This window comes from Benincasa hispida, chromosome 11, assembly GCF_027475165.1.
Source record: "Benincasa hispida cultivar pf3 chromosome 11, pf3_genome.v1.1, whole genome shotgun sequence".
NCBI lineage: Eukaryota > Viridiplantae > Streptophyta > Magnoliopsida > Cucurbitales > Cucurbitaceae > Benincasa > Benincasa hispida.
In genome coordinates this window covers 1084671-1156759 of record NC_143488.1, presented here as the reverse complement: position 1 = coordinate 1156759, position 72089 = coordinate 1084671, and the positions used below count along the sequence as shown (strand labels likewise).

Below are 72089 nucleotides of genomic sequence, written 5' to 3'. Positions count from 1 at the left end.
TACTATCGATAAAAAATTTCCTTGTAGTTTCTCATATGGCATTTAAACTAATACTAATTTAAATGTGATTTTAATTATCTATTGAAAAAAATATATCATTTGTTTTCAAGATTAGTACCCTATTATTTTATATGTGCATTTCACCACATACATTTTTTTGCATCAAATAAAATCATCATATGACAAATTGCAAATCTTATCTTATTACACAATAATTTTTCTAGATTTAATAAAATAACCTACACTGTTTTTCAACACAATCATCTCCAAAATAAAGTTTTGTTTTCATACATTGTTGCTTGTTGTAAAATAACTCTCAAAAGTAACATCTTACTAATAGTTATCTTCCATTCTTCAAATCAAATCTACCCTATGAAATTTTTTACAAATAGTGTTAAAAATTCAACTTTATAAAGGATACCTTTTCACCAACCAGTTGAAGTACATATTATTTTATATATTATAAAAGTCATACCCAGTCTATCATTATCGTTGTCCATCACATATGACCTCTAACTCACTCAATGGTTACATTTTGACAAATATTACATTGCATTGGTTTTTAATTTGATTCTAAAATGACAGTTGTATCTATCTTGTATCTCATTAAATCTTCAACTTTGTGCTTCATAACGATGACTCAACTCGTCCTATCCATTTATGGAAAAATTTCAAGTGTTATCGAGTATGAATACACTCCTTCTATCCATTGATTCATCCACTGTCATTATTTTTTTTATAAAAACAAAAAAGGAATATAATAAATTAAATTACAAGTTCTTAGTCATAAAACTTTCATATTGTGCATAAATGGTCCTTAAATTTTTAAAGGTGTCTTAGTTAATAAATAGTTGAACTATCAATTATGTGTCTAGTAGGTATTCCTGAACTTTTAAAAACTGTAATAGATTTTTAAACTTGTAATTTTATGTCAATTAAGATTATGGAGTTTAAAAAGTGGTAATTTTTAATTTTGTGCCTAATAAGTTTCCAATTTTTCCAATTTCATAAGTAACAGATCATTATCTTTATTTAACATTTTTTCGAAATTATATGTATCTATTGCCCAAGTTGAAAATTTAAGATTATATTAGACATAAAATTTTATTTTATTTTTTTAAGTTTAAATGTGTCAAAATTTATTATCTTAGAAATCAAAAGTATAAGAATTTATTAACACGTGATTGAAATATGAGAGTTCTATTTGAAAATTTAAAAAACGTAGAGATTAAATAGACATAAACCTAGAAATTTAAAAATTATATTTGTAGTATAACCAATATAATACAGTATAGTAGTATAAATTTTGCAATTCATTTGTAAATATAACTAATCCCATTTATCCAAGGTGTACTTGACATGTTGTTGGTCTAATAAAAAAACTAATTTAAATGTAACTAATTTCCATTCAAGCATTAATGGTGACAACAACAACAATAAAAATAATAATAAAACCCATAAATATTCCATGTGTTGACCATTCTCTCTTAAAAGGAGAGTGGTTAATGTGATTTGACTTTATTTTTAAGATAATAATTAATTTGATTTGTTAAATTTAAAAAGAGAAATTTGTTTATTCATCTAATTGGGATGATGAACACACTCTATATGGTGGCGTGAGATCAGGAATCGTGAATTGTTTCATCATTGAGTTTCGTACATGATTAAATAGTGCTATGTTCAGTTGTTCATTACTTATTGATGTGAGAGCCACGTGGCTAATGATAAGGAAGTAATCTGGTAATCTCGGGTCCACTCAATCCAACGATCAACATACATTTTAGAAATGCCACGTTTCACCACCACAATGCCATCTATCCTCAAAATCATGCAATTTGTTTGTTTCCCTTCCATTTTGAAAAAATAGCATTTTCATCCCAGATTAAATTGCAAAATTAATTCCAATAATTTAGACAACATTACAATTTAGACTTCATGATCTATAATTAGAATTTAGTTTTTATAAGTAAGAATATTTATGAGAATTTTACGAAAGTATACAAAATTATTTGTGAGATTTTATTAAATTATAATAACTAATTTCTAATTGGCAAAACGGTATAGACTAAATTCTTAGTTTGTTTCAACCATATAGGCATACATTTTTAGTTTAATTTTTATTCCATCAATCTTCTAAATATTGCATTTTTTAGTTAAGCTTTGAGTTTAGCATTAATTTGGCATCTTAATCACATGTTTTCATTTAGGTTACATTTATAATATATTCAAATTTATGGATAAATAGAAACTAAACATTTTTTTAGTTCATTTGCCTTTTCAATAAAATTTCCAATTAAATTATGTAGAATTAAAATAAGAGATTGAGTGGGGCTCGAGAAAATAGTTATATTTTCATTGTTTTTTTTCTTTATTTAGATGAATAGTGGTAAGAAAGAGTTAAACAAAATACAATACGAGAAGGAGATCAAACTCTTACATTCAAAATGATAGTTGATTTTATATATCAATTAAACTATGCTAATTTTGATAATACGTAATAATATATTTGAACGTATCAAATTATATAAATGATGAAAGGACAAATTACTTTTTTAGTCTCGAGTTTTGAAAATTATGTGTATTTGGTTCTTGATTTTTCAAATCATACTTTTTTTATCACTGACTTTTTAGAATATGTGCATGTAGTCTTTGAATTTTAAAAAATGTATCTTTTTAGTCCCCAAATTTTTAAGAATATGTTTAAAGGTTCCTTGACTATTTTTTATTTTCACTTTATATAATTATATGAAATTTTGAATCACAAAAATATGTTTAAAAGATAATTTTAGAGAGAAGAAGTAATCTTAAAAAAAATGATTTTTAATTTAAAATAATAAAAAAAAATTAATGTAGACTTTTAAAATCTATTTTTAAAAACTGAGTGACTAGAAATGTATATTTTGAAAACTCGAGACCAAATGTCTATTTTAAAAAATTCGATGACTAAAGAGGTATGTTTTAAAATTCAGGGACCGAACACATATATTCTTCAAAAATTCGAGGACTAAAGAGGTAATTTTCTCATTATTAAGCACATATTTTATGAATGGATTTTTGAAGTTAAACATTTATGTTCTTGGGTTAGCTCTCCTCCTTCATTGGGATGGAGCTCCATTATTCAAGACCACCTGCTTCGTTGGGATGGACCTATAAATCCTATAAAATTTGTTCTTTTGAAGAAAATTTGTTCTCCTATTATCTTGAAGGAAAAAAAAAATGATAAATGAGGAAATAAACAAAAATAGAGATACTTGTTTGGTTCATAGGGATTTTCTATAGACTAAATGGAAATTCAGAAAATAAACATCCCCATATTTAAGTTTTGAAAACTTACATTTGTTATTTATTGAAATCTGGATTTTATTTCTATTGAGTATGAGATTTTAGAAATTAAATCCATCTTTCCATTGAAAATTGAAATTTTGATTTTTAATTGATGTCCAAACCTAGAAATAAACCGTTTATCAATAATAATAATCGTGAATGTTTGAAAATGATTTCGATATGGTTAAAATCACTCTTTTCGTGTTTAAAATCATTTGAATCGTATATTTAATCGCAAAAATACAATCTAATGTTTACTTTTAGACTTTTAAATACAATTTTCATGTCAACATAATTGGGTTTTAATTACTAAAATGAAACACGATTCAAGATATTTTTTAAAATAACAAAACTGATTTTAACTATTTTAGAATCATTCCAAACACGTCATTTAATATATATTGTCGGAATTGATTTTGAAATAGTTAAAATCACTTTTGTCATTTCTAAATTACACTAAAAGAGCAAAAACGCTTTAGAAAACACTACTCAAAACCATATACATTAACACTCATTTTTTCTTTATACATTGGAAATAAAAATTAAGTATGTAAGTTGAAATAAAAGTCTTATTCTTAATCCTCGTTTTTTCTTTATATATATATATTTTAAAAAACATCATATTACTCCAAACAAATTTGAATTAACATATATTTTTAAATTGTTATTCTTAGTTTTCGAATTGATTTTTTAATCTCATAATTCAAAAACAAACAAACAAATAATATTTGTATTTATAATAAGAAAACTTTAGAATAAAAGCCATCACTTTTATTAGAAAAAAAAACAAACATGTTTCTATTACAATTGTTTCAAAATTGTACCTAGATGAATTGTTGCATATTTACAACAAATTTGAAAAGAGAAAAAAAATACAAAAGCATGTAAAAATAATAAATTATTATAAACCGACTCATTGGTGTGCATTTACAAAAATTAAAAAACGAAAGAAAACTACATCAACATAAAATAACCAAATCACTCTCATCTCTATCACTTTACCTATCTCTAAATTGCTCGAATCTTTAATAAATTGATTGAACTTCAAAAGCAAGGTCTTCATCCGCTTCCTCAATACATGGGAAAGAATGGGTGAATGTGTGTGTATAGAATAGAAAAATAGCTAAAAAACCACTTGCTTCTGACTCCCTATGAGCCGTTTGACGACCTGACTTTTTCGAAGGGTCGTTTTGTTCATATTCAATATCCTGGTTATCTTTTTAGCGAATATCCAAAAATTGAGAAAGAAGAAGAGATCCATTAAGAGAAAGATTTATCCGGTGCCCTTTGTCAAACTCAAACTATTAGGATTCCATTTAAGATCAAATTCTTTGGTGGGCTGGCTTAAAAGAAGCCCCCAATTGCAATTGCTCGCTTGAAGAAAACTCTTGTAGAGCCCAGTATAAGCCAAGCCCCTTCGATTCGGTAAAATTATAGTAATTAAATCATCATTGAAGATGAAAGCATATAATAAACAAAAAAAAGAGACAAATGTGGTATCTCCTTTTAGACTGAGAAGAGAAAAGAGAAATATAAAAAGAAAAAGAAAAAAAAATCCTGAGATGATGCCTATTAAAAAAGAAAAAGAAAAAGAAAAATAATGTTGGGACGCTAGTGCTATTAAGGAAATTTAAGAAAAAACTATCATAATGCTACAAAAGAAAATTTTCTACAAAAATGAAAGAAACGAGTTGAAAAAATTAAATTAAAAAATAAAGGAAAATAAGAAGAAAATTGAAAGGACTTATTTGATAAAAAATGTTTGATTTAGCTAAAAAATTTAGATATTAAATCATGATTATATTTTATTTTCATTCAAAACAAATATTTTTGCAACTTATAGAACTATTGAAAATGTTTTTTAGATAAGATGATATCAACATTTTTTTTTTAATATTTTTAACGTTTTTAAGATAAAATGAGATTTTCATACATGATTTTTTAAATAACATAAGATTACATATAAAATCTAAATCTAGTTTTTAAATAAAAAATTATTTCTTGAACCGTGAATTATTCTTAGATAAAATCAATTTTAAAAAAAATCTATTATCAGTGCAATTTTCTCACTTTAGAGGGAGAAAGTTTTTATGATAATGTGATTTGGAATTTTATTGTATTTTCTATTTTTTTTTATATCCCTTTTAGATTTTGATAGCATATAGATTTTCTTTTGAAAATTTGTAGACAACAGATAAAATCTAAATCTAGATATTTATTAAAAATATATATATATATACACACATTTTTTTAACATGATTTTGTTATAATATATAGATAGATTTTTAGATTTTACAAGATTAGATTTAGATAGTAAACATATTTTTTATTTTTTATTTTTATTCTTTTAACGTGATTTATGTGATTTTTTTTTCTTTTTAACGAGTTTTATTGTGTTTTTTTAATTTTGTTTTGTGATTTATTTGATTTTCCCCTCTAAACGTGATCAAGAGTTTTATTGTACTTATTTTTTCATATCCCTTTTAGATTTTAGATTTTGATAGTATATAGATTTTTTTATATATTTATTTTCTTAATATGATTTTTATGATGTTTTTATTTTATTTCTTTTAACCTGATTTAAAGTTTTAAATTTTATTTTTTTTTCCTTTTAACATGATTTATAGTTTTATTGTACTTCTTTAATTTTATTTCATACCCTCTTTTAGATTTTAGGTTTAGATTGAATTTTTATTTATATTTATATTTTCTAGACCTAGAAGATATACTTAAAACATAACCATTAAAATTTTCTTAAACAAGAAGAAAAGAAAAGAGAATATGGTATTATTAACAAATTTTAAAATGAAAATAAATATATTTGAATGCCACAACAGAATTTGTACAATCTCTACACAAGAAAGGAAGCAAAAATGTTGGGGAGAGAGAATTACAAAATTCTAAAAAAACAAAAGAAAAGGGAGTGGAGATACCTCACGGATATGAGACTTTAAATCTAGCTAGTTATAGATAAAATTTTTGAATTTATTTTAAATCAAATTGTATTAATGTGATATAACATGAGATATAAAAAGATAAAATGTGATTTAAAGAAAATATTATTATTTAACACATAAAATAGGGAATAAGATATATTTTTTAATTACCAATAATTGCCAAAAAAAAAGGGGAATTTTAAAAAATCGAACAAAAAGATAGGGACTGAATTTAAGTGTAATGGACCATGGTTAAAAAAAATAGAGAGTTTGTTTTTTTATTTCAACGTAGGAGTGAAAAAAAATCAAACAATTTTATTTGATAATTTAAATGTAAAATTACGTAAGATATCATAAAAATTAGGATATGTTAGGATATGAATGTATATATGTTTTTGCAGGTCTATGAGATTTGAACTTTTTTCCAATCTTTTTTTTTAAGCAATTGTCGTCCATGAGGTTATGTGTGCATATATTTTCCAAAATAGAGCTAAGATAGATAGATGCACTTGTCAATTATTGTTTCTAATAATTAAAAGAAAATATTTAAATACTGATTTTATTCCCACTTTTAAAGTTTATTCTAGTCTTTATATATATATATTTTTTTAACTTCAATTCATTTTAATATTGTCAAAATATATATATTTTTCATATACTTTTAAAAAATGACTATTTTATTTCATTTTAAAGAATTGAACGACCGCGTTTAAAAAAATACAATCAAAATTGACATTTTAAAAGTACAATTTACAAATAGATTAAAACGAACTAAGCCCACATCTACCCCTCTCCAAAAGAAACAAATCAATGTTCATTTGAAAAAGTGAGTCTCATTTAATTACATTGGTGTTGCTTACTTGTGTTCGGCATCTGTACACATATGAGACCTACTTCCAAATCCATAATGAAAAAAATGCAAATTGATTGATAAGTGGAATGTGTTCAATCCGAATACGTCTGGAAATTACGTCGTATCGTTACGATTATCATTATGGTTACAATTATTGTTACTATTCAACAGGAAAATATTTGTGAATTTTAACACATTTACCGTTACTATTACCTCACAGTTTGACCCTCAAAGATAAAGGTAAAGATAACAATAACAATAATAATAACAATAAATCTGATAAAATTCATAATTTTAAATAAACGCAATCAAAAGCAATCTAATTACATTTGGTAGCTCATTACAATTAATCCCACTATAATTATTACATTAATTTTTATTATAAATTGGTAAACGTGACCCAAAATTAACATTAGAAGTATCACAAAACAGACATTTTAAAAATATACGTTAAAAATGAACCCCGAAAAAAAAAAGTCAAAATATTGTTTAAACCAAAAAAATATATCATCAAGCAAGATCATGTGGTTCATTACTTTTTTTCATAAATTCAAAAAGTATGAATCAAATACTTCCAATAAATTGTTAACTCGAACTTCAATGCTGAAGGGCACGTGGGAGACCACTTTTAAGGTAGTATATTTTTTATTTGTTGAAAGCCTATCAACATTATAGAAATGTGTGTTAACCAATAATGTTGCTTCAAATTTGTGCATCCGAACCATTGCCCCCAAAACCACAAGCATATATTTTTCAACCTTAAATTTCAATTTTACAAAAATCTTAAATTTAATTATTTTAAATTATTTTTTATGGAAATTAATTAAATAATAATCAAATAGTGTCAATATAAATTTTAAATTTTACATGTTTGTATATTATTTTGGTCCTTATACTTTTAGTTTTAGTTCATTTTAGTTTCTATATTTTTAAATTTGGTTTATTTTGATATCTGTATTTTCAAAATATTTATTTTGGTCATTATACTTTTAAAAAGTGACCATTTTAGTCAATTCATTTTGATTTTTACTTCAATTGTAATTGATAAAAATAGTTATTTTATTAAAGTGCATAAACCAAAATGAATCAAAGTTGAGAGTACAAATGACTAAAATTAACATTTTGAAAGTATATGGATCAAAATAAACAAAGCTAAAAGTACGAGGATCAAAATGATCAGGTTAAAAGTACATGACCAAAATAGTATTTAAACTACAAATTTTAAAAAAAAAACATGAAATAATAGGAATTAAACCTAAGATTTATTAAAAATATAAATTACTAAAATCCAACATTTAAACGTACATCGACTAAAATTGAATAAACTTGAAAATATAGAAACTAAAATAATATTTTAAATAATTTTTTAATACAATATAAATAGAAAATTTGAATCACATGCCAGTTATTGCTAACATATATTATAATCCATGCTAGGATTTCAACAATCCCCTACGAGCCATACTATGAGAAACCATATTTTATACTCATGAGGGATATGTTGAAAATATGTCCTATGAAAATTTTGCATAATCTCTGAGTTACAAAACTAGTCGCGTCACTATGAATGTTAATTCCACTTAAACTAATCTAAATGACCGATCAAGAGTCTGATAGCACTAACACATGGGATTCGTCCTAAAATTTGACCATACAAATATATAGCGTCAAAGTTTTACTAGTTGTGTTTTTTTTTTTATAGAATACACTTTTCTACAAATGGTAAAACATGTTGTCACTGAATTATGACATTTGTGGCATTTCATTAATATCGAGTCGATTAAGTTATAAATTTAGAGCCCGTTTGGATTGACTTGAGAAAAAAAATATTTTTCAAAAAATTCATTTTTATTTAAACACTTTCAACAAAATTTATCGAAAATACTTTTCAAAAGCTATATTAAGTGGTTGTCAAATACTTCAGGTTTTTTAAAATGATTTATTTTTTAAAATTAAATACTTGAAAATCCATTCCAAATATATTCTTAATTATAAAACTTTCGAATCATCTTTCAAATGACTATTATTTTTTTTTCTAGACCATCGCATGACAAATTATTGAACTTAGTTTTTTCCCCAAGTCCATAAAATTTCAATGTTGTATTTTACAAATGATTGATTTATGACTTTTTTTTTTTTAAAAAAAAAAAGAAATAATGAAAAATAATGAATCTTTATGAACGTATGGTTTTATTTAGGCACACAATAAAAATTTAAAAACTTATTATACATATTTAAAATTGAGTTCAATAAAAATTTAAAAATTTATTATACATATTTAAAATTGAGTTATGTACTTAAAACTGAAAGACTTCTAAATTTTATAGACATATTAACACGATTAAATTTATGATTGAATCTATTAAATTTTGTATACAAAGATATTGGGTTGCCAGTTTAATTTTATTTAATTTTTTTTTTTTTTTGAAAAATAATATTTCATTAAACTCATGGGATCGTTTGGCCCACAAATTTGAAATCTTAAAGCCTGAAAATGTTAAAACATAGGGGATTAGACTGGAAGATTTAGGTAGCTTTGACTAAAGAAAACTGTGTTTAAAGGGCAGTTTTTGAAAGTATGGGTTTAAGAAAGCTATGTTTATAGGACAATTTTTGAAAGTATGGATTTAAGCAGCCTGTGTTTGGGGTACATGTTTAAGGAGTCTGTGAATGAAATGCAGATTTATAAATCTTTAATTTGTGAAATAATTTCTTGTATTTAATCATTAGTTAGATTTTAGATTAGTTTAAATTTGTCATCTTAATTATTTAATATAGCTAAGTTTAAAATAAACAAAAAATTTAGAATAATATTTTTTTAAAAAAAAAATTGAAATAGAGATTTTGACTAAAATCATAATTTTATTTAACCTGTTGCTTTAATAATTTGATATTTTAATTTTACTAGATTTTGAAATAAAATTTCATAGTTTTTTGTCACTTTAACTAATTTTAAAATGATCAATTTTTTTCTTTTACCATCATACGTTAACTTAAAATTGAAATAAGTTAGTATTTTAATATTATATTCATTTATTGAAAAACTATATATATATATATATATATATATATCAAATTACATTTGAGGAATAAAAAATCATAAATTTTAAGTTTTAGTTTTTATTTGGTCGTTAGGTTGTTTTAAACATTTTAAACCTTAACGTTTAGAAAATGATTCTAAGTTGACCAACGAAAAAAATGAAAATGTTATTAAATTAAGTTAAGATTTTCTACCCATATAGCCTACATAAATATACCTATACCATTGCAGTCTAATAACGTGTTTGGAATGACCTAGAAAAAAAAATATCTTTCAAAAATTCATTTTTATTTAAACACGTTTGATAAAAACTCATTCAAATTAAAAAAAAACACACACACATGTATTGTAATTCTTTCTTAAAAGTGTTTTTGTATACAAATTTGTCTAGTTTGTTATATACTAAAAGTGTTTTTATTAATGTTTTTCAAGGTTAGCTAGTGGCAGTCGCCAGAGGTGGCAGTCAAAGGTTGGCCAACGAAGTTGGTGGCAGGAATTTCACTAGTGTGGGGGTAGTGGGGTTGCCAGAGGGTGGTCAGAGTTGGCTAGTGACAACCAGACATCGGCGATCGCCGGAGGGTGGCAATCGGAGTTGGGTTTAGGATGTAGGAAGCCAAGGCTATTAATAAATTTTTATTATAAAAATAAGTTAAATAAATATTTTAATATATCATTATTGATTTATTAAAATAAATATTTATATTATTTCTATTAAATAAATATTAACCAATTAATTAATTACTATATTCAAAGTGAAATTATATGTAAAATGAAAAACAGATAGAGAAGGGAAAAGAGAAAACCCACAATTTTGGAAGGGAATAGAAAACCCTATGGTAAATGAGAATGCCTAGAAATAGCTTATTCTCAAACGTTGAAAACTGTGAAACAAACATGGGAATCGAATACCTATGCCATTTCCGAAAACCTTCCAACCAAATGACCCAACCCTAAAGGTAAACGAAAATATTTACATCGTTCTTAACGAGCCAGGTCAACTAATTTGGGAAATTATTATACCAAACACCTGAGAGCTTATAACATCTAGCTCTCTTTGCAACTTCATGAGCTATTAAATTTAAATCTCCCCTAACATATACAAAAGAAATAGAATTAAACTTAGTTGCACTCCTTAAAATCTCCTCAGTCAAACATTCATCTTCACAATGAGATACTGCATTCTCTGTAAGTAGATTAATAGTAACTAAACTGTCAGATTCTACTATTATATTACAAAAGCCCATCAATTCTGCAAGTCAAACACTTGCAAGTATTGCAATTAATTCTGAAGGAGGACTATGAATGAAACTGAAACAATCCATAGCCAGATCTCCAAGTGAATCCTACAAACAATTCCTATTCCAAAGGATGATGAATTTAGTTTCTAAGCAACATCTACATTAACTTTAACAACATTTTCAAGAGGCCAAATCTAAGATGAAGAACATAAATTGGATAAGGAGTCGATTCTAGTGCAATTCTGAGGCTTATTACTAGCAGAAATTTCCTCTAAATATTTTTTTAATCCAAGTTGTCCAAACAAGAATATTAGGAATAGGGGCACCATTTATCAATTTATTTTGATCATTCCATATACTCCAACATGTTACTGCAATTGAATCAAGCTCTCTAATAGAACATATTGCATTTAGATGGAATCATGTATCTATGAAATATAAATTGAAATCTTCAGAAGTCTGATGGCAACAAGAAATATGACTCCAAATCTCAAAAGCACAAGGGCAACAAAATAACACATGATCAATAGTTTCTGGTTCGTCACAGCAAAAAGGACACTAAGTATACCTCTCGTAGGAAAAATATTATGAAAAGATTTACAAATAAAATGAAGAATTTTGGTAGGGTTCTTCAATTTCCATACTCTTTCCCAAATGCCAACCATGATGTTAGTACTTGATCCTTCTTTTGCAGTCAAATATCTCATAAATAGTTGATATCCACTTCTAACTGAGTAAGAACCAGATTTATCATAGTGACATATTGATCTATCATGAATATGTCTATTAACAGGAATAGGCAAATTACACTGAACATCATCCTCAACTAATAAGTCATTCAATAGATCACCATTCTAAGCACCAAATGGGAGGAGAAAGTAAAAAGAACATACATATTTACAGTTAAAGGATTAAAGCAAATAGGTTTGAAGCTTAGAGGTTTAGGCATCCATGGATCTAAAAACATGTGAATAGAATATCCATCTCTCACTATATATCTTAAACCTTGTGATTAGAGATCTCTCCCCCACATGAGACTATTCCAAATAAAAGAAGAATTATGCTCAATCACAACATCAAGAAGAGAACAATCTTTGAAATATAGGTCTTTTGATAATTAAAGAAACAAAAGAAATTGGATTTTTCAGAAATCTCCAAACCTGTTTGGCAATCAATGCTTCATTAAAACCTTGTAGATCACAGAAATTGAGACCTCCCATAGATTTAGGTAAGCACATTCTTTCCAGCTCAACCAATGGATCTTTTTTTTCTTGACTTTCGAGCCCCACCAAAATCTTGGGAATGATCTAGTAATCTCCTTACAAAATTGTTTAAAGAGTCGAAATTAAATAAACTCATAGCATAAGACGGTGAAGACTGACCAACACTCTTGATCAGGATCTCTTTTCCGACTTTGGAGAAAAGATCTTTTCCATCATTGCACAACTTTCCAAATGCATTCCTGAATGAATTTGGCATCCAAGGATTCTTTTGCGAATAAATCAAAGAACATAATGGACCAAACTTAACAATCTTTTATACCCGACCATACCAATATGGAAAACCTAGCTTCCCTCCCTTTGAATTGCATTTATCAGATCAGTTTACTCCTTGAAAAAGATGAAGGAAGCCCAAGATAAAGATCCAAATCTTTTACTATTTTAATCTGCACTGAACCACTCAAAAAATCAGCGTGATCTTGGTTAACATTTGAAGAGAAAATTATAGAGGATTTTATCAAAATTAATGCTCTCCCCAAAGGCTCTTCCATAGAGTAATAAAATATTATTGAGGTGAAACATTTCTTTTTCATGCTTTATAGAAAACAAGACTATCATCAACATAAAGTAATTGTGAAATTGGAGGATAGGAGTTAGAAAGCCGTAAACTTTATAAAGATCCATGATTGACTGCATTTTGCAACAAAGAAGATAAACTATCAGCAATAAAAAGAAAGAGATGCGAAAGGGAATCATTTTGCCGAAGCCCCCTATAGGAGAAATGTGACCTTAAGTTCTCCATTAATGATAACTAAAAATATAACAAGAGATACAATTATAATTCAAAGGCACCCAAGAAGGATCAAATTCTTAAGAAAATTTCATTTAACCCGGTCATAAACTTTGCTTCTATCTAATTTAATTGTAACTACTCCTTCCTTGTCCCTTTTCCTACCTTTAAGAACATGTAAACACTCATGACCAATTATAATATTATTATGAATAGATTAACCTGGAATAAACGCAACTTGAGACAATAAATAAATAAATGATTAAGAAGAGGTTTCAATCTATTTGCAGTAGCTTTAGTTATTATCTTATAAGAAACATTGCATAAGTTAATTGGCCTGTAATCACCAAAAGGAGATGGGTTAGAATTTTAGGAACAAGTACAATATCAGTAGAATGAATAGAATGAATACCTTTTTTTTGGTTATTCAAGATATCAAGACACATTTTAATTGTACTTTTACCTACAATACTCCAGTATTTTTCAAAGAGGATTGCAGGAAATGCCTTGGAGCTTTCATTGGGTACATTTGTTGTACAACATACTCTACTTCTTTTATAGAAAATGGCTTCAATAGAGGATCATTCATCTCCTTGGAAACATTGGAAGAAACAAAACATAGAACCTCTTATATGTTAGTTTTCTGAAGGATTAGTTGAAATGAAAATGTTCTCAAAGTATGATAGAAAAGTTTCTTCAATAACTTTAGGGTCTTCACTCTAAACTTTATTACCATCATTAATTCCAAAAAATTCATTTTTTCTTCCCCGTAAGGAAGCTTTTTTATGGAACCATTTGGAACTTTGATCTCCCTAGTAAAGCCAATCCTCCCTAGATCTTTGCTTCTCATATATTTCCTCTTTTTCAAGTAGAGGATCAAGTTCAAATTCTAAACAATGAACTTTATCAAAATTGATCATGAGACCCTTGTCATATTCTTCCTTCAACTATTTTTTACAAATTGAGATTCTGTTTCTTCTTTGGTGTAGCTTATTTCTTCCCAAAATGTATAATTTCTTTGAACACTTGGAAAGGTTATCTTCTAGTGTATTATGGGGACTCGAGGAAACCATTTACAAGAAGAAGTAATTATCTCATTGCATTTCCATGTGAGGTAAAAAATTCCTCAAACTTAAAAGACTTATTATAACCTTTGATTGTTTGATAATAAACACATAATCGGGCGATGGTCAGAACCAGTCCAATCTAGGTGATTTACTTGAAAGTTAGGAAAAATATCATTAAACACATTATTATAAAGATACCTATCAAGCCTTTCATATATTCTGTTTCCATGCCTTGTGCCAAACCATGAATATATCCCCATTAAAAGAAGTGTTCTTTAAGTTGTAGTCATCAATGACATTTCTAAATTTTTCCATGGAGGAATATGATCTATTAAGACCTTTTTTTTTTCTCTCTTTTTTCCCATAATTCCAAAGGATTTCATTTAAGACACCTCTGACTAGCCAATGAGAGATTATGAAGCCTACTCAAAAGTTCCCAAGTAAGATTTTTCTTATTTGACTCTGAGAAGCCATAAAGACCATTCAACCTCCAGAGTTTCTTGTTCCAACAAATACTAGCATCTATATGATGTGAAGAATATGAGTAAATAGTGACCTTTATTTCCTTTTTCCATAATAGGCATAGGCCCCCTTTAGCATCATTGTTTACTGTTAAGCAACCATCGAATTCATTAACAATTATGATATAATTCGTAATATCATTATCTCTAGTTTCAGATAAAAAAAAAAGAAAGTATATGAGGTTTGTGAAAACGAGTGAGCTCTCTTAACCTTCGGAATGCTCTCAGGTTGTCCAACCCTTGAGCATTCCAACAACTGATTCTCATGGTTCTGGGTAGGGTTGTCCAACAGCATCTGCTGAAGAAATATAGACCACTTATGAATCCATGTTTCCATCCATTAACTTCATTTTTTCCCCGTCTCTGGTACCAATTTTGATTTCTTCCTTCCTTTTAGATATAGCACTTGGAGTTTTTAAACGAAGATTTAAAGAATCCATTTTTGTTATCATCTTTCAACTCTTTGACCATCTTGCTGAGAACTCCATATTTTCATTCTTACTTATGAAGAATTCAAAGAATTATCTTCATCAAGTGTCAGGAAAGAAGTATTTAAATCCAGGGGTGTTCAATAACTGTTTTAGATGTTGTTAGACCTGCCATATTCTTGAGAAGGTCGTCAGCTGGGGATAGTAAAATTTCCTTTCCATAGTTGGACTTCGAAGATTGAATAGATGAACTGGAGATATCATATGGAAATATTTTTTTCGAATTGATGAGTCAGTGGCATTATTTCCTTCGACTTCATGAGTTGAATTAAGTTTTTCTTCTTTCTCTTGATAATATTTTGAAATAGGTGTAGAAGTTGGAATGTCAAAATGAGTTCATGAGGCAGAAGAAGTCTTTCTCGAAACCCCGGTTACTGATTGAAACCTTAACTAGTGACCATACTGGAAAGTAGGTTCACCGACATGGCCTTTAGAACCTTTTGTAATCTGGCATTCGTTCAGTGTGTGCCCAATGCAATCACATTGAAAACAAAAATCAAGGAGTCGTTCATATCGGATATCAAACCATTACTTTCTGGATGACTCTCTATCTCTATTTTGATACCACGGCGAAGAGGCTTGAAGATATTGATTAAGACTCGAACTCTCATATTTTCTCCCTAGTAGAAATTTTCTTGAACAGATTCTACATCTATGAAATTTTGGATCTAATTGCCAAGTTTTCTACCATGTACACATTTTGAAAACCTAAAGGAATCTCCATAAATCGCACCCAAAAGGTCACAAATCGAAACTCATAATCAGTAATACTAAAATAAACTTTAGGTGATTCAAGGATTAGAAGATGCTCATCGAAAACCTATGGACCAGAGTTAAATTCCCAATCCCTATCTTTTGTAGAGTGAAATCAGAAAAGGAAGTGGTTCTTGCCTAGGGCTTCGACGGAGAAGCCTAATTTCACACACCAAGCGTTTTTCATTGTGTTCTTGATCATGTTCGCATTTATCATCCTTTCTACTAGAATCTTACCAATGAGACAAAAATCCAAGCGGCCACTAATCTTTTGATAGATTTTTTCGTTGTAGTTTTCCTTTAGGGCATTTTCCTCTTTTGTTAATCATAATTTCCTCCAATTGTTCAACAACGCTTCTGAATCCATAGTATTTCTAATTTGAAAAAAAAAACCCAAACTGGGACAGCCTTCGGCTCTTCGGTCTTGAAGGATCTCATATCTAAGAGTTCCATAAGCGTGTTCGGATCGCTCCAATCTCACCGTGACCGAAATACAACATTATACATTCAACACATACAGTTATGCAAACAAAAACTAATTAATGACATGCTAAGAACAAGATAAATAACAAGGGAGGGAGTTTCATAGCAGTTGAAGACAGTCTTCACACTTCGAAACTTCAACGCAGCGGAAAACCTCATCGCGATCTACCAACGACCAGCGGAAGCGTCGACTACAGTAGCACGAACAACCGCGAACACGAACACCGCGGGGACGACACCACCACTAAAGAGCCCTAGGTATTCTCGGAGTGAAAACCTGAAGGTTGGGTTTGGTGAATTTGGTAGAGGAAGGAGGAAACACGAATTGTATAGGCGATAAGCAAGTGGGAGGGAAAACGACGCTATCGCATAACAGAAGTGCCTATCGTTTAGGAGGAGTTACACAATCGTGTAGGATTTACTGAACAATCGTTTAGAAAAAGGTACACGATCGTTTAGTAAAATCGGCATACTATACGATCGTTTAGAGAAGCTTTCCGATCGTGTAGGCGACAGTGTGCGATCGTTTAGTGCGAGGAAGACGATCGTTTAGGCGGAAAAGAGCTATCGTATAGTCTCTCGAAATGCTTAAGCTATCGTTTTGATCAACACTAGCGCACTCTCACTTTTCTCTTCGAGCGATTGAACGACGGGCTTCAAAATGAAAACCATTTTCATTTTAACTCATCAGATACAATAACCTACGTTGCCTCACTAACCCACGTCCAGACGTGATTTTTGGCAGAATTATCTTATAATTAACCAATTAATTAATTAATTAGTTAATTAATAAATATAATCATATTATATTTTTATCCTATAGTTTGATATCACATATCTACTATAGTATTTTCTCCTCTACTTGATATAAATCATATTTATATCTAATTTCCTCCAAAATAATGTAACTCATACATTTGCCAATTATATCATATATAATTAACCAGTCTAATTATATCATATATAATCGAACTTCCTCTTATCAATTTGAACATTTCAAATTAACCTAAATACTAGTTCTCGACTTTATCCAAGCTACCCAGGGGACCTAATGGACCTATGGCTCGAAGCTCCAACGGTCTGTGATTAGCTGACTAAACTCTTTAGCCACGAGATCCACCTTCCGTTAACTATCAGGCATTCCACTAAAGATCAACAGCTGAACTCTTCTTACCATATATATATTTCTGTGTCCATCAGATATAACCAATTATGAGTACGATGACCCTTCACAGATGCTCGTAAGTATAGCTGGGCCAAATTACCGTTATGCCCATGTAGTTATATCTCACTCCTTAAGTACCACTGTTTCCTCTAATGAACAATACAACATAGTCCAACTATGTATGAACACCTCTCGGGCCAAGAGAAGGTGTGTGGTGCCACATCGTTCAAGCCCCAGAATCAGCACTTACGATAGCTATTTATCTACTTACTTTTGCCTTGAGGAAGAAGTGAATTCCATCTTGTGTAGCTGGGTTCCCAGCTCTCAAATCAGATGAATGCCCAAAATGGTAGGTTTGAATCGGCGACCTAGCCACTCGCACCCATACAAATCAAAGGACCGTCCTCAATGGCAGGAGTTCCCAACTCACTCAGGATTGAGGTCATGTTACCTATGGTTATCCTAGTGAAGTGAAGTCTCTGCCATGAACGATGTTATATAACGAGACATTAACACTTTGTGGTCAAGTCTTATACGAACTCTTTGTATAGGACGCCCCTGCTCGCATGTCCTCAACACGAATGATCAGAATCAAACCCTCTATGGCAAGTCATAACACTTGTGACCATTCCATAAACCGGGCTGTGTCCGTAGCATTACTAGGATAAGGTTTCCTTCTTATATCCATATACTACAGACCATTTTGGTTATCACTCAAGACATGATCCACTTGTATGTCACCACATACATGCTTGAGTCACATACAGATAACCAAGGATTTTATGTTTATTGGTTTGTGGTAAAGTAAATAAAACAAATAACCAAGCAAAACAACAAGATGTGAAGTAAATATCATATATTAACAATCACAGATGTTCGTATATACTGTTTACAAACTACAAGACACGAGACTTTAGGGCATCAATCCTAACAAGAGGTAGACAGAAGTTGAGCCTAGACGGATTCTAGGATGTGACGATGTTTCTGTTAGGGTTGATGCCCTCAAGTCTCGTATCCTATAGTTTATAAACAGTTTGTACGAACACTTGTGTTGTTTAATATATGATATTTACTTCACATCTTATATAAATGGCCTTGACCCATTCATCCTGGTCAACATCCTCCATTGCCTTCTTATAAGACAACGGATCCTCAACGTCGCCATTTTCTACCATAGCAAGGATTTCCGTGAAACCCAGATAGCGAATGGGTGGGTTCGCAACCCTCCCACTACGTCGAGGTTCCCTCAACTCTTGAGGTGGAACCGACCTACTGGATGAACTCCCATCAACAACTCTTGTTGATGTAGCAGGCTCTTCAACAACTCTTGTTGAAGTTTCAGTAGTTTCATTGGAAAGCTCACGCAACACAACTTTGCTTCGTGGACAATGCTCCCTTATATGATCCTCCTCCAGAAAAGTAGCGTTTGTTGAAACAAACACCCTATTTTCTGTTGGATCATAAACATAACCCCCTCGTATACCTTTGGGGTAGCCTACAGAGAGGCATAACCTCGACTGTGGTTCCAACTTCTTGGGATTAGCCTCAAGCACATGTGCAGGGCAACCCCAAATGCGGAAATGATATAAACTAGCTTTACGCCCATTCCATAACTCCATAGGTGTTCTTGCAACACTCTTGGAGGGAACACAGTTAAGTATGTACACCGTAGTCTGCACTGCGAAATCCCAAAACGAGTCCGGTAAGAAAGCGTAACTCATCATCGAACGAACCATGTCTAACAAGGTCCTATTTTTCCTCTATGCTACACCATTCTGCTGAGGTGTACCCGGAGCTGAGAGTTGGGAAACGATTCCACGTTCTATCAAATAGTCCTGGAATGCGGAGTCCAAAAACTCTCCACCTCGATCTGATCGAAGTGTTTTAATCCTTCTATCCAATGCGTTGTCAACTTCAGCCTTGAACTCTTTGAACTTTTCAAAGGATTCAGACTTCCGTTGCAAAAGATAAACATACCCGTACCTGGAGTAATCATCAGTAAAATTGATAAAATACTCATAACCACCTCGAGCTTGCATATTCATAGGACCACAAAGGTCAGAATGTACTAACTCGAGAGGCTTCTTAGCTCTAAAACCTTTTCCAGTAAAAGGTCGTTTAGTCATTTTACTTTTAAGGCAAGATTCGCAAACAGGTAAAGAATTTTCTTCTACCTCACTTAGAAGTCCATTCTTTACCAATCTCTCAATCCTATTTTCTTCTAACTCACTTGATGTGCCCTAAATGTAGATGCCAAAGTTAAGCATTGTCTTTTGGAGAAATTTGTTGACGTTTTGATTGAGTTACGACAGTTTTGAACATTTCAGTATTATGGAGGGAATGAATGGTTAACGGCCTTAGCACATATAAATTCGATTCTAGATTTGCTGTGCAAATAAAAACACCATCTTTGTGAATAAACACTTTACTCAAATTAAAAGAAACAGTGTATTTACATTGCAATAATCACTTTACAAAAATAAGGTTCCTTTTTAGTTCAGGAATAATATATACATAATTTAAAATTAGAAACCTATTCTGTAAAATTAACTGGAGTCCTTCCATTGCCACAACTGAGATGACGTGTCCGATGCCTACTCGCATCGTCATCTCACCAGCCTCCAGCTGTCACCAATATCTAATCCCCTAAATAGAAGAACAAACATGGTTAGTGGCACCTGAATCAAGTATTCAGGGTGAATCATCATTCTCCATTAAACAAGTTTCGAGCACAAGTAAATCACATTTACCTTTATCCGCCTTGGCTGCTTTCTCTTCCTTCAGATACCAAGGACAGTTCCTCTTCCAATGTCCATCTTGGTTGCAATGGAAACATTTTTCCTTACCAACTGGTGGACGCCTCCTCGGGGCATCAGACGGTGGGTTAGCAGGTGCCTTCCCTTTTCCCTTACCACCATTCTTCTTCTTTCCCTTTGCAGAGTTAGAAGTAGAAGGTGCAGATTTCGTTCCTGAGGTCGAACCTCTATGGAACGTCCTTGAGGATGAAGCAATATTTGTCTCACCCTTCTGCCTCTCCTTAATTTCGAGTAAAGATTGGTATGTCTGCAAATTGTTGAGGAGAGTTGTAAGGTTATATTTCACTTTGTTAAGAATCACATTGCTAACAAAGTGCAGGAAGCTCTCCGACAAAGAATGCAGGATTATGCTAACTTGGCTGCCCTCATTGATGGTAGACCCATTCAACTCCGCCACATTGAAGTGGACCATCATATTTAGCACATATTCACGAACAGAGGTGCCTTCTTGCATTTTGGAATTGAATATGTATTTAAGAGCCTTATGCATAAGCTGTTTAGACAGTTGTCCAAACATCCCCTGCAGGGACTCCATGATCTCATGGGTTGAGACCATAGGCTTTCTTGGCCAAGGAGTCAGAAATACTTGCCAAGATATAGGCTCGAGCCTTCTAATTGCCCTTGTCCATCACTCGTATGCCTCCCGAACATTTCGAGCGACATTTGAAGTTGGAATAGAAGGACAAGTCTCCGTGAGAGCGAACATGAGATCCTCGATGATTAGAATCGTCATGATCATATGTTTCCATGTTGAAAAATTGTCGCTAGTTAATTTTTCGGCGCTTAACAATGATAAGGTCGCTGTAGCCATTTGAAAAAGTTGTTGAAAATACGAACAAATCTTGATTAGATTTTGCTAAACCACTTTTAAACCAATTAGTTTTGCAAAACAGTTTCAAGTACCCTAAATTATAGACTTCTATTTTGCAATGATGCCTCAGTGGGTCAGGAGAAACGCCACCGGTGGGGTGATCAGTTACCCCTTCACTGGGATGAGACATTCTCAACTATTAGGCAGAACCAACTCTTGGAACTAAACCTAACAGCCACCATTTTTCGGTCCAGAATTGTTAACCTTTAACTATTCTGTGTAAGTGTAACCCCTCGTTTTCGATTCCAGAGTCCCACTCTAATGCGCTTACCGTAGGAAAAAGACATATTAGAACAAGTGACTAAGTTACCTTATCTTCTTATAGAAGATCAAATAAAGAAACGCGCAAAACTGCCATCCTTTAGGGGGACATTCCCAAGGTGCCTCGAGGCGATGTGCAATAACTTTATTCAACCTAACAAGGGAGACCGAGGGATATGCTGTCGTACTTCCCGCTCCCACTTACTATGAACATTCTCTCCATCACCCTTGATATTTACCTAACCAAACACCATCCGTTGAGGGGGACACGCCAAAGGTGCCGCGAGGCCGAGGATAGATCTCACGGTGTAGACTTTAGGAGAAAAGTGAAAGGTTTAAGTGAAGCATCTTATGCCTCAAGTACCTCCCACTGAATGTTCTACCTAGGGATTCATTAACCTAGACAATCTGGCTACTGATTTTAGTCTAAGTGGTCTTTTTAAAGCCTGCTCATAAACAACGTTTGTTTATGAAATATAAACAAGTTCACATTTAAACACTTTAATGGACTGTCCTTAACTTGCATGCATGCATCAAATCTATCTAATTCACCTTTCTAGGTAAGTTCCTAGGTAGGGGTGTTACGTTTCTGTCAACTTAAATACCCCAGCCTAGACAGAACCCGCCTTAGACAAAAGGTTCCTTATAGATAGATTTGCTACACTTTAACCTTTTATTAGCCAATTTAATCCTATTAAACTGATTAAAAGATTAAAGCCTTAGGGTTGCTAATCATATTAGAACCGTGATCTTAGGTCTATGTGAACATAGTTTTAAACATTTTAAAACATGAATTAAATCTAAGTTAGCATGCATGTCTTTCTTATTTCATTTAATTTTAATTTCTCTTTAACTCTTGAAAAGAAACAACTAAAAAATATTGCACATAACGAGGTGCTTATAATAATTATAAAGTAACCTATGTGTCATGCTTCATGCAATGTCCAATCATTACTATATAACTTTTATATAACGCATAATAACCAAGCAAACATGCTATCATTCACCCTTATACTATAAAAATTATAATATAAAGATGATGCATGTCAATGCTTTTTATATATGCATAAATATAACTCTTATATTATATGATGCACGAGCATGCTCTTACATAATTAAAATCATGCTTTTTTAAATTATAACAATTACAATAAAGAGATGATGCATGATCAATGCACAACCTAAGGTGGGATTTACTATATGTGCATACCATATGACATATAAAACATACATCGCATGTATTAAACAAATAGATTAATAGACCGGGATGAGCCTTTAAACCAAAAAAAAAAAGGGAATGAAAAACCCTATCTATTACATTTTTCATCGAGCAAACCGGTTCATAGGCGAACTGGATCTTGAACCGCCATGAGGTCTTCATCGTGTAGTAAAATTCAGCAGGTAGACGATCGTTCAACGCGCACTAGACAATAGGAACTTTAGCAAACGATCGCGTAGATGATGACAGGGTTGCGAAGCCTGATCGTCCAAACGAACGTGTAGCGCGACGACAGGTAAGCGATTTACCTTTAGTTACTAAGCGATCGTTTAGTTAGTTATTAAACGATGAAGCTTGCTGACCTAAACGATCGTCTTGTGTACTTTAAACGATACGTGAGCGACTGATCGTCTAACCGATGCGTGCAACTTGGTAAATGATTTACCTTGTGATGCTAAGCGATCGTTTAGTCAGTTGCTAAGCGATTAAGCTTGCTGACCTAAACGATCGTCTAGCTCGCGCGCGCATTAAACGATACTCAGCGATCACGTGCTCGATCGTCAACTCGATACAACCAACTCTTGATCGCATACCCCATCGTTCAACCGATGCATTCAGACACGATCACATAGTCCTTCATCTTCACGATGCGATGGACAGTGATCACATAGAACGTCTTCTGCACGATGTGATCAACCCTAGATCATCTCTTTCCTAGAAGAGCCGCAACCTTTGTCTAGAACTTCGACGAACGACTCAATACTCCAAATACTTTGACTACAGACTCGATTACGATTATTTATGCCAAAAAACGAAGAGGCCTTTACAAACAACCTCAAATGTAAAAGGAATTAAACAAACCGAGGCATCTCATCCCGAAAACATCCATTAATCCAGCACATCCACAACTGTATTAACACTTAAAACAACGTAGAAATGCACCCACCATGAATGTATATGTTATTTCGTTGCAATAAATGAAATCGGAGTATAAGTTACCTGGCTCTGATACCAATTGAAGGATCTCATACCGAGAGTTCCATGAGTGGGTTTAGATCGCTCCGATTTGACAGTGACCGAAACACAAATGACCTACATTCTATACATACAATTATGCATATAAAACTCATTATCGGCATGCTTTGAATACAATAGAACACAGGGAAATGGTTCATACCAGATGAAAGACTGTCTTCATATGTCTGAACCCTCAGCAGCGAAAAACCTCCCACCGATCTACCAGCACCCGGCGAGTTTGTCGACTGCAACAACACGATCCAAACGTACAAGAATAATGTCGCGGGGACGACACCACCACAAGAGAAATCTGGGTATCCTCGACGTAAAAAACTCAAAGAGTGGGCTCTGGTAAGTTTGGTAGATGACGGAGGAGAAGACGTCGTGTAAACGATAAGCAAGTGGGAGATGAACTCTGCTATAGCGGAAATGCTTATCGTATAGTAGAGCTACATGATCGTTTAGAAAAAAACTGAACGATCGTTTAGGAAAGATGTATACGATCGTTTAAAGAACGCGTGAACTAGACGATCGTTTAGACGAACGAGCTTCTATCGTATAGGCTCTCGCGATCGCTCTTTCACGAATTCTTTTGGGCGCAGGCGATACGAATGCTTTATTGAATAATAATATGAAAACGATTTTCATAACTTTAACCCGCCGGTTAGCATAACCTTCGTAGCCCCACTTCCCACATCCGAACGTGGATTAATCGGTTAATTATCAAATAATTAATCAATTAATTTAATTAATAAATATAATCATATTATATTTATATCCTATAGTTTGAAATCATATATCTATTATAGTATTTTCTCCTGTACTTGATATAAATCATATTTATATCTAATCTTCTTCAAAATAATGTATCTCATACATTTAGCCAATTATATCATATATAATTAACCAGTCCAATTATATCATATATAATTGAACTTCCTCTTGTCAATTTGAACATTTCAAATTAACACAAACATTGGTTATTGACTTTATCCAAGCTACCCATGTGACCTAATGGACTTGTGGCTCGAAGCTCCAACGGTACGTGAATGGCTGACTAAACTCTTTAGCCACGAGATTCACCATCCGTTAACTGTCAGTGATTCCACTAAAGACCAACAGCTAAACTCTTCTTACCACAGATATATTTCTGTGTCCATTGGATATAACGAATCATGAGTACGATGACCCTTCACAGATGCTTGTAAGTACAACTGGGCCAATTTACCGTTTTGCTCGTGTAGTTACATCTCACTCCTTAAGTACCACTGATTCCTCTAATGAACAATACAACATAGTCCAACTATATGTGAACACCTCTCGGGCCAAGAGAAGGTGTGTGTGCCACATCGTTCAAGCCTCGAAATCAGCCCTTAAGGGAGCCATCTATCTATTTACCCCTGCCTCGGGGAAGGAGTGAATTCCATCTTGTATAGCTGAGTTCCCAGCTCATAAATCAGATGAATCCTCAAAATGGTAGGTTTGAATCGGCGACTTGGCCATTCGCACCCATACAAATCAAAGGACCGCACTCAATGGCAAGAGTTCCCAACTCACTCAGGATTGAGGTCATGTTATCTATGGTCATTCTAGTGAAGTGAAGTCTCTGTCATGGACGGTGTTATATAATGAGACATTAACACTTCGTGGTCAGGTCTTATACAAACTCTTTGTATAGGACGCCCCCGCTCACATGTCCTCAACACGAATGATCAGGATTAGACCATCTGTGGTAAATCACAACACTTGTGTACATTCCACAAAGCAGGCTGCATCTGTAGCTTTACCAGGTTAAGGTTTCCTTCTTATATCCATATACTACAGACCATTTTAGTTATCACTCGAGACATAATCCACTTGTATGTCACCACATACATGCTTGAGTCACATACAGATAACCAGGGATTTTATGTTTATTGGTTTGTGGTAAAGCAAATAAAACAAATAACCGAGCAAAATAACAAGATGTGAAGTAAATATCATATATTAACAATCACAGGTGTTCGTATATACTGTTTACAAACTACAGGACACGAGACTTTAGGGCATCAACCCCAACAAGAGGCAGATAGAAGTTGAGCCCAGACGGAGTCTAGGATGTGACGATGTTTCTGTTACGGTTGATGCCCTCAAGTATCGTGTCCTTTAGTTTATAAACAGTTTGTACGAATGCTTGTGTTGTATAATATATGATATTTACTTCACATCTTGTATTTCGTTCAGTTGCTTGTTTTATTTACTTTACCATAAACCAATAAATATAAAATCTCTTGTTATCTGTATGTGACTCAAGCATGCATGTGGTGACATACAAGTGGATCATGTCTCGAGTGATAACCAAAATGGTCTATAGTATATGGATATAGGAGGGAAACCTTATCCTGGTAACGCTACGGATGCGGCCCTCTTTATGGAATGGTCACAAGTGTTGTGACTTGTCACAGATGGTCTGATCCTGATCATTCGTATTGGGGACATGTGAGCGGTGGCGTCGTACACAAAGAGTTTGTATAAGACCTGACCACGAAGTGTTAACGTCTCATTATATAACACCATTCATGACAGAGATTTCACTTCATTAGAATGACCATAGGTAACATGATTCAATCCTGAGTGAGTTGAGAACTCATACCATTGAGGGCGGTCTTTTGATTTGTATAGGTGCGAGTGGCCAGATCGCCGATTCAAACCTACCATTTTGGGGATTCGTCTGATTTGGGAGCTGAAAACTCAGCTACACAAGATGGAATTCACTTCTTTCCCGAGGCAGAGGTAAGTAGATAGATAGCTCCCTTAAGGGCTGATTCCGGAGCTTGAACGATGTGGCGCCACACATCTTCTCTTGGTCTGAGAGGTGTTCACACATAGTTGGACTATGTTGTATTGTTCATTAGAGGAATTAGTGGTACTTAAGGAGTGAGATGTAACTACAAGGCAAAACGATAATTTGGCCCAGCTGTACTTACGAGCATCTGTGAAGGATAATCGTACTCATGATTGGTTATATCCGATGGACACAGAAATAGATCTTTGGTAAGAAGCATTCAACTGTTGCTCTTTAGTGGAATGCCTGACAGTTAACGGATGGTGGATCTCATGGCTAAAGAGTTTAGTCAGCTATTCACGAATTGTTGGAGCTTCGAGCCACAGGTCCACTAGGTCCCCTGGGTAGCTTGGATAAAGTCAAGAACCAATGTTTGGGTTAATTTGAAATATTCAAATTGACAAGAGGAAGTTCAATTACATATGATATAATTGGACTGGTTAATTATATATGATATAATTGGCTAAATGCATGAGATATATTATTTTGGAGGAAATAAGATATAAATATAATTTATATTAAGTAGAGGAGAAAATATTATAGTAGATATGTGATATCAAACTATAGGTTAAAAATATAATATGATTATTTTATTAATATTTTAGTTGGTTAATTATATGATAATTAACCCAAAAATAACGTTTGGACGTGGGTTAGTGGGGCAACATCGATTATTGTAACCGATGAATTAAAATGAAAATGGTTTTCATTTTGAATCGTAGTCCAAAAAGAAAGAGTGAGTGCGTGTTGGTAGAATCCTAAGAGATCGCTTAAGCATTTCGAGAGCCTATACGATAGCTCATTTCCACCTAAACAATCGTCCACCTCGCACCTAAACGATCGCACACTATTTCCTACACGTTCGCATAGCTTCTCTAAACGACCATATAATGTTCCTATTTTGTTAAACCATCGTATACCATTTCCTAAATGATCGTTCAGTAAAACCTACACGATTGTGTAGCTTCTCTTAAACGATAAGCATTTTGCTATGCGATAGCATCTTTTTCCCTCCCACTTGCTTATCGCCTACATGATTCGTGTTTCCTCCTTCCTCTACCAAATTCACCAAAGACCACGCTTTGGGTTCTCACTCCGAGAATACCTGGGGCTCTTTTCTGGTGGTGTCATCCCTGCGACGTTCGTGTTCGTGCGGTTGTTCGTGCTTCTATAGTCAACGCTATTGTTGGGTGTTGGTTGATCGCGTGGAGGGTTCTGCTGCGTTGAGTTCCGAAGTTTGAAGATTGTTTTCAACTGGTATGACACTCTCTTCTTTGGTATATCTTGTTTATAGCATGCCGTTAATTAAGATTTGTTTGCATAACTGTGCGTTGAATGTATATTGTTGTTTTTCGGTCACTGTGAGATCGAAGCGATCCGAACGTGCTCATGGAACTCTTCGGTAAGAGATCCTTCAGTTTCCGCTCCGTTCGCCCATTCTGTTGAGAGGTATGAGGACAAGAGCGCTAAACAAGAGTGCTTTGCTGGGTAAGAAAGGAAATGAGCCTGGAGTCCTTATGTTCCAAGGAATTATTTGTATGCAGAACCTTAATTGGGCGAGAAAACTTAAAATCAATATATATTTGAGACGAGGAAGAACGGTCTTTAAAGAAATATATCCAGGTACACCAAGAGTAATCATCAATGAATAAAATAAAGTAGCGATAATCATTAACAGTGGAAATAGGAGCGAGTCCCGAAATATTAGAGTGAATTAAGTCAAAAGGACTATCGCTTATAGAACTAGACTGAGAAAAAGACAATGCGGGTTGTTTTGCAAGTTTGTAATTCAAACAGTCAAAAGATACAAATTTGGAGACATTATTCAAATTATGACTAGATATTAAATGACAGAGTTTTTCTGAAGAAGCATGACCAAGATGAAGGTTCCACTAATAGATAGTAGAGTCAGTGACAGGGGCAAAAGGAGAACAAACAGAAAGTCAAAGAGATTTGAGCTCGAACAATCTTACCACTTTGTGGCCCGAACCAATCGTCTGTCCCGACCGCGGATCTTGAACCAGACACCCAGTAGAAGAAAAGGACACAGTTAAACCAAGGTCACACAACTTTCCGACGGAGACAAGATTAAAGAACAGATTTGGAACACAATAAGTATTGAAAAGTTGTAACAGGGAAGTGTTAACAGAGCCAACATGGGATATGGTCATGCAATTACCATCAGCAACATAAATGGGAGGAAGAGATTTGGTAGGGGTAGGTGCAGACAAGAGAAAAATCAGACGCCATATGGTTGCAACCAGTGGAATCAAGAAGTCATCTATTACCTAGGGAGACCGCAAGCGCGGAAGAATTAGATGAATTCACCTATTTAAGCAAGTCTTGCAAGTCACTCATTTGAAAAGTAGACGGGGAGGGTTCAGAGGCAGCAACAACAACAGAGGCAGAGTCAGGATTAGGTGTAAAAGATCGAGACTTGGAGGTATGCCCTGGTGGTCACAGTGGTCTTGTAGGATATTTGTCCAAAATATGACCTCTTTTGTGACAATATCTGCACTCGACTTTTAGACAGTCAGCAAATTTATGCCCAGTGAGCTTACAATTTTTACAAAAGGAAGCTCCAGAAGTACCAGGCATATGAATGCTGGTGAGTACAACCTCCGATTGCCGTGAAGAAATGATGAGACGTTTTTCTTCAAACAGAATTTCTTGAATTTTTGCATCTAGAGACGGAAGCGGACTACGGTGGAGTAAAGCAACATGGATGGACTCATATTTTGGATGAATTTCCATAAGAACCTTAATAAAGCGAAGGTGATCGGTTCTAATTTTTGCTTGATCCAATTGTGTCTAGATTGGCTGAAGTGTAGCCAAGTAATCATTAATAGATTGCCTAATTTCCTGAGTAAGATTAATCAAAGTGTTGTACAGTTGATAGTAGTGAGCTAAGCCAACAGACTGAAACCGGATAGACAGGAAACCACAAACTCTCGGCATCATCAAACACATCAAACTGAACGTGAATGGCCGGTATAGATGTATTTTCGATCCAAGTGATGATTTGATGGTTTTTGTTGTCCAAAGCCTCTAACCGTTCAACAAATTTAGTATCGTCCTCAGTGGATATCCTGCCTGCCTGGGGAATATCACCAGTGAAAATTTGCCATAATTTACATCCAATTAGGAAACTTTTCATTTGATAGGCCCAAGTAATGTAATTTGTCCCATCAAGAATAGTACTAATGGGACGAAATACATGATCTTTTTCCTTGTGGCTTAGTGGCTTAGAAGGAGAAGAAAACCAGGGACAATGAGGGAGGCTTGGCGGTTTGGCTGAAGGGATCAAGGGTTGAATTCTTGATTGGGAATTAGGGATCGAGTTCTAGACTGGGGATTAGGGGTCGAGTTCTGGATCAGGGATTAGGGATCGAGTTTGATCGAGTTTGGACCGCGGATCAGGGGGTCGAGTTCTGCACAGTGAGGATCGAGGATCGAATTTTTCACAGTGGCTTCGAACAGGGGATCTGGGTGGTTATTCTTCACGCCGGACAAGGGTTCTGGGTAGTCGGCCGATGACCGGACGACAACGATAACAAAGAACAAGAGGAAGAAGAAACCAGCTAGTAAGACTCTGATACCATGTGGAAGATGTATTTATCAAGTATATCTTTACAAGGAACTGTGCAGGGGTATAGATACTGTATTAACACCCTAAAAATAGAGTCTAACCAAATTCACCAAATCCTAAAGACTCTCCAAAGAGACCTAGTATACATTCACATTAAGATCATGATATTTTTTGTTATCGTATTTGAACTTTAATTGTTTTTTTTTTCTTTTATCGTGATAATTGTATTTTTTTTAAAGAGGATAAAATTTTTCATTTTTTCCAAAAATGTCAAACCAACATTTTAACTCCCTGAATATGATTTGAATAATAAAAAAAAAATAGTATAATAGAAGTTGGGTTTATGGTGTTCGACCAAATATTTCACATCATTTTGTTTTAGGTTTAAATGGTATGTTGATAACTTTGATTATTTTTTTTTAATAACGACATGTGAGGTAGGAAAATTCAAACTTATGAATTTAGTCAAAGTTGGTTCTTGAGATGATTCGCACTCTTTTTTTATATATAAATATAAACGAATTGTTGTATTCTTTTTTCTAATTAATACAAAAAATTAATTATTTGAGTTGTTATTTAAATTAAAAAAAAAGTTATCAAATTATTTTATTAATTTTATTTTGTATACATTGAATTTGATTATCTATGGTCAAATGCCAAAACTTCTTTTGATTTCTAGTTAATAACATTAAGAATAAAGCCCATAGCTTATTGGAGAAAGTATAAGGTTGAAAAATGAAGATTCATGAAACCATAAACCTACCATACCCACAAATTTTGTGACATTAGGTCAATCAATTTTATCAAGCATATGCTTGATTGAGTGACATCAAAATGAGAATCTCTTTTTACACAATTTTCATATATATAATCACAAATTTATTTTATGTTTACCTCGATCAATTTTATGGAAACACAATTTGATAATACAACATTTATTATCATCACGAGTACACACATTTTTCTAATAGGCTATAAGAGATCAAAATAAAAAATTAAAATTAAAAAAAACCAAGACCCAAGGTGAGTTTGGCTTAATAGTATTTGTATGTATTCCGTCCTTAGAGATCAGAGGTTCAATCTCACAACCTGAAATTATTAAACGAAAAAAAAGGCTACGCTTTTATATTCGTGTAAATGAACTACACAAAAACTCATTAGATTGTCCTAAACAAGTACGGTAACGTAAGTGGAAAATAACTATTGCGAGAAAAACTATGGGGATGTTTTGCTCACCAATATGAGTTGAGTTGAGTTGGTATAATGTACCAACTCAATGTTTGGCCCATTAACTTAAAATGTTGGTAGAGTTGAGTTGGTATATTTTACAACTCACCTCAACTCACCCCAACTCTCCCTTCTTCCAATGTTTTCAATGGCTTCACCCATCTATCACTGTCGACGACTATCGCTATCACGCTCCGAGCTCCAACAACCACCTCTGATGATAATTCTAATGACCAAGTCCGGGTTCCGATAACCACCTTTGAAAACAACTCTGGCGACCAATCTTAGGCTTCGATAACCACCTTCAATGACAATTCCGGTGACCTAACTCCAACGACCACCTTCACGCGACCAACACGATGACCAATTTTAGGCTTCATCAATCACCTCCAACAACAAACTCCGTCAACCACCTTCGTAGGCTCCAAAAACCACATCCGACTACAAACTTCGACAAAAATCACCTTCGATGATCAACTTCAATGACCACCTTAGAGCGAGCAACCCCGACGACCAACTCCGGGCTTTGACAACCACCAACTCCAATAACCAACACTAATACCTCCTTCAAGCGACCAACTTCAAGCTTTGACTACAAATTCTAACTAAAATTATCTTCGATAATTAACTTCGACAACTACTTCCGACTATTAGAAGAATGATGATTATTAAAGTATGTTGTGGGGTCGTTGATTATATAAATAATAGTATTCGCTCTACAATAAGTGTAATATTTATACGTAGAAATTTATAAAATATATTCTTATTTAATTGAATTCACATATCAAATGAGTGTTAAGAATATTTGGAAAAGTATGTATGTAGTTGAAAAATGTGTAACATAAAACAAAAAAGAAAACCCCTATAAAATGGAGATTTTTTCCTATAACATTTTCTAACGAGAATTAGTGAAAAATGAAGATTTTGTTCTCTAATGATCCTCTCAATTGGAGGAATTGAAAGTAAAATTGTTAAAAAAAAATGTGATGATATTCCATTGGATGCTAAAATGATGGGAGAGATTCAATTAAAAATTTCAAGACAGAGTAAAAATACACATCAACAACAGAAAGAAAAAGAAAAAGAAGATGATGATGATGAAATTCATAGAAAAAAATAACAACGAAAGGTTTTGTTTTCTCTTTGGTTTCTCATTTTATATAATCATATTTCTGCAAGAAATATAGTGGGTTAATTGTTGTTCATTACCAAAAAAAGAAAGAAAGAAAGACAAGTTTTAAAAATTAAAAGAAGAAAATTGCAATCCATATTTTATTAAAACAGAGATTGATAGAATTATTGAATAAAAAAAAATTGAAAACAAAAATGGTAACCATAAAAACAGATTATTTAGAGTTCACAAAACTACGGCAGATATCCCAAACACTCAGACATATGAACTCAACTCTACACCCCAAACACAGACTATGAATTCAGACCAAATAACTTTGCATTCCACAAACATATGAACTCCATACATCTTATTTCAACTCAAACCCTACATAATTTTACACAGTATTAACATAACACAATTGATTAGGATAATATATCATCAACTAAGATTGAGAGATTAGGATAATATATCATCAACTAAGATTGAGAGATTAGAAATGTGAATATCCTCATTCTACGTGTTGTTGAATGACTCAAAGAGAAGAATACCTAATTTTTAAAAAAATAAAAAAATAAAAATTCACCTACTATATGTTCACATAATTAAAAAGCCCTTTTTTGAGGTGACATTGTTTCTTTTTGCCACTTCACTTTGTGCTAAGCGTGTGATTTATTAATTGTGGTGTTCCCACTAAATTATTGAAGTGAAAAACCATAATACAAGTGATGGAAACATCATATCAACATTCAAATTAGAGAAAATAAAAACTTTATATGGCGTGCTTTATGATATCCCAGTCACAAGTATTTATGTGTTTCTTTTTTTTTTTAGTAGGGTCTATAGTTTAACATAATTTGAATTTAGTTATATATATATATATATTCCTAAATTCAATACGTAGCAAATTCAAACTTCAAACTTTTTCAATATATTTTATGCATGTTGAGTTTTTTTTTTTTTTTTCCCTTTAAATAATATATAGATTGGAGGATCAAATTTCTGACCTCGAAGTTGATATTATAAATTAAACCAATTCAAATTTGCTCATTTTGGTAGTTATGCGCATCTTTTAGTTCCAATTATAGGTTTCGTATTTTTACCATTGTAAATTAAATTTAGGTGTTATTATCATCATTAAAAAGTATAAGAAATCTAATGTTACAAGTTATACGTGGATAGTCAAAATGAGAGTAAAGAGCTTAACTATCATAAAATATATATCTGCGACCAATAAATCATAGATTTGAGCTTAAATATTGTTAAGCAAAAATAAAAAATAAAAAATTGTCTGGATATAACTAATAAACTTCTTATTTTTGTTTGAACTTCAAACCTTCCCCTGCTTGCATCTCCAAATTTGAAAAATGTCTCAATTTCAGGCAGAGGAAACTAAGAAAGATGTAATCGTGTCTTAAGACAACTACTGAATTTTAAGTTGAATCATAGTCAAGTGTCTCAATTTCGAATCTGATCGAGCTTGGTTACACGATGTGGATTTAGAGTATACAGTTTAAAGATGAGAACTTTTTGCAGAGAAGCCATGAAAGATAAAGAATAAGATGAGGAATGGATACGTCACTTTTCCGCTAGTCAACTAACGGTCAAATTAACTTAAAGATCATTTAGAAGTATTTTTTAAACATTGGGGACCAAATAGACATCAATCTCAAATCTCATGACCAAAGATGTATTTTGTCTTTATATAAATTATCAATTTCTTCATATCCAAAAGTTCACAAATCCTTAGATTTCATAATTCTTTACTCTCATTATTTCATTTGGGCATTTTTAAATATAAAAAATATTTAAAAATATTTACACTTTATAACAGAAGTATAAATTTTGAAACTTTATAAATATTTTTTAGATTTTTCTATTTATAAGATTTTTTTTAATTTTTTTTACTTTCCACCTCAAATACCATCTGAAACATTATTATTAATGAAAATATCGTATGAGAATTACTCATATTATGGAATACAACGAACAATAATGCTCACGAGAATTTCATAACTCGATTAATAATTCAATCAATAGATAGTTTGTTTGGTTTGATTTAATTTTGCTTTTCAATTCTCACTAATCAAAGAAAAACACTCAATAATAATTGTCTAGTAAAATTGATGTAATCAAAGTTTGAAATCTTCAAGGGCAAGTAAAAAATTAAGAAAAATTGGTGGACCCATGAATAATGAGGGATTTAAATTGACACCACATTAAAATTACAACCTAAACCCTAATAAAGACAAAAGTGGTAACATCTTAAGCTCTAGTATCAAATTGCAAGTTTCTATTAATGATGTAGGAATCTTGCTCCAACTTATCTATCAAATAAAAAATACCCAACTACCAAAGCATTTGAATAATAAGAGTATGTTACAATTTTAATTTTTCTAAATCATTATTTATGTAATTTATTCTCCTCGTTTATATATTTTTTTTTTAAAAGCACATTTTAGGATTATAATTTTAAAAAAAAAATCAATAATATGTAGAAAGAGATGATTCGAACCTCCAACTTTTTAGTCTAAAATACATATTTTATATTAACTGAATCATATTTGATTCGATAATTTATAACGAAACTTTAAAATCTAAACAACAAAATAACTTTTGGAAAAGTTAGACTATAAAATTAAAAGTGTTTTTTTTTTTTTTTTAATTTGGGATAGCGAAGCAACAAAATTTGTTTAATCATAAAGTAACTCAATTGAAGACAAATATAGTTTTTTTTAATATGGTGTTAAAAATGTGAAATTTCAACCTGACTATTAAAAAGGTTACTAATGTAAATAGCTTATACATGTTGTCAAATTAGAAATAAAAATTGATTATTTGGAGAGAAAAAAAAAATTGAAGTTGGTCATTCGCGATGGATATATTTATGTAAATATTTTAGTCTGGCCGTTGTTTAGGGAAAAAAATATATTTATATATACATTAAAGCAATTATGAATATTTGTCATATTCAAATATATATGAATATTTGTCAAAAGTCCAAAATAAGTACCCAATCACGAATGGGCCCAGATTAACAACAATTGATTCGTGGTCGGCCCAATTTTTAGTGACGTCATTCGGTCTTAACCTCAAAATTTAGGCTCATACCGAACGTGGGTCGCAGGCCCAATACTGGGGTTGTGGGCTTTAGGCACACCGCATACCCCTTCCAAATAACACTCTCAAATACTCAATTATTTTGGTATTACGTAATATATATAATTACATAAAAGGATGATAATGATACAAACCAATTCAGATAATGAGAACGAAGAAAAGAGGAAGTGTGCTGATCCGGTGTCCTTCACATAAGAGAATGTGCCATGAAGTTGTGCTCGCACTTCACATGGGACTAGGAAATCGTCCCAAATCAAGCACTAGGAATTTAATCTCCTCAATGAAAACTTCAAATATGTCCCTAGACTCGTAATTGAAGAGGAGACAATCCATCTCGATCGTTATATTTATAGTATTAGTTTAAAGAATGCTATCCGCGGCGTCACGGATGATCGTCACTTCAAGAACCTTGATCTTGTAACATTTATGAATAAATTTTGAAGCCAGTTAGTCAAATACAACCCATATAATCTCAAAACTATTGGGGTCGATGTCCGAAATCTCATGAGTTTCGTACTTTGTAAATGATTTATTGAATAAAATAAAGTGCTATTTTGTTTGGCATTTAGTTTGCAGTAACCCGGATCCAATAAACTAAAATCCTAGGTTATTTAGCTTAAACATGTATGTGGTGACAACGAGTTGATCGTATTTAATAACGAGTTAATCGTATTTAATAATAACATGAATGGTCAGTAGTATATGGATAAGGTTGGGTACTTTGTCCTAGAGATACTATGGATACGACCCACTTTGTAATTGTTACAATCGTTGTAAAGTACTATAAATGATCTTATCCTAATCATTCATGTGGAGACATGTGAGTGGAGGTATCATATACAAAGAGTTTGTATAACACCGTTACTTAAAGATCGGATCACGAAATGATTAGTTTCTCTTTATAACATCGTTACTTGAAGAGATTTACATTTCACTAAGATGATCATAGGTAACTTGACCTCAATCCTTAGTGAGTTGTGGACTCCTACCTATAAAAGCAGCTCTTTGATTTGTATGGGTGAGAGTGGTCAAATTCGTCGGTTCAATATGCCTACCATTTTGAGGATTCGTCCGAGTAAGTAATTGGGAATGCAGCTACACAAGATGGAATTAACTCTTTTCCGGTCATAGGATAAGTAGGTGAATTGTTCCTTTAAGGGCTGATTTCGGTTCTTGAACAATGAAGCGTATCACCCTCTCACTGGCCATAGAAGCGTCTAGTTTATAGTCGGACTATAACTAATTGCTCATTGGAGAGATCAGTGGTACTTAAGGAGTTAGATGTAACTACATGGGTAAAACGATAATTTTGACCTAGTTATAGTTATGATCAATTTGTAAATGGTCAACTTGCTGTTGATTGGTTATATCCATGGATACAAAAATATATCTATGGCGCGAATAGCGCAACTGTCGGTCTTAATGGAGTGACTGACAGTTAATTAATGTTGATTAATTTAATTAAATAGTTTAATTAATTAATATCGTATCATTAGAGTTTCTAATCTGTAGGCCCGTAAAGTCTCCTTGTTAGTTTAATAAGGGTTAAACGAGAATTGATTAGTTTTGGGTTAAATTTGAATTTTCTTAAAGGAAATTAATTGTATGAAATGCAATTAATATAATGTTATGGATACATTATCATATAAAGTGTGATGAGAGAGGTAAATATATGAATATGATTCAAATATTAACTATATGAATGAGATGTATATAAAACTTTAAGATAAAGTTTAATATGAATATAATTCATATTAAAACTTTAGGTTATGTGAGAGATTATTATTTGAATATAATTCAAATATATGACATTTATATTAAATATGATTAAATATAAAGTCTTTAATTTAGTTATATTAAAATCTATTTTAATTTACTTAAATTAAGAAATAACTCCCTATTTCATCGTGCAAATGGAGGAGTTGTTTTGATAACTCCTCCCTTCTCTCTATAACATAACTTGATAGATGCATTTTTTTACAGAAGAGAAGTACATTATTTTTGCTCTTGCCTTTTGATACTTTCCTTGTAACTCTCTCAAGAAAACATCCTTCTCCCTCACAAAAATTAACAAAAAAAGCCAACAACTCATTGATTTCTATTATTGAGAATAGTCGAGGAAGGCTTTGGTGGTGGTGTTTAAGAGAAATTTTGTACGTTGCTGTGTTCGTGAGGAGGAGAAGAGTTCGTGATCTTCGGGAGAAGAAAACGTGAAGAAGTGTTTTTCATGAAGGGTAAGTTTCTCATATTCCCTTTCCTCTCTGTACATTTTAGACGGCACACTTAGAATTATGTTTATGCATGTTTTGTATTAATTTCTCTGTTTTAAGTTGTTTTGGAAAAAGAATTCACTGACACAAAAGCGATCATTCACTTCAGCACTGGGATTTCATCCCTACAAAAGCACCCAACCCAATCCTCAAACTTTACTTGAAGGGATCCATATAGTATCAATGTTAAGTTTCCATTGGTTGCTCGGAGAAGGGAACCAACCAATAATGTCCTACCTCTAAGTGTCATAATGCTTCGTCAAAACCACTTTCCCACCAGTCTTCATGCTAGCAAACATCTCCTTAAAAAGTTACTTTTTCAATTGACACACATATGGTGTTCACGTTAGTCAGAATTCATTTACACTATCTTATTTCTTGCCTCCCAAATCTGCCACACAATAATCATGGTCTTAGCCGACTCCTAAAAAGAACCCTAATCATTGATACAAAATCATTGATCCATATTGCTCCATTGAGTCCTATCATCATAAAGAATATGCACATTAGTAATGTATTATTGAGGAACTGAGGATAGATGCCTTTCGTGACATGACATTTCCATAAGATGAGATGATGTTTCAAAATTCGACATGCACAAACCATGCAAGAGATGGTAATAGACACCTTTCTTAGACAAATTACACATAGAAGGGATAAGGTCGTGGATAATCTTCCAACAACAAAGTTTAGTGTTATGAGGGGCCTTAGTCTTTCAAAAGGCATTCCAAAGCTGTTTAAAATAACTTCCATTAGAAGATCTAGCATCAAGTAAACTAACCTTTTCAATACCAAAATTAGGGATGTTCAAATAATCCGACAACCCGAACAACCCGGACTATCCAATCCAAAATGTAAGGGTTGGGTTGGGTTGAATTTTTCTATTTTTATTGGGTTGGGTTGGGTTGTGGGTTGGCTAAAAAAAATATGGGTTGACCCAACCCAACCCGAATTTATATATATATATATATATATATATATATATATATATATATATATATATTTCTATTTGTTTAAAGTTTGATTTCTCTGTATTGATTAATTTTTGAATTTTTAATATTTTTCTTTAAAATGGTTATGATATTTGTCTTTGTTTAAAGTTTATAATAAATATATTTGATATTTAACACCTTAATTTTATGAGATTTTAGTTATTAGTCATGTGTTGTATATAAATTTACATATTTTTCATTAAAAATAAAAATAATAAGTTATAACCTGACAACTCAACCCAACCCAACCCGAATTTTAAGGGTTGGGTTGGGTTAGGTTGGAAACTTTATTTGGATCATTTGGGTTGCCAATAAAACCAACTCGAATTTTCGGGTTGGTCCAAAAAATACCCTCAACCCAACCCAACCTATGTACACCCCTAACCAAAATAATAAATAGATTTAATAAAAAAGGAAGTCTAAGTCTAACTTATATTAGGGATAATTTACAAATTAGATATACATATATGGTACCCTCCCTCAAATTCAAGGTGGTAGAGTAGAGACCAACTTGAGTTTGTGAAGCAATTGAGTAAAACGACTAGGTGACAATGCCTTTGTGAAGATATCAACAGGTTGTTCAGTAGTAGTGATGGATCGTGATATGAGAGTGTTGCTCTGGAGATGATGATGAACGAAGTGTCAATCATTTTCAATATGTTTCGTATGTCCATGATGTAGGTGTTAACATTTGACATGTAGAAACAATTTGGATCTTAAGCACTCTAATTTCATTAATTTTAGAATTCAAGCATACATGTTCAAAACAATAGAATTAGGGTTTAGAGCACAACCTTTGTAGAACTCTAAAAAACTTCAATTCCTTGACGATTTTTTATCACGAACTATTCGTGGACCACCGCTAGAGCTTTCCCTACTATTCTCCAACCTTAGAACGGTTTATGGGATTCCAATTGAGATGACATTTGAGGGAAATTTGAGGATTGGATAGTTTTTGAATGAAAAACGAAAGAACAATTTTTTCTCAAAAAATCAATTTTGCATGAAGTTTTAATCAAATTAAAAACATCTATTTATAAATGAATTACATGCAAATGAATTTAATCACAAAATGACATAAACTACATTTGGTTAATTGGGGATTGAAGTGTGCAAATTTGTGGAAAAATCCAATTTTTCCTTCTAATCCAATTTATTCCATTTAAATTTTGAAATTTCTCAAATTTCAAAATCAAAATGAAAATGTAATTTTAATTTTGAATTTCATAAGTTGAAATTTGGATTTTTAAAAAAGATTAATTCAAATAATCATTTCTAAACCATTAATTAAGCAATTTAATTAATTTAAATTAATTTAATATCAAATATTAAATTAATAAAAGTCTTATCCCGAACATAAATCCCTATTCATGTATGTAATATTTAATCATATTTAAATATCTTCCAACTGTCCAATTTGTTTAATTCATAATTAGACGTTAATTATATTAATCATAATTAATGAAAATTTCCTAAATGGAATTTGAACATTTCAAATTGTCTCATCACACTATCCTAAGATTTTAGTCTGAATGAGCTAGTAGGGGGATCTAATGGACCTATAGATCTCTAACGATCCGAGATTAACCGGCTAATATCGTTAACCCAATTAACCAATATTCGTTAACTACCGAAACACTTCACTGAAGCTCGATAACTACACTATCTTCACTGTAGATATATTTCTGTCCACTTGATTTAACCATGATTAGTAAATCAATCCTTCACAGATTGTTCGTAATTACAGTTTGATCAAAATTACTATTTTACCCTTGTAACTATGTCTTGCTCCTTAAATCCTATTGGTTCTCTAATGAACAATTGGTTTGTGGTTCAACCAATGAATCGAGTCCTTCTCCAGTCACTGAGAGAGTGGGTCCCCTTCTTCAAGATCCAGAGTCAGCATTTAAGAGAACAACCTATCTACTATCTTTAGAATCGGGTAGGAGCAAATTACATCTTGCAAGACTATGTCCCCAACTATCTATCTGATCTTTCCCCTAAAATGGAAGGCTTATTGAGTCAGCAATGTTAAACCACTCTCACTCATGCAGATTAAAGGATAATTCTGAATAAACTGAAGTTCATAGTTAGTTTAGGATTAAGACCAAGTTACCTAAGTCATCGAATTGAAATAGTCGGTCTCATCAATAGACGACGTTATAAAGTAAAAGTGACTATTTCATGGTTTGATCTTATGCAAACTCATTACATGGGATGCTCTCACTCGCATGTCTCCTCATGAATGATTTAGAATCACATTGTTTGTAACACTTTACAACTATTGTAAAAATTACAAAATGAGCCACATCCATAATGTCCCCAAGATAAGGTACCCAACTTTATCCCTATATTATAGACTGTTTTGGCTACTACTTGAACTTGATCCACTTTTATGTCTCCACATAAAGTCCAAGTATTCATTATATAGCCAAGGGGTTTTTAGTTTATTGGATTTAGTTTAATAAGTGCAATTCACATATTCAATAGTAATTTTATTGAATAAATAACATCTTTATTGCAAATAGAATATGTTTAATGTTTACAAACCATGAGTTTTAGAACATACAACCCAACACACGAAATACATCACTATGAGCAATTTGGATAGCACTACGATTTTCATAATGAAGTATAATAGTTAACTGTTGAGGAACACCCATATCTGCAATAAGCCAACGAAGCTATAGTATCTCAGATGTAGCATCAAGAAGAGCACGATATTTAGATTTAATACTAGAACGTGAAACAATAGTTTGCTTCTTATTTCGCCAAGAAATAAGAAATCCCCCAAGTAGAAGCAATAACCTGTGGTAGAACGTCAATCAGTGGAATCGCCAGCCCAATCAGCATCTAAGTAACTAGGTAACACTAAGGATGACTGAGAATAATACTGAAGTTCATGACCAAGAGTGCCATTTACATATCATAAAATGTAAAGAATAGTTGTAAAATATATAGACCGGAGAGCAATTATGAATTGACTAACAATATGTATGACATAAGCAATATTTGAATGGGTCACGGTGAAGTAAATGAAACTGTCAACCAGTTACTGATATAGATTGGCATCTTCAAGAGGAACACTATTGAACAGAGTTAAGCGAACATTGGAATCCAGTGGTATTGAAGACGTAACGACATCAGTAATCCCAGATCGAACCAAAAGATTAGAAACATATTTTGCTTGAGATAAGTAGTATCTATTATAGTAGGATGATAAGGCTAAAGAAGTAGTTGTTGTTGGGATTGGTGTCCTAAATCTCTCTTTATTCTCGTAGTTTGTAAATCTTTGTAAACAACATGTTATTAATAAAATAATTGTTATTTTATGTGCATATACTCAATCCAATAAACTAAGATTATAGGTTGTTTTATGTAACTTAAGCATGTGTAGAGACATATAGGTGGATCATGTTTAAGTAATAACCTAAACAGTTTGTAGTAGATGAATAAGGTTGGGTACCTTATCCTAGTGACACTACAGATACAATCCACTTTGTAATTGTTACAAGTATTGTAAAGTGCTACAAATAATAATATAATATGTTCCTGATCATTCATGTGAAGACATGTGAGCGGAGATATCCTATATAAAGAGTTTTTGTAACATCATATTATGAAATGAATAGTCTCTCCTTATAACACCATTGCTAAAAGAGACTTACATTTCACCAAGATGTTTATAGATGACTTAGCCTAAATCCTAAGTGAGTTATGAACTTCTGCCTATGAGGGGTTGTCCTTTGATTTGCATGGATGAGAGTGGTCATATTCGTCCTCTCAATATACGTACCATTTTGGGGATTCGTATGATTTGGGAGCTGGGAACGCAGCTACACAAGAAGGAATTCGTTAATTCCCTATTGATAGGTAGAGAAATTGCTTCCTTAAGGGTTGATTTCAGGGCTTAAACAATGTAGCACCACACCCTCTCCTGATCAGATAGGGGTTAAGTTATAATTGGACTATAACAAATTGTTCATTAGATGGATCGATGGTACTTAAAGAGTTAGAGGTAATTATAGGGGCAAAATGGTAATTATGGTCCAACTGTACATACGAGCAATTTATGAAGGGTCAATGCCCTGTTGATTGGTTATATCCAAAGGACACATAAATATATATTTAGTACGAAGAGTGCAGCTGATGGTTTTTAGTGGAGTGACCGACAGATAATGAAAGTTAATTAATTTGATTACAAAGTTTAATTAATTAATCAAGTAGAGCTTCAATCTAATAGGTTCACAAGGTCCCTTCGTTAGCGCAATTAGGATTAATGAGAATCGAATTAATTTAGATTAATTTGAATTGTTCAAATTAATTGAAGGAAATTAATTATAAAGTTTTAATGAGAGAAGTAAATATTTAAATATGATTTAAATATTAGTTATATAATATGATTCATATAAGATATAATTAATATAATGTTTACAATATGTTATAATATAAAATTTTGATGGGAGAAAGAAATATTTAAATATGATTCATATAAAAACTATAGGTTAAAATTAATATGAATATGACTCATATCAATTCTATAGGTTATATAAGAGATTAATAAACTATAGGTTATATTATATGTTATATAATATAAACTATAGGTCATATCTAATATGTGATATAACATATAGTTTTATTAATATATAATAATGTTAGTTATTATATATTTTATTTAAATTCAAAATATTATTTACTTAATATTTATTTTTTTAAATAAGTAGGGGGAACTTATTTTTATAACTTCCCCCATTAATCTCTCAAGTCCAACACGTGAAAACTATTCCACGTCTTTGATAGAGAGTGAGATCTCCTTCTTCCTTCTACGTCTCCATTTACAAAAGTGGTACGTGAATTTCTCTGGTGAATGCCTCTCACAAATATCTTATTCTCTTTTATCCCAAAATTGATCCAAGAGCGAGCCCACAACTTCGCTATGGTTCTCAAGCTAGAGAATAACGAGGAAGGCCTCGTGGTGGTACCCATCTCCGTTGCTGCATTTTCTTGGAGATACCGGGGAGGGATCATTACTATTCGTGAGATCGGGAGAGGATTTATGAAGATTGTGTATACTACAAGGGTAAGTATAATCTCTTCATTTTTCTTCTCTTTAGCATGTTTTAAATAATTTAGAATGTTTATCCTGTGAAATTTGTTTCATATCTTCTCTACATTTTTTGTTTTAATTCAAATCGGAATTGAATCGTATGGCGCTCACGTACTTCCACTTGGGATTCAATCCCTTCACCCGAGTTGTCCTAAATCTTTAATCTCAAAGTGTTATCCCAGGTAGATTGTCACCTGTAATTATCATATCATCAACATAAAGGAGTAGAAGAACAATGCCTGAGGGGTCTGATGTCGGAAAAGAGTTGTATCATGGGAACTAGAGATAAACCCAAGTTGAATGATAGTTGAACTGAATATGGTGAACCAGGCACGTGGAACTCGCTTCAGACTATATAAGGCTCGACGAAGAAGGCAGACTTTCCAGGGTGGAGACGAGGTGCCAAGGAGAGGTTTCATATGCACCTCCTAACATCCATCTGCATAACAGGCTATCGTTTAGCAGCTGCAACAACTAAAAGACTACAAATGAATGTCATTCGAGCCACATGAGCAAATGTCTCTTCATATGTCATATTCCTGAGAATAACCTTATGCAACAAGTGAGCTTTATACTGTTCAAGAAACCCATTAGAGTGAGTTTTAATTTTATAAATGCAGTTACAACCAATGGTTCTTTTTCCATGAGGCAAATCCACATAGTCTCAAGTATGAGTCTTTTCCAAAGCCTGAAGTTATTCATTCATTGCTTGCTGCCAAAAAAGGTTAGTACTGGCTCTATGATAAGATGTAGGTTAAACTAGAGATATAAACATCGGTAATCTTGGAGATAATGGGGAGGTTCTCTTACTTGAGTGGAACAACGAACAATTTGGAGACAGATGTCGAGTCTGAGAGAGTAGAGACAAAGGCTGATTGATCAAGCTCAGGGATTTGTAAAGGTTCAAAAGATAAAGGTTGACTATCGAGGACCGATATTGAGTCTTGAAGAACAAATTCAATGTTTGGATGATCAGACTCATAGACTGATGGGGGAACAGACATAGGGAATAAAACACTAGAAGGATAAATAGAAAATGGTTGGGAACTAATGAGAGAAGCGTTAAAAGGTAACATGACGAGAGATGCGTAATCTTTTGGAGATAGGATCCAAACAATGATAACATTTATCCTTGGTTCACCGAGAAAGCAGCAGAGGCAAGCCTACAATTCAAGTTTGGTGTGTTCATGAGGCTGGAGTAAGACAAAATAAGCACAACCAAAGACTTTCAGATGAGAGTAAAAAGGAGAAATGCCATATAGGTGTTCGAATGGAGAAATATTCTGAAGAACAAAAGATGTGAGATAGTTGATGACATAGACATATGTGTGAGCAACCTCTCCTCAAAACTTCTCTGGACAGAATGTAGAAAGAAGTTGGGCATGAATAAAATCTAAGATATGACGATGTTTGCATTCTGCTCAATCATTTTTGTTGGGATGTGTGAAGGCAGAAATATTGAATAAGAGTGCCCTGCTGGGTGAGAAAAGAGATAAGATTCGAATGTTTATACTCCATAGCATTATCTGTGTGAAGAATTTTAATGATATGAAAAGATTGTGTTTGAACCATATTGGCAAAGGCAATGTAGACTTGAGATAAGGTAGAATGATTTTTAAGAAAATATATCCAAATAAAGTGAGAATAGTCATCAATAAATAAGATAAAATAATAATAACCATTGACGGTTGAGATAGAAGCAGGACCTCAAATATCAAAATAAATCAAGCCAAAAGGTGTATCACAAGAAGATGATGAATTAGGGAAAGACAATGCAAGTTGTTTGGCAAGTTTACAATTTAGACAGTCAGACGAATCAAAATTTGAAATATTATTTAAATTTCAAAAGATACTAACTTGTCAAGTTTGTCAGAAGAAGCATGACCAAGATGATGATGCCATTGATATATAACATAGTCAGTGATAGATGCAGAGATAGATGGGGAATCAGGAAATCGAATAGACGTGACTTGCACAATCGTCCCACCTTGCGACCTGTACCGACTATCTTTCCCGTGTGCGGATCCTAAACCTGAAGACCATTAGAGGAAAAGGTAACGATTAAACCAAGGTCACAGAGTGGCTAACAAAGGCAAGATTAAAGTTAAGATTATGGACATGATAAGTATTTGAAAGAGTTACGGCGGGAGTGGCTATAGTACCAATATGAAAAATAGACATGCAATTTCCATTAGTGACCTAAATGGGGGTAAGTGATGAAGTAGGAGGTAAGAAAGATAAAAGTGAAATATTAGAGGTCGTGTGATTGCAACGAGCAAAATCAAGAAGGCAAGAATTACCTGATGTAATTGCAAGAGTAGTAAAATTGGAGGAGATTACCTGTTTAAGTAACTCCCGAAAGGTAGTAAGGGAAAATTTGGTAGGAGAAGGATCATCCGAGGAGGTGGTAGCAGAAACATAAATTAGCTTTAGAAAAGCTCCTTGATTTCATGGATCTACCTAAATAGCGAAGTGGTCGAGTAAGACAATTTTCCAAAATATAACCACGTTTTTAATACTTGCATACAATTGTAGGACAATCAAAAAATTTATGACCATGTAATTTACAATTTGTGTAGATAAGAAACTCAGTATTTGGCCATTATAAATGGGTGAACCAAATCAATCAAACCAACCATACCAAATTAACCAAGTTGGGCCAAGGAACTAAAACTGAACCGAACCAAAACCAATTGAACTAAACTAATTAAATTGAACTGAATTTGAGTTAAAACAATGAACCGAATCGAGGCTTAAATGGACCGGTCTTGAAACTGAAACCAATGATTTGTGAAATAGAGTGTTGTTGGGATTGGTGTTCTAATTCTCCCAAAGTCTCGTAGTTTGTAAGCTGTACACATTGTTATGAATAAAATAAAAATTTTATTTGGCATTTACTCGTATCCAGTAAACAAAGCTCCATGGTTATTGTATGTAAACTTAAACATGTATATGAGATATACAAGTGGATCATGCCTTAAGTGATAACCTAAAAAGGTCTGTAGTATAAGGATTAAGGATGGATACCTGATCCTTGTGACACTACGAGTACGGCTTGCTTTGTAGAGATTTGCAAGTGTTATGAACTACTACAAATGGTAGATCCTGACCATTCGTGTGGAGACATGCAAGTGGGGGTTTTCTATACAAAGAGTTTGTATAAGACCAAACCACAAGATGACTAGTCTCTTTATATAACGCCGTTGATACTTGAGACTTACATCTCACCTAAACAACCATAGGTGACATGACTTCAATCCTGAGTGTTTTGTGAACTCCTGCCTTTGAGGGCGGTTCTTTAATTAGTATAGGTGAGAGTGGCCAAATTGCCAACTTAACATGCCTACCTTTTGGGGGATTTGCCTGTTTTAGGAGCTGGGAACTCAGTTACATAAGAAGGACTTCACTCCTTCCCCGAAGCAGGGGTAAGTAGATAGATTGCTCCCTTAAAGGCTGATTCCGGGTCTTGAACATAGTGACCACAACTTCTCTTTGGAAGAGAGGACTCAGTCATAGTAGGACTATGACTTATGTTCATTAGAGAGATCAGTGGTACTTAAGGAATTATATGTAACTACATAGGCATAACGATTATTGGCCCAGTTGTACTTACAGCGATCTGTGAAGAGTTATCGCACTATTGATTGTTGATATGGACACAAAATATATATAGTAAGGAGAGCGAAACTGTTGGTCTTTAGTGAAGTGTCTGGAAGTTAACAGATGGTGGATCCCATGATTAAAGAGTTCAGTCAGTTATTCACGTACCATTGGAGCTTCAAGCTACAGGTCCATAAGGTCCCCTTGGTAGCTCAATGGATTCAAGTTGAGAATCAGTTATTGGGGTTCATTTGAAATGTTCAAATTGACAAGAGGAAATTCAATTATATATTATATGATTGGTGTGATGTATGAGATACAACAAGTGGAGAATTAATGTAAATGAGATTTACATTAGGTACCATAAAATAGAAAAAGAACTATGGTTTATATGTTTCATGAGATGAAATATTAAAATTATAGATTATAAATATAGTATGGTAAGTTGCTTATCATATATATTTATAATAATATTAATTATGGATAATTATCTTTTTTTCTCTAATAACTAATTGAGAGGTTATTGGTGGTTTTCATGGTAACCGTGAGATAAAAGGAAAAATGTTTTCCTAATTTTAGAAAAGTTACTTGATTCGGAAAAAGTACTCACAGTTTGCTATCAAGTGAATTGAATTCACTAAACGATAGCTGAAAGAGAGACCGAACGATCGTGGAGTGACACTATACGATAGTTCACTCAACTGATCATAGCTAAACGATTGCAAGGCATTTGTTATATGATAACTTACCTTCTTCTACCAGATTGAGCATTCGTCTATACGATAGACTCTTGTCATCTCCCACTTTCTCAATCATCTACACGATTGTTATTCCTCCGGTCTCTTCCTCTAACCAAGTCCACACAGAGCCCACACTTATGGATTCTCACACCAAGAATACCAAGGTAGCCATTGTGGTGGTGTCTTCACTCAACTCGACTGCGTTCGAGGTTTTAGAGGCCGTTCGTTGGGTTCGTGATCTTGGAGATCGTTGAGTTTGTGGTTGTTGTTGATCATGTTGTGTTGCGGTCGTTGTGTTCGAGCGTTCGTGTGTTGCTGTCTTGGAGACTAAATGTGCGTTCGTGATCGAGGGAGTTTGAAGCATGAGTCTTCAAAGGTATGTATTCGTTTTCCTTTGATTTTATAAAGCATGTTGTAATTTCGATTGTGCATGACCTGTAAGTTTCCATTTCTTGACTGTAATTGTTTGTGTTCAATTTCAAATGGGATTTGGCTAAACGATAATTCCGTTGCTCATGGAAATCCTCACGTCTGATTTCTTTCAAGTGTCACAAACAGCAATGGCATGGCGTGAGCAAGGAGCCTCACAGATCTGTTTACCTTGGGCAAATGACGGTGGATGGGCAGAACGAAAGAACTTAACAGAGTTAAATTGGAAGGGAACAAACGAATGGAATCAACACGAAACTGATTATAGGTTTTATGCTCTAAAACTCGTAAATAGTAAATGTAATTAATTGACTGTCATTAATAAAGATTTATCGATGTTATTTCATCAATAGAGAGTTATCAATGTTATTGCAATAAATGCTATTGATATCGTTGTATTCTATTTTGTCTTAATAACTCTAAATCCTATAAACTAACATCTTAGTTTGTCTTATGAGTATTGAACAGTATGTGGAGACATACAAGGATCAATATTCAAGATATAGCCTAAAGGGTCTATAATATAGGGATTGAAGGACTGTGAGATCTGATGCGGAAGCGTGGATCGTGTCCTAATTTTAAATTTTTACAGTGAATTAGAACCCAGAAGAATGTTAGGCATAGTCACAGATTTTACAACATGCATCTAACAAGAAGAATAAGGGTTAGATCAACACTTACCCTTGAAAAACCGAATCCTCACGATCCTCTTCCTTCCGATCACGAACAAATCTCATAATGCAAACACCCAAAAGACCCATAAAAATCACCAAATCACTATTTGGTTGGACACCACCATAAGAAAGTCTTATGTATTCTCCTTAGGGGTTGAGAATTACAGAAGGTGTGAGCTCTATTGATCTTGGGAGAGGGAGAGGATTTGAGACGAGAGGAATTTTTCTGTGTTTGTGGGAGAGATTACTGAGAGATTAAGACCAGAGAGTAACCAACAACCTTTCTCTGCGTGAGAAGCAAGAGGAAGGAGAAAATCTTATGTAACCTCTCATTCCTACATACATGATTAGAGAGAAACTAGGGGAAGGAGTTATAACTCACTCTTTTTATTAAATTCAAATTAAATTAAAACTATTTTAATTTGATTAAAAGTATATAATTATATAATAAATATTTTATTATATATATATATATACACACACACACACTATATGTTATATCTAATATAACATATAACTTATAGTTTTTATATTGTATCAAATACAATATAACCTATAGTTTGAATTCTCTCAATCATTTATGACATTTAATATAAATCAAATTCATATTAAAATTAATTACATGAATCTCATCCATATGATTAGTATTTGAATCATATTCAAATATTTAAATCCTCACAAAATAAACTTTATATTATAGTGTATCAAATACATTATGTTAATTGTATCACATTCAATTAATTTAAATTAATTATATCACATACAATTAATTTAAATTAATTATATCATATATAATCAATTCCCTCAATTAATTTGAACAATTCAAATTAATCCAAAATTAATTCTCAGTATTCCCTGTTGAGCTACAGTGCGGACTTTATGGACTTGTAGATTGAAGTTTCAATGGTACTTAGATAATTAATTAAACTCCTTTAATTAAATTATCCAACATCCATTAACTGTTGGTTGTTCCACTAAAAACCAAAAGTTGCACTCTTCGCACTACATATATATTTATGTGCCCATTGGATATAACCAGTTAACGGTGCGATGACCCTTCACAAATTGCTAATAAGTACAGTTTGACCAAAATTACCATTTTGCCCCTATAGTTACATCTAACTCCTTAGTACCACTGATCCCTTTAATGAACAATCAGTCATAGTCCAACTATGACCAAACCCCTCTCAGGCTAAGAGAGGGTGTGGCCCCACATTGTTCAAGTCCCGGAATCAACCCTTAAAGGAGCAATTTATCTACTTATCCCACATTAGGGAATGAGTGAAATTCGTCTTGTGTAGCTGTGTTCCCATCTCCTTAATCAGACGAATCTCCAACATAATAGGCATATTGAGTCGGCAATCTGGCCACTCTTACCCATGCAATTCAAAAGGAAAACCTTCATAGGCAGGAGTTCACAACTCACTCAAGATTTAGGGCATGTCACATATGGTCATCTTTGTGAAATATAAGTCTCTACTATTAACGGTATTATATAATGAGACTATTCATTTCGTGGTTCGGTTTTATACAAAACCCTTTTGTATAGAACGCCCCGTTCACATGTCTTTACATGAATGATCAGGATCAGATTATTTGTAGAACCTTACAACAATTGTAATATTTATAAAGCGGGTCGTTTTCGTAGGATAAGGTACTCAACCTTATCCATTTACTACATACCATTTAGGTTATCATTTAAACATGATCCACGTGTATGTCTCTACATACATATTTAAATTACATAAAATAACCTAGGATGTTTGTCTATTGGATTGAGTATATGCTCATTAAATAACAATTATTTTAATAATAACAATTTGTTTATACAGAGTTTACAAACTACGGGAATACAAAAGAGATTTAGGATACCAATTCCAACAGAGATAAGGCTGGGTACCTATACAATGAGTTTGCATAGACCGAACAGCAAAATAGTAATCACTAGATGTAAAACTGTCGACTAGTTAGGTTTCTATTTCACTAGGATGACCTAGGTAATTCAGTCTTAACCTTGAGTATATTATGAATCCCCTGTTCACGAGGGATTGTTCTTTGATTTGTATGGGTGAGAGTGGCCAGTTCACCAACTCAATAAGTCTACCATTTTGGGGACAAGACCGAGTGGGGAGCTGGGAACATAATATTACAAGATAGAATTCACTTTTTTCCGACTTTAGGGTAAGTAGATGAGTGTTCTATTAAGTGGTGTCTCCGGGAATTGAATAAAGGGCCCTACCCTTTCGTTGGCTTGAGAAGGGTTTTTGTTTAATGGTTGGACCATAAACAAGTTGTTCATTAAAGGAGCACTAATACTTAAGAATACAGAGGTAACCCAAGGATAAAATAGTAATTTGACCCATATGGTATTACGAACACTCGTGAATGACTAACTTGTTGTTAGGGATGTTCATGGGTTGGGTTGGGTTGAAAGACTTTTTAGATCCAACCAAATAATTCGGGTTGTAAATTTTTTCAACCCAAATAACCCTTATTAAAAAATGAATCCAACCCAACCATGAAATGTTTGGGTTGGGTTTGTTCAGGTTAATTGGGTCATTTATTTAAAATTTTGTTATAAAAAGAAGCAAAACTTAAATATGTAAAAATGTAATTTGATTATTTTCATATATTGAATTAAGATTAACAACTTGATTTCAATTTATATAATGAAAATTTTCTTTCTAAAATGCAAATAAACTACTTTTAAGAGTTGTTAAATAATAAATTATTCAAAAAATATTGGAATAAAATAAAATTAAAATCAATATATGTATAAATAATTGTGTTATAAGTAATAAAAACTATATTTTAAATTTAATAATAAATTCAAGTTGGTTCGGGTTATATTAGGTGAACCCATGAACCAACCCAACTCATAAAATTTTCATTTATTTGAACCAAACCCAACCCAAACCGCACGACTTGGGTTTGGTTGATCGATTTTTTTGGGTCATCTAGTTTTTTGAATACCCCTACTTGCTGTTATTCGTTTATATCCGTGGACACAAAAATATATCTACAGTGAGAATAGTGCAACTGTAGGTCTTTAATGGAGTATACCCACAGTTAATAAATATTTATTAATTTAGTTAACGAGTTTAGCCAATTAATCTGATATTGTTGTAGCTTCTGATCCATAGGTTCATAAGGTCCCTTTGTTAGCTCACTGAAGAATATTAATAAGGAATGGTTTGAATTGTTCAGATCAATTGAGAAAATTGTATACTAATGTGATTGATATATAATTAATTATAGATGTTATCTATAATTCACATTATGTGATAGATATATATTTGAATGAGATTCATCATATTTATGATAATTGGATTCCTAATGAGTTGTATACGTATAAATATGTGATATTTATATGTTAATAAACTCTATGTTAAATATGATTTAATATAGTCACTCAATTGATTAATTAATGGTTAATTAATTGATTAAAAAATTTCATAGAGAGATTGATGCATATAAACATGTGATATTGGAGGATCGTATCAATTGCAGCGAAAGCACAAGGATCATTTAAGCATTCAAATTCACTAATTTTGGCATAATATAAAGCATGCTTCTGCAGGGAAAAATGAGTTTCAAGATATACCTCTTGTAGAACTTCTTCAAAGCTCCACCTCTAGCTACAATCTTCTCCATATCTTGTTGTAGACCACCTCAGGATCTTCCCCACTATTCTCCTGGTGCTATAGATTGAGTTGTGGGACTCAAGACAAGCTTGAATCAGAGGATGAAGGAGAAAAGTTCACCGTAGCAACCTTGTTGAAGAACCTTTCTTCAAACCGAATTTTCTCTCCAAATTCTGTAGATTGCATGCCCGATTTTCATTCTACTCTCTTCATTATATTGCAGATCAACATGCAAAGAGAAGAGTTGTATGAGTTGCAGCTCATGCTTGGAGAAGACAAGGCAAATATATTGCTATATGTGGGAGCTAGTTAAGTGATGGATAATGGAAAAAACATTTTTCCATTTAAGTATTTTAGTTTTCTTTTCCTTTTTCAATTTTATCTAAAAACAAAATTTTGATTTAAAAATTTTATTTGATTTTAAAAAATTAAAATTTTAATTAATTTCATAAATTAATTATTAAATAAAACTTATTAATTCAATATCAAATATTAAATTAATTTTAACACATATCCATCTTTATATATTTAAATCATATTTAAATATATAAATTCTCCTACTTTGTTTAATTCTAAAATTTAACATAATTATATCTCATATAATCACTAATTCCCTTAATTCTAATTTGAACGTTTCAAATTAACTTATCACACTATTCTAGAGCTAGTCCGTTACGAGCTAGTAGGGGGACCTCGCGGACCTACAGATCATGGGCTCCAACAATCCGAGATTAATTCGCTAAACTCATTAGACCAAATTAATCCTCATTCGTTAACTAATGGGTCACTCCACTAAAGCCCATAGTTGCACTCCCCTATGGATATATTATGTCCATATGATTTAACCATAATTAATAAGTCGACCTTTCACAGGTTGTTCATAATAATGGCTGGGTCAAATATCTGTTTTACCCCCGAGATTATGTTTTATTCCTCAAGTCTCTACTGATCCTCTAATGAACAACTGGTTTGTGATCCAATCACTAAACCAAACTCTTTCAGCCCAGTAAGAGGGTGAGACCCCTTGTTCAAGACTTGGATTCAGTACTTGAGAGAACAACCTTTCTCCTATCCCTAAATTGGGTAGGCGTGAACTTCGTCTTGCACCCTATGTCCCCAGCTATCTATCCGATCTTACCCCTGAAATGGGAGTCTTATTGAGCCGGCACTGTTGAGCCAACCCTCAACTATGCAAATCTAAGGGCAATCCCAAATAAACAGGAGTTCATAGTTAGATCAGGATTAAGATTGAGTTACCTAGGTCATCTATGTGAAATAGTCAGTCTTAAACAGTAAACAACGTTATAAAGAGTGACTTATTTCTTTGTCCCGATCTTATGTAAACTCATTGCATAGGACGCTCCCACTTCTCATGTCATAACATGTACGAATTAGGATCACATCGTATGTAGCATTTTACAACTCTTTGTAACAACTACAGAGTAGGGCGCATCCAATGGTGTTACCAGAATAAGGTACCCAACCTCATTCATGTACCATAGATCATTTTGACTATTTACTCAAACCCGATCCACTCTTATGTTTCTACATAAAGTTTAAGTACTCCTACAATAGTCATGGGTCTTAGTTTATTAGATTTAGATCTTCATACAATTTATGAGATCAATAACAAGTATATTGATAATAGAAAATGTTTATCATTTTACAAACTGTGAGTTTTAGGACATAAAACCCAACAATGTTTATATTTATTAAGTAACTATATATATATATATTAAATTGGATTTAATGTATATGGTTATTTAATTGATGTGCTAATTAATTAAATAAAGGTTATTTGATTAATTTAGCACAAGGGTAAAAAAGAAAAGACATGGAGAAGTGGTTAACCCTTCTCCATAAATATTCTTCTTTATGACCTTTTTAAGGCAAGATTCCATTTGGTGAGATTTTAACCTAGCCACCAAAAATAAAAATCCTCTATTCACTCTCTTAAAGAAATTTCTCTACCTCTTCCTCTTCCAATTGTTGGATACCACTTATCCAATTATTGGAATTCCTAAGAGAATAACAAGATTATTATTGTGTTGTGTTCAAGATCGATTGGGGAGATGTTCGTTTGAAAAGCTAGAGGGAATTTTGGGAGGCCTGAGAGTCTACAAAGGCAAGAACGGTTCTTCTCCTTTGTTTCTTATTCGTTAAAACATGCTTTTATGATGTTTATCCAATATATGCTCTGTTTAGCATGTTGTTTTTGTTTCTCATAAAATGTAAATATTGAATGCAAGATGGTTCACATACTTTCACTCAGAATTCGATTCCCAAAAACAGATAGATCTACAGATCTACAACAGTATGAACGGGATCGGCACGGAAATGGACAGATTTGCAGCAGTATGGACAAAATCAGACAAATCGAAACTGGGTGTGGTCGACAGACGAAGCCGATCTACCCATATTTGTAATGGACGATTCTGAACGAACCATGACGCAGTTAGTCGATGGTGGATCTGATCGACGACGAAGCTGGTCCACGGTGGAAGAAAAGAAATGACAGAGGCAGACTTAAAACCCTAAATGTGGAGCTCTAATACTATGTCAAAATATTGGTATTTTATTGAGGAATATGATTAATTTACAATGAGAATACATAGGTAAATATACACAAAATATAGAATAAATAAGGAAAGTCTAAGTCTAGCCTAAATTAGGAATAATTTAAAAATCAAATATTCATATATGGTAATAAGATTAAATCAGGTCTTCATTCCATTGTGAGGCTCAACTAAGGAAGCCACATAACACCCTTGAAGGCTTTTGAGCACAAACACATGAACACACTTTCCTTTTCTTAGGATGCACGAGGCACTAGAGATATGAATAAACTTTCCATCTCCTATTTACCATTAATAGTCATGCTTAAAAAGTTTCCTTCCCCATAAGATACTTTACCAAGCGTAAGAAGACTGACTTCGGATTCAGAAAATTGCCAATTGTGAAATACTTACCTCGGAACACCTTGAAAAAGAAGGCTATCAAAACGTTTCAGAATTCTCTAGCTTTGCTTAGTTAGCATGACCTGAGTGAAAGTTTTAAGATATTTAAACCCAAGCTCGTTGTCTTCTTTTCCATGACGCAAACAACACCAAACTCCTCTGATGGATTTTGCTTCCATCATCAATAGACCCCACCAAAATTTTGTATAGAGTCGACTAATCTCGTTACACATGCTCAGTGGCAATTGGAAGAAATTTGTCGTATGGATGGGGATTGATTGAGCTACCTTGATTAAGACCTCCTTACATCAAAGAAAAAAAAATCATTCTAGGCTTCAAACACCTTTCACACCCTGTCCTTTAATGTCTTGAAAACTTGACGTGTGCTTTTAAAGACTTTTAAATGGAGGCCTAGATATTGGGTCAATGAAGAAGAATACCTGATACTTAAAACGACTTTGATTCTATCAATCACCTCTCCAGTCGTATTTTTGGGGGTCATGAACATAGACTTACAATAGTTAATCATTTGTTAAGAAGTCTGTTCATAGATCTCCAGTACATCTTTTACAATATTGCAATCATTTTCCGCTGCTTGGAAGAAAAGAAGACTGTCAAATACAAAGGAGAGGTGAAAAATAGATGCACGATAAGGATTGATATGCAACCCTGAAAAAGAGCCCCTCTCTTTCCTCTATTGAAGTAGTGCGTAAAGCCCTATTGTACGAGTATTTACCATTAGTTTCAAAATGAGCACAATATATCGATAATTTACGTGTATTATTTTTCAATTTAAAAGTCTCGTGCTCTCACTTGTTACACTAAAAACAAAAAAGAGTGTTCACGGTAGATTTGGACTCAAACTATTTGTTTTAGAAATTGGAAATCACTTCAAACCGACATGCAAACTGATGGTTTGAGCAATGTATATCTTTGGTCAACACAATGAAAATGATAAGAAAGAAAGAACAACGTATAAAAGTGATAAAAAGTTCATTGATTGTGTAACTAAGTATCCCATTATAGGAAAGAAAAAACAATTTGTGCTACAATGAGACATTTCACAGCTTTGCAAGTATGATGACCGTGATGGATGGTTCATCAATTTCAACCCCTCCCCCTTAAAAAATAAAATTAAAACTGAATAATAGTACAAAAACCAAATATTTTAATCTGATTAAATTATCTTTATGGATTTTATTGTGTAGAATCTATTAGACACTTTTAAAAATCATATAAAATTAAATGTTCATAGATTAAATTTGTAATTTAATTATGAATTATCCTACCTACCTTTTATATATATATATATATATATAAACTCAAAATACAACTATGTAAACAATCACCAAATGGTGAAAATTAGTGGATATAAAAACAAGAAACGTAACCTCAATTACCTTTGAATGCATTTTTTCTTCACAAGTATTAGAAGATTCAAACCTTTAATAGTCAAAAAAAAAAAAAAAAAAGAAAAAAAAGGTATTTGAGGATTCTCATTTATCTATTTTTTGACGAGGGAAAAAAAAAGCAGCACCTCAAAATAGGAACCTTATGTCAAAACACACCAACACGACGTCGTCGGAGGTCAAGATTTCAAAATGGCGTCGTTTCATAGCTTCGATTTCCATTTAGGGCAAGTCGGTCAGCTTCTCCTTCGCTTTGCTGTTAGTCCGTACGACCACTCCCATTTTCAGTCTCTCTGTTAATCTTCATTTCTCCTTCGTCCTTCTCTCTCATCCGCCATTGTTTCTTCATTCTTCACCTCCAAAACCCTCCGATTCCTCTCTCTACACTCTCATTTCATCTTCAATTGAAACAGAATTACCTCCTGAAGATGGGATTTCTCCGTTTCTCACATTTCGAAACCCTAATTTTCTGAATCTGTACTTTGTGTTTTGTTTGTTGTTCCTTACTCCTTTCGTGTTTGTTGATCGTGAGATGGACGGGACTGCTAATGGCGGTGATGCTGGATTGGCCTCCGGGAGTGGCAACTCACATCCGACGGTACCGGCTCCTATCACTAATTCGAACGCGCCTCCACCGTTTCTGAGTAAGACTTATGATATGGTGGATGACCCGGCTACCGATGCGGTTGTGTCTTGGAGCCCTACGAATAATAGCTTTGTGGTTTGGAACCCGCCTGAGTTCGCTAGGGATCTTTTGCCCAAATACTTCAAGCATAATAACTTCTCCAGCTTCGTCAGGCAGCTCAATACTTATGTATGATATTCAGCTTATTTTATCTCTTATTTTGAGGTTCTGTGTTGAATTAAGAACCATTTGATTTGGTTTTCATCGATCTAGTTCATGTTCAGAATCTCTGCAAATCATTAATTTTTTATGTGAGGGTTGCTTACTTTGTCGGTTACTAATTAGAATGAGATTGAAGTTAATTATGGTTAGTGGCCATCGGGCTGATGTTTCTTGAAAACAGTGGATGCTAGGAGTGGATTGAATTCGTGGGATGGAATTGGTAGTCTGCGTTTTATGTTTTAGGCTGCATTTTTTGTTCCTCTAAAGATGTGTTTGTTTCGTCATCTTGAATGTGTGGACATTTTTGTAATCGTAATTTGATATTTAAGGTGTGTGTTTTCGATAGGGTTCTTGAGATAGTTTTAGACTCTATGTACATCAAGAACTGTATATTAGAGCATGGTTTTGGGTAGAATTTCTGGGTTTGAGAGATTTGAGTGCTGATGAATTCCGCACAAAAAATTTGCATGTCTTATTTCTACATGTAGGGACCACTCATCTTACGGAGTCGGACATTCTTTTGATATGTTTAAAATAGGCGTCATTGATTTGCTACTGTTGCGCTGATAACCTTCTCCCCCTTAGTTTTAGAACATGGGAAATACAGTTGTCTTTGGTCATTTCTTTTCTGGAAATGGAAACACTTCTATTAGGAATGATGAAAACAAGAAATGCATCAGATGGAAGGAAAAAAGATCACAAATAGCCAGATCTTAATCATTCATGGAAAAATAATGCCAAAACAAAAGAACTCCAATTACTAGGCGCGGTTGGAGGTTTGCTTCTACCCATTGGGATATTTTTTTGGTAACACACTGGATGGGATTTATCTTTTATGTACTTTCATCCCAATGTAACGTTTATCTCTGCTCAAGTTACTTGCTAAGGTAGTTAGATGCTGGAACAGAATAGGAGAGGACTTCCTTTGGGATGATAAGATAACTGATGGTTGTGGCAGCAATTGTGTTAGTTGGTATGAAGTTGTAAAAACAGTGGCTAGTAGTAGAACTCGAGTCTTATTACTCAAGATGATAGTGAGCTAAATGGCCTTGACTTAAGGGGTGAAGGAAGTGAAAGATAAGTAACCTTAAGAGTGTTGGAGGTTCTTGGATTTTTATTTCAAATTGCGGCCAACAAGAGGATCGTTGGCAAGTGATGGTTGGATCAGAAGGTAGGAAAATGTCATTGAAGGCAATCGTTCTCTGACGGCCATTTCAAGAGGATTCCTCAATAGATTTCAAGGTTCAAGGAGAGGGAGGGTGGAATATGTTATCCCGAAGACATCTCTTCAACTCATATGGGGAAGAATGAATTATCCTCTTTACTGCTCATCTGTCTTTATAACTTGTTGACCATCTTGGAAGCATCCCCTTGGCGTGTTATGAGCAATCAGTTTTTTGAAGATGGACTTCATCTGTTCCTTTGTTTTTCTTTTGCTTCAAGTGTTTGGTTAGTATTCTCCTAGGTTATCCAGTAATTTATTATTTGTTCAACTTCATCTCTTTTTAAAATTTGTTTTTGAAGGGTCGGAGAGCTCTGTTCTAGATCTTGCGCTGTAAAAGTTCCAAAGAAATGTAAATCACTTGAGGAAAATGCAATAGATGTCCTTGTATGGGAGATTTGGATAGATAAAAGTCAATTTTTTTTTAAGGTCAGCCTAAAGATACCAAGGATGTTAGGGAGTTCATTCCTACTTGTCCTTGCATTGGGAAGAGTTTTGTAATTACTATCTTCTTTCTACTGTAATTTTACTACTATGTGTTCTCTTCTGCTCATTCAAAGTGGGTAGCTTTTATAAAATCTCCCCTGGTTAAGTAAAGATATAATCTTCTGCTCTCCCATCAATCCTTTTTGAGACAATGCTTTGTATCACAAGAAATTGGGCATGTATTAGATCATGTAAATGGAGCCCAATAAGTCAAAACCAGCTATAGGTTGACAAGCATCTGTTTGATTGGCTATTTAGGGACATCAACATAGATTATAATCGGCATTCATAACCTATGATGGCAATAAGTCAAACAAAATTTCCATGCATTAAACATTGTAAACGTTTACTAAGAAAAGCACACTTGGCGATAACAAGGAATCCATTACTGGGCCATTGGAACACTTGTGACTCACAATGTAAGTCAATCTACAGAACCCATAACATTTTTTTAGCTTCTCAATCTGTTGCTGACTGGCTGATGAGAGGGTTATGGAGTCTAGGAAAGGCTGCTCCAAGCTTGAATTCCCAACCAACCTGTCTATCTTCCAAATAGAGGATCCTTGGATCATCCAGTGTTGAAGAACGAAGGTTAATGATATTCAATTTGGAGATGTTCCTTTAGTGGCTGCACTGCAGCTACTGTTTCTTCCAGCAGTAAAATTTTCATTCCATTGTTCTTTTAACATATGTTATTCCTTTGATGTTGTTAATGTTACCTATCTAAACCCCATCCCACCCTACCCCAAGAATAAAAGAGGAAGCCGTGCAACTTGCTGCAATGCTTATGCAATAGGGTGATGGTCCTTTTTGATGGTTCACATTTGACACTGCAGCTCCAGGAGCCTCTCTCGTCTATGTTGTTAATTTAGGAGATTACTTTCATCTCTCTCTATCCTCTCAAAGAAGGGGGGCATGGTAGGATGATTAAATTTTGGAGTCTCTGGAGGGAACAGTGCACTTTTCCCATCCTCATCCAAGGACTGTTATAGAATCATTTTCTAGGCCTTGGATAAAGTAGAGCAAGCTGAAGATTGCCTTGGTTTTAAAAATAAATTCATTTATGAAGAAGCTATCGAGAACAATGGATGGGCAAGTGTAGAAGTTGATGCTCTAATTCCTTTAGTGTAAATATATGCTTAGTTATCTGGTGATTGAAAGCGTCTTAAAATATTGGATTCTTCTTGTGGTTCTTCCATATGGTGAAATATTTAAGTTTCCGTTTTTATTGGACACAAGTTCTCGTTGGTCATGGTGCTACACTGTAATTTTGAAAAGAATTGGAAAGAAAGAAAACTCGAAGAGGAGGAAAGAAAAAACACCTAATCGCAAATTGCAAGCTGCTGACTTGGAATTTTGCAAGATTCCCTCTTATTTCTTCAACCAAGTCTCCTAGAGGAAAGCATGAAGCCATGAACCACATTTTCCTTCCATCAGATCTAAGCTTGTTTTTCCAGACTATATACCTATAAGAAAACTAAGAGGTAACTATTGCATCATTTCCCCCTTCAAGATGGAAGACCCCAACAATTTTGAAATTCCAGCAGATGGCAATGTTCCAATAATTGGTTTTCTATTTATAAATTTGCTTACATAATGTACCAAGAGGAAACATTTTGTTGTGTTTGGCTTTCCAAATCAACTCACGAAACATAGTAGGAAGTGTAGCCTCTCCCTCAATGAAATTGTAAAATGACTTGGCAGAGAAAGTATTAAATAAAAACACCGATAGTTGCAGTTCCTTTTTGTGTAAATATATATTCAGTTATCGGTTTTCCTTTAATGATCATTCATTTGGCTTACTCACACCTTTCCAGATGTTTGATTCCTCCACTGTACTTAGTTATTTATATTGTTTAACAGGGCTTCAGGAAAGTGGATCCAGACCGTTGGGAATTTGCTAATGAAGGCTTCTTAAGAGGTCAGAAACACCTGCTTAAGAGTATTACTCGGCGAAAACCTGTCCATGGGCAAAGTCAGCAACAACCACAGCAGTCTCATGGACAAAGTTCCTCAGTTGGAGCTTGTGTGGAAGTTGGTAAGTTCGGTTTGGAGGAAGAGGTTGAGAGGCTCAAAAGAGACAAAAATGTACTCATGCAGGAACTTGTGAGATTGAGGCAGCAGCAACAGACTACTGACAACCAGCTGCAAACTATGGTACAGCGTCTACAGGGTATGGAGCAGCGACAGCAGCAGATGATGTCATTCCTTGCAAAGGCTGTGCAAAGCCCTGGCTTTTTGGCTCAGTTCGTGCAGCAGCAAAATGAAAGTACTAGACGCATAAGTGAAGCTAATAAAAAGCGAAGGCTAAAGCAGGATGGAATTTCTGATTCTGAGCATTCTACTGTGCCTGATGGGCAAATTGTGAAGTATCAACCTCTCATGAATGAGGCAGCAAAAACAATGTTGAGGCAGATAATGAAAATAGATACTTCTCGTATGGAACCATTGAACCACAATACCGACAGTTTCCTAATTAGTGATGGTTTGCAATCATCGTGTTCAGCAATGGACAATGGGAACTCTTCCAGTTCTGTATCAGGCGTGACTCTGCAAGAGGTACCTCCGACCTCATCTTTTAATTCAGCAGCTTCTGGTGTTGCTCCTCACGGCCCCTCAACAGCCAAATCAGAAATTCAATCGTCACCCCAAGCTACAAATTCTGACAAGGTTTCAATTGCTCCCTTTGCTGTTAATGCTGTGCGGGGTCCAGAGGCTCGAGAAGCTTCTTCCCTGTCTGTTTCTGAGACAGATGTAATCATGCCTGAGCTTTCCCATATATCTGAAATGGTGTCTGAGAGCATTATTGGTGTTCCTGAAGTGGACTATAGGGTACCGGAGGCAGGAAATGCTGCATTTATAAGTCCGGGTTTTTTAGATACCAATGGAACTATTCCTATCGAGATTGATAACATGTCCCCTGATGCTGATATTGATGCCTTGCTAGACAATTCCAACTTCTGGGACGATTTGCTTGTGCAAAGTCCATGTCAGGACGAGGAGGCTGACTTTATGGTCGGAGGAGGATTACCAAAGACGAACGATATGCAGCAAGTAGAAAATGCATGGGACAAATCTAAACACGTGGATAAACTTACGGAACAGATGGGCCTTCTCACTTCAGATATTAAAAGGGTTTGAACTTGACATCAAATGTAAATTAGTTCCGAATGACTGATTAAGGTAAATTGGAGATGAATGATCACTTCTACTTCTATATCCTTAATAATGACATCATGTAACTCAATTCCTACTTTTTAACTGCTTATTTTTGCGCATAGTCAGGTGTCCATTCTTACAAGTTGCAACTTTCCTTATCTTGATTCATATTTTAGCGTTGGCTTCGGCTTCGTTTTACAGGTTGCCTTTCGATGGTCGTGGAGGAAAAGACTCATGATGAATTATCTCCCATTCATATCTTTTGTCCATTTACCAAGCTGTGGCTAGAATATTATGGTAAGGTCTGTAAATACTATACACAATGATGTTAATGGTTAATGAATTTTAAGTTCGGCCTCTTGGATTGAGAGAGAAGGAACTGAAAGGTATGGGTATTACAGGGATTTGTTGCTTTGGAGGCAATAATATCAATTTTGTTTGGGATGCCAAATGTATTTCTAATGTTTGAGAGCTTTTTTTTTAACAGGATGCAGATCCCAATTTATTCTTAGTATTATACAGATGGCTGACTGATAGAAAAATTATATTTATTAGTACATCTTTTGCATGTAAACAGGTTCATTTGGCTGACTTTGGATACCGTGAAATATTAATCAAAAGTCCTTGTAACAATGGGAAAAATCATAACAGTTGGATTGATTATACCGATGGAGTCGGTAAATCTACCGAAGTTGCAACCAAAGTACTTTGAAAAAATTGTAGTCAGGTTTCTCTTTTGTTTTGTACTACGTCACTCAAATCCATAACTTTTCATATTGAGTGGAATGTTTTCGTTGAATTTTTGTGGTCTAACAATGAAGTTGGATTCCTGCTTCTTTGTTTGGAGAGATGGGATTTTTCTTTTTTTTATCCTTTTTCTTTCTTCTTTTCGAGTTTAGTGGGGAATCGAAGATGGCCTTGCTCTTATGCTCAGATTTGATTTGTTATGCCGGGGAAGTTAAGACCTTCACCCATTCACTTACTGTGAATGATTGATGTGATTCTAGAATCACGTTCAGTGATCTAGTATTTTATTTTTGATTGTGCCTGCAATTAATTTCACTTTCAGCCGTTCTGAAAACTCAAGTACCTAAAGATTTAATTTTCAAAAACAAAAATATAAAAAATTGAATAATTAGCAAATGAATCCTCAAATTTGGTTTTTGTTCTCTTCGAATAAAAGATTCTTTTCCTTGATTAACTGTGAAATAAAACCAATAGGCGAAGTCGTTAACAGCTTCACCAACGGCAACTAGTCCGTATGGCCCTTTGGTTCATAAAAAATAAAATAAATCACAAAGAAAATGATCCTCTATTTTGCCCAAATAACACAAGAACAGCAGCAGGTAGTTTTACCATGATTCAGTCACTACCCAAGTTACAACAATCACAAAAAAGAACAGACCAAACCCTTCTATTTATTACAGACAGACACAGAGGGGAGAGAGAGAGAGTGAAACCCCTCTCTCTCTCCTCTCATTTTACCAGCCAAGGTGCAAATGAGGTAAATGCTTTGTGTGCAACAGTACAGAACAGCTAAGTGAGGAAAAAAAATAATTTATCAATATAATTGAATAATTAAAAAAAATAAAAAGTAAAAGAAGAAGAAACAAGCAAGTTGCACACATTCACACAAAGAGGTTATGACATTTCCAAATGGAAGAGGATGGTCGACCCGACAGAAGCGAGGTGTATACTCTGAAGGCGTATCGACATTGTATACATAGAGCCTCTTCACAACCCCTTCCCTTCCCCCCGAAGGCAGGATCCAAGAACAATGTAAACTTTATCAAAACAAACTAACAGGAGAATTGATCTTCTTGCTACAACCAGCAGCAAGTTTCTTGCGTCAAGTCAATGCAAACTTCTTTTAAGCAACAACTATTATGATCACAATGAGGAGAATAATACCAAATATCACCAAAAGTAAGCAAGCCTGTTAAATCAAACAAAAGAAAAACAGTGAATTAGATGTAGGAAACACCTGTCAGAGTTACCATGTTTGTGGTTCTTATGCATGAAAAAGAACAAACACTACAGTGCTTATTGATTTAGAGTAGTATTCAAGTGTCAGATCTTAAAACCAGTTTCGAATGAAATGTAAAAAATAACGAGTCAATATTCTAAGAGCTGTAAATGTAATAAGAAACAGCCAGGGGAGTCACTCTTCACTTCCCTACCCTCCTACGAGTTTTCACATAGACATTGCGACGCTGACCTCCAAACGGGAAACGTAAGGGCTCATCCAGAGATGAATTGCTATAAATAAAAAATCAAAAAAATCCTTGCAAATATAAGGAAAACGTAGGGGCTCACCAGAGATGAATTTGATCTTTGTGTCTTTGAAGCTTTTACAAGCTGAGTTGTTCCCTGTGACGTTGCAGCATGGGCACCCTCTATGTTGGATCCAATATCATCTACAACCATGGTGATATATACATGAATAACTTCAGCTACACAAAATTCTGCAACTTTATCAACTAAAGTTACTTACCAATCATGGCTCCCTGTTCATGGACTAGAACCGCAAGATCTTTAAAAATTTCATTCACTTCTCCAATTTGCTGCTGGATTTCATGAATGCCTTGCTCTCTTTCCTCAATTATTGCCTCATTGAAAGCTATTTCATTGTCCAATAGCAAGACCTCTTGTCTGCACAAACAATCAATCCAAATTAAAAGAGACGCATGTACCCACCTAACTGTAATCGAGTTTCTAAGTAGCAAATTTTAGATAAATTGTATCTGGCATGGCAGAAAACATTATGCATAACAGCATAACGACACATCCTATTCCGGTCTCAGGATTCACTTTTTGACAAGCAAGAAAAAAGAAGCTAAAAAGAAAAGAGGGTAAATGCCACAATAGGATTCACTATTTCACGATAATTGTTAAACTCGTTCTATTTTAACACTATGGACTATGTATGTGGTTTAGCATTTTATCCCATTGGGTTATTTAATGAAATCACGTTCTTGCATAAAGAGTCCAACTCCAACATCATTTCATCGTACACAGAGCAGAGCATTTGAAACATAAATTCAACTGCATAAATATTATACTTTCCAAGGTTCTTAATCTAACCCAACACCTAGCAACAAAATGCAGAGAGAAAACTATTACCTCCTAGATTCCACAAGGAGGGCACGCTGTTCAAGATTCTTCTCTGAGCTTGCATCTGCCTCGCCAGCTGTGTAGCTTTATATAGGTTCCAACCAAAACCACAATGCATTTCAATGTTAATAATGATGTATTCAAAACCAAGGGAAATCAACATTCACAAGTAACTCCCATGTAGTTTGTAATCAACAAATACTCCATGCAAATATCTTATATACCAGAAGGAGCAATCCAATACGTTTCTTTGGGTAGCTTACCTCTTTTCACATCCCTCCCCTTTTGATAAAATGGAACTACTTTTCTCTGTTTTCTCTTTTTAAAGAAAAAAGAAAGAGCAAAAAAGTACAAATGTTTATAATAAACCTGACGTACCTAGAAGGTAGAACAGTTTGGGGAACAAAAGGTGTATATGCTGTTTCCCTCTCAGCTGCAAGTCGTTGAGCCTTCTGAAATTCTTTCAACACTGCTTGAAAATCTTTCGCAAGTTTAGCATCTGCAATTTTCTTGCTGGCCTGCAGAATTATCACATTGTTTTAAGAAAGTGGGGAGGGATAATTTTCAAGTTACTATTAGGTATCTAATATACTTCATGCCCTAATAAATACATTCATACTCTATCCTCATTAATGGGTCAGAGTGAAACTAATTCCAATTTCTACTACAACAAAGAGAGATTATACAATGGTGCTCTTACTATGCAAGTGGGATTTGACATCCAAACTAAACCTTCTCACATCATCTCACTGAAAGTTGGTTGTAGAATCAGTAAGATTCCAGAAAACAGCCCACAATTTTCCAGTTGGATATTCAAACAAACAATAGCCAATGCATCAATTTAATGAAACTATGTATGCAGAATGAAAGATAGTGGTGGAAACTAGATATTGTAACTTGCCATCATAGAGTGCTACTTCATAATTTCATACTGACCAAATCCACAGTGTATTCAAATTGGAAAAGTTATATCTTCCAATGAGAGGAGATTTTTTAGTTGGATTTTTTTTTTTTTTTGGGGGGGGGGGGGGGATTTTGGACAGGAGTGTTAAGAAGAGTCTTACATTAACTTCAGCATGATGATCTATGTCGCTGGCTTGTTTAAGTTTAGCAGAGGTGTCTTTAACCAACTGTCCAATATGTAACCTGGTCTTGTGCCTGCAAGGGATCAACAAAAGATTAAAATATTTTTTTATTGGAAAAAAATCAACATGGAAAGTGAAGACAAATTCTTAATTTTTTTTAAAAAAAAATTGAAGACAAACAAAACTGTGGTGTCTCTAAGATAATTGACAGGCAAGTTTAATTACTCAATGAGGAGTCAATAATATAAAATCATATGCCACAAAAAGGTCAGTTCCAATAGTTTATATGGAATTAAAAGTTTATAAGTTATGCATCATTCCATGGACACAACCACCACCATGACAATTGTATAAAAAGGGCACACAAAAATAAAGGATGAAATTACTATGAGATCCTAGGTATTTCGTAATTTATTTATTTGAATAAAAAAAACAAATATTGATGGGAAAAATGTTTTTGTGTATGCTAGTGAAAATATCATAATTGTCATATTTGGAAAAAAATTCTACAAATCATCTATAACTGTACTTTTATACCATGTTAAAAGAGATTGTTTGGAGTGAGAGGAGCCTAGCAGTGTTTTTTCTTTTACAGGGCCAAATACCGCAAATGCTATTCATTCAAGACAGCTACACATTTATTAGTTCTACTGGCATGGCCTTTGTAAGAGCAACCATGAAGACAGTGTTCAGTTCTTTTTGCAGACTGGTATTTCCCCAAGAGTACTAAAGAAGAAATCAAACAACTTCTTCTGGTCTAATTCTTAAGAGGAAAGCTAAGATTTGTTGCAGCTACTTCATGGAAGGTTTGGCACAGAGGAACCAAAGAACTTTTAAAGACATGTCCAATTGGCTATGACCTTGGGGGCTAGAGCTTGAGAAACAAATTTAAGAATTTGAGTCAACGCAGCTATGGCAATAATTAGTGTGGTTGAGATCGAGAGAAATCGTAGGCCTTTCTTATGATGAAATACATATCAATGAACAGAAAATATTGAGGATTATTTTTACATCAATACCCTAGCTTTGGGACGGTGTGCCTTATCTAAAACATATATCATTATTCTCATCTCTTAATCCAAGGCTTCAGACCACTAGGAGTAACCTTATATACGTACACATTATATGAGGTCACAACCTAGCCTCATATAGTTTGTATTACCCGAGTTGGACTAACTAGTATCTCACATGGTTCCTATTATTTTCCAATACTGCTCCAAACGAAAGTGCGGAGAGACAAACACTAAGAGCTCTACAAACTGAAACTGCATAGAAATGTAGGACTATGATACCCGTTTCCAAAGGAAGAGATGGCGCTAGTCCAAACCACGGGTATCTCCCATGCATATCTTTTCCACGGTCAGAATGTTTTCCTAGAGAAAAAACAAACGCCAAGGACAACGCACAAGACAAAACTATAAAGAAACCTAACATTTTTACGGATACAATCAATAGGAAGCAAACCGCATCGTTGAACCCTCCTCAAAGTAATAGCGGTTCGAAACTCAACAAACAGACAGCAATTCACAAAATTCAACAATCCATTGAGAAAGCCATGGATATCATCGACGAATCATACAATTCAGGAACCCTAGCATCAAAACATCAACAAGAAACCAAAGAGAAAAAAAAAAAAACAAATAACAAATAACAGAAACTCACAGCTTCTCGCGTAGCTCAGGCGTATCCTTAGGTGTTCCTAAGGTATTAACAAGCCTCTGAAACGTAGCGACGGCAGTATTAATCTGAAATATACCCGAAGCAACGGCTTGCGTGGGATCTTGTTTGCCATTGATGAGGTCTCTCCTCGAAGAAGCAAAAGGGCGACCAGCCTCGATATCTTGAAAGCTCATGTCGCCGAGATCCTAACCTTTTCCGAAGAGAGAGAGAGAGAGAGAAACAAGAACAAATCGATTGAAAACAAATCAAAATTCAAGAAAAACACAGATCAAATTCTCCCCTGGAAACGAGGATCGGTAACAAATTATGTAGGCGCTCCTATGGAGGAGGATCAGAGGAATCCTCAAATGGGGAAAGTGGCGAATTAGGGCAATTTGAAGATTGGCCTTTGAGGAATTCGCAATGAGAGAGGGAAAGGAATTCAACTTTTTAGAGAGGGGAAGACGACGATGATGATGGAGGAGAGAGAATTAGAATAATGATTTTTTTAAGAGGTGGAATGGGTTTTGTTATGCTGTGTCGCGCCAAGATCATGATGACCTGTAATCGACGACACGTGGGTGGCTGAGATTTGTCGGAAACCGAGAAGAACAAGGACATTTATATTGTTTCTTTTTATTATCATAATCTTACGTTTTAATCATTTAAGTTCAAAATTATTTAAATATGTAGCCTAAGATATTATAATTTTTTTCAAAAACAAAAATATTATAATCATACCGTATAAACGTGAAAAATAAATATATATTTTAGTTCTATTAGCTATTGATTAAAACATGTATTTTTCATTAACATGTTTGAATCTCTACCGTTGAAATAAAAATAAAATCAATTCATCCAATATATTATTTATTTATTTATTTTTAAATGATAATTAACCTATTTTATTTTGAGTTAAGCTTATTTTGACATTGTCCACTTTATGATAGTACCTACATCATTCATTTTCATGGATCTAAAAATTTTATTCTCACGTCTATTGTTACAAATTTGAGACAAAAGATTATATGATTATGTTCTCACTCTAACGATATTAAAATGTTTAACTTTGTGTAGGGGCATTTGGACGACTGGATCGAGTTATTAAGTTAGAGTTGTTTAGTTTTATACGAAATTAAATAATTTGTATTTGATGTGTAGAATTGTTTATTTGCATTTAGGATATATGTGTTTGGTGTGCAAAATTATTTACCTTTTAATTCTAAAACTTACTTGCAATTTTTTTTTTTTTTTTACCACTGTATATATACACACATATATATAGATATATATTTCCATCCAAATTTTTCTGTAGCAACAAACTTGAGTTTGAATTTTTCATCATCATCATTGTATCTTTTGATTTTCAATTTCACTCCATTTTGATATAGGATTGAATACGAATATAACAAATTTTCTTAAAAATTTTAAAAATTATTTAGGATAAAATTTGCAACATACCCAAATTTAATTATAAATGTTAGATTATATCCAAAATATATATAGATCATTTGGAACAAAATTGTAAAATAGATTTTGTGAAATTTGATTTGGGATAAAGAATTGATTGGGATCCAAATTCAAATTGAATCAAATTTGAAATTTATCTAGAAGGGAATTGAATTATGGTAGAAGCGTGATGATCGCATTCTTTGATTTATTGAAATAATTAAAAATACAAAAATGAGAAGAAAAGGGTTAAACATCATACTTTTACCGATCCACTATCTCCTCCTCGAAGTGGTGAAGTCTAGGTCTTCCTTGCTATACTCCTATTGAGAGATTTTTCTTGGAGAAAAATCTATACAAAATGGCCATAGAGATTCAGTTAATATTTTAATGATAACAAACATTAATTTATTCACTAGCAAATTTGGTATTTTGAATAACCTATTGTGTAAGGCTCGGAAAAGATTTCAATACATTGAATCACTTAGATCGAAACTCGAATAAATAAGATACGACACTCTCTAAGCCCTATTTATAGAACTTTAATTACTCATAATCCTAAAAAAATTTAAATCATATTTGAATATTTATTATTTGCATTATCTCTTAATTTGAATCTTATCCAAAATATTTAATTAATTTATTTTAATCTCATCCAAATAAACTTTATAATAAAATATGTATTAATTGTATCCAATACAATTAATGTCTTTCTTTATAAAATCTGAAGGTTCAATTTTTTCCCCAATATATTGGATCCTCGGTGATCTATAAATGGGATTTTATGAACCTATAGATTATAAACTCATATGACTCAGTATTAATCAATTAAACTTCATTCATTGACTACAAGGCAAACCGCTATACACTTAGTTGAACTATTGTATATTGCAGGACAAGTTGCGATCTTTCGTGAGTTGTTCGTAATTACATATGGGTTAAATGTCCATTTTACCCCTGTAATTACATCTTTTCCTTAAGTATCATTGATCTCTCTAGTGAATAATTTTTTTATGGTCTAGCCACAAGCTAAGTCCTTCTCGCGGCAGTGAAAGGATAAGGCCTCTAGTTCAAGACCTCGAAACGACACTTAAGGGAGTTACTCGTCTACTACCATATATAGGAAGAAGTGAATTTTATATTGTGAAGTTGTGTTTTCAGCTCTTCATTTAGTCAAGTCCCCATAATAATAGACTTATTGAGTAGAAAACTTGGACCACTTTCACTTGTGCAAATCAAAGGTCAATACCTCACATATAGAAGATCATAATTCACTTAGGATTCAAATCGAATCGCACATGATCATTCTATGA

General features: G+C 33.5%; 2 protein-coding genes and 2 long non-coding RNA genes across 6 annotated transcripts; 2 read left to right on the top strand and 2 right to left on the bottom strand.

Annotated features, from left to right (window-relative positions):
* Positions 1–41688: 41688 nt before the first annotated feature.
* On the bottom strand, positions 41689–56539 carry LOC120091966 (uncharacterized). 3 transcript variants are annotated; one of them, XR_005485872.2, is made up of 5 exons: positions 56359–56539; positions 53350–53596; positions 46643–46762; positions 46160–46334; positions 41689–42003 (listed from the first exon to the last, which is right to left on the bottom strand). It is a non-coding gene; the product is annotated as an uncharacterized LOC120091966 (long non-coding RNA). The 3 variants fall into 3 exon arrangements; XR_016524193.1 differs by lacking the exon at positions 46643–46762 and having other exon boundaries at positions 56359–56472; XR_016524192.1 differs by lacking the exons at positions 46160–46334; positions 46643–46762 and having other exon boundaries at positions 56359–56472.
* On the top strand, positions 55199–55999 carry LOC150032300 (uncharacterized). Its single transcript, XR_016524191.1, has 2 exons — positions 55199–55514; positions 55682–55999. It is a non-coding gene; the product is annotated as an uncharacterized LOC150032300 (long non-coding RNA).
* A 1314-nt stretch (positions 56540–57853) lies between the features above and the next one.
* Positions 57854–64317, top strand: LOC120089792 (heat stress transcription factor A-1d-like). Its single transcript, XM_090306493.1, has 4 exons — positions 57854–58569; positions 62174–63493; positions 63671–63766; positions 64047–64317. The coding sequence occupies exons 1-2, from the start codon at positions 58288–58290 to the stop codon at positions 63449–63451; spliced, it is 1560 nt and encodes a 519-aa protein (XP_090162619.1). The 5' UTR covers positions 57854–58287; the 3' UTR covers positions 63452–63493; positions 63671–63766; positions 64047–64317.
* A 441-nt stretch (positions 64318–64758) lies between these two features.
* On the bottom strand, positions 64759–69831 carry VAM3 (Syntaxin/t-SNARE family protein). Its single transcript, XM_039047189.2, has 7 exons — positions 69331–69831; positions 67648–67741; positions 66962–67101; positions 66593–66667; positions 65964–66121; positions 65786–65886; positions 64759–65405 (listed from the first exon to the last, which is right to left on the bottom strand). The coding sequence occupies exons 1-7, from the start codon at positions 69519–69521 to the stop codon at positions 65340–65342; spliced, it is 825 nt and encodes a 274-aa protein (XP_038903117.1). The 5' UTR covers positions 69522–69831; the 3' UTR covers positions 64759–65339.
* Between the last annotated feature and the right edge of the window lie 2258 nt (positions 69832–72089).

Bases quoted from the DNA above. Each gene is read 5' to 3' on its own strand.
- VAM3 (XM_039047189.2), bottom strand. From the start codon at position 69,521: ATGAGCTTTCAAGATATCGAGGCTGGTCGCCCTTTTGCTTCTTCGAGG. The intron at 67,742-69,330 runs GTGAGTTTCTGT...GATCCCTTGCAG, and splicing joins CCTGAGCTACGCGAGAAGCT to GCACAAGACCAGGTTACATA. The intron at 65,406-65,785 runs GTGAGCCCCTAC...TTGATTTAACAG, and splicing joins AAAGATCAAATTCATCTCTG to GCTTGCTTACTTTTGGTGAT.
- LOC120089792 (XM_090306493.1), top strand. From the start codon at position 58,288: ATGGACGGGACTGCTAATGGCGGTGATGCTGGATTGGCCTCCGGGAGT. The intron at 58,570-62,173 runs GTATGATATTCA...ATTGTTTAACAG, and splicing joins TCAGGCAGCTCAATACTTAT to GGCTTCAGGAAAGTGGATCC.